At 55.2% G+C, this 63,240-nt stretch overlaps 12 protein-coding genes and 1 long non-coding RNA gene across 17 annotated transcripts in view; 8 read left to right on the top strand and 5 right to left on the bottom strand.

Annotated features, from left to right (window-relative positions):
* Positions 1-3,878, top strand: part of lin7c (lin-7 homolog C (C. elegans)) — a 6,549-nt gene extending 2,671 nt beyond the window's left edge. The window contains exons 5-8 of one of the 3 annotated variants that reach the window (XR_015105976.1): positions 14-141; positions 281-3,160; positions 3,268-3,590; positions 3,786-3,878. Coding sequence is in view for 2 of the 3 variants with exons in the window: in XM_086144481.1 (XP_086000607.1) it covers positions 14-181 (168 nt within the window). In the remaining variant the exon portion in view is untranslated. The other 2 variants (XM_086144482.1, XM_086144481.1) reach the window with 2 other exon arrangements.
* LOC147236042 (large ribosomal subunit protein P2-like) lies at positions 3,875-6,023 on the top strand. The gene is made up of 5 exons (XM_086144483.1): positions 3,875-4,006; positions 4,793-4,916; positions 4,999-5,047; positions 5,545-5,637; positions 5,910-6,023. Exons 2-5 carry the CDS (start codon positions 4,794-4,796, stop codon positions 5,984-5,986), a joined length of 342 nt encoding a protein of 113 aa, XP_086000609.1. The 5' UTR covers positions 3,875-4,006; position 4,793; the 3' UTR covers positions 5,987-6,023.
* A 386-nt stretch (positions 6,024-6,409) lies between these two features.
* On the top strand, positions 6,410-9,619 carry LOC147236041 (ferritin, heavy subunit). Of its 2 annotated transcripts, none has more exons than XM_086144470.1 (5): positions 6,410-7,343; positions 7,685-7,790; positions 8,500-8,646; positions 8,880-9,005; positions 9,227-9,619. In XM_086144470.1, the coding sequence occupies exons 2-5, from the start codon at positions 7,689-7,691 to the stop codon at positions 9,383-9,385; spliced, it is 534 nt and encodes a 177-aa protein (XP_086000596.1). In that variant the 5' UTR covers positions 6,410-7,343; positions 7,685-7,688; the 3' UTR covers positions 9,386-9,619. The 2 variants fall into 2 exon arrangements, with proteins under 2 accessions (XP_086000596.1, XP_086000597.1); XM_086144471.1 differs by having other exon boundaries at positions 6,569-6,776.
* Positions 9,620-10,834: 1,215 nt separating this feature from the next.
* Positions 10,835-12,578, bottom strand: mcee (methylmalonyl CoA epimerase). The gene is made up of 3 exons (XM_086144472.1): positions 12,428-12,578; positions 11,544-11,884; positions 10,835-11,115 (listed from the first exon to the last, which is right to left on the bottom strand). Exons 1-3 carry the CDS (start codon positions 12,474-12,476, stop codon positions 10,963-10,965), a joined length of 543 nt encoding a protein of 180 aa, XP_086000598.1. The 5' UTR covers positions 12,477-12,578; the 3' UTR covers positions 10,835-10,962.
* On the top strand, positions 12,504-16,215 carry mphosph10 (M-phase phosphoprotein 10 (U3 small nucleolar ribonucleoprotein)). The gene is made up of 11 exons (XM_086144468.1): positions 12,504-12,635; positions 13,073-13,715; positions 13,785-13,966; positions 14,049-14,205; positions 14,486-14,627; positions 14,806-14,873; positions 14,946-15,083; positions 15,159-15,272; positions 15,438-15,545; positions 15,642-15,872; positions 15,964-16,215. The coding sequence occupies exons 1-11, from the start codon at positions 12,550-12,552 to the stop codon at positions 16,108-16,110; spliced, it is 2,016 nt and encodes a 671-aa protein (XP_086000594.1). The 5' UTR covers positions 12,504-12,549; the 3' UTR covers positions 16,111-16,215.
* Positions 16,216-17,038: 823 nt separating this feature from the next.
* Positions 17,039-21,287, top strand: ist1 (IST1 factor associated with ESCRT-III). Its single transcript, XM_086144418.1, has 10 exons — positions 17,039-17,110; positions 17,516-17,616; positions 17,689-17,869; positions 17,968-18,055; positions 18,129-18,212; positions 18,298-18,408; positions 18,495-18,656; positions 19,171-19,272; positions 19,778-19,823; positions 20,023-21,287. Exons 2-10 carry the CDS (start codon positions 17,529-17,531, stop codon positions 20,190-20,192), a joined length of 1,032 nt encoding a protein of 343 aa, XP_086000544.1. The 5' UTR covers positions 17,039-17,110; positions 17,516-17,528; the 3' UTR covers positions 20,193-21,287.
* A 718-nt stretch (positions 21,288-22,005) lies between these two features.
* pkd1l3 (polycystic kidney disease 1-like 3) lies at positions 22,006-27,947 on the bottom strand. Its single transcript, XM_086144463.1, has 14 exons — positions 27,890-27,947; positions 27,383-27,602; positions 27,134-27,315; positions 26,760-26,990; positions 26,063-26,164; positions 25,522-25,700; positions 24,620-24,766; positions 24,334-24,536; positions 24,047-24,231; positions 23,830-23,959; positions 23,353-23,548; positions 23,056-23,272; positions 22,862-22,946; positions 22,006-22,192 (listed from the first exon to the last, which is right to left on the bottom strand). The coding sequence occupies exons 3-14, from the start codon at positions 27,191-27,193 to the stop codon at positions 22,155-22,157; spliced, it is 1,773 nt and encodes a 590-aa protein (XP_086000589.1). The 5' UTR covers positions 27,194-27,315; positions 27,383-27,602; positions 27,890-27,947; the 3' UTR covers positions 22,006-22,154.
* Positions 27,948-30,408: 2,461 nt separating this feature from the next.
* Positions 30,409-34,396, top strand: dhodh (dihydroorotate dehydrogenase). The gene is made up of 10 exons (XM_086144464.1): positions 30,409-30,482; positions 31,102-31,314; positions 31,389-31,588; positions 32,234-32,316; positions 32,416-32,603; positions 32,822-32,935; positions 33,184-33,337; positions 33,401-33,560; positions 33,714-33,867; positions 33,946-34,396. The coding sequence occupies exons 1-9, from the start codon at positions 30,465-30,467 to the stop codon at positions 33,817-33,819; spliced, it is 1,236 nt and encodes a 411-aa protein (XP_086000590.1). The 5' UTR covers positions 30,409-30,464; the 3' UTR covers positions 33,820-33,867; positions 33,946-34,396.
* Positions 34,397-38,243: 3,847 nt separating this feature from the next.
* On the bottom strand, positions 38,244-43,442 carry LOC147236035 (adenosine receptor A1). 2 transcript variants are annotated; one of them, XM_086144466.1, is made up of 3 exons: positions 43,297-43,442; positions 40,448-40,709; positions 38,244-40,381 (listed from the first exon to the last, which is right to left on the bottom strand). In XM_086144466.1, exons 2-3 carry the CDS (start codon positions 40,680-40,682, stop codon positions 39,486-39,488), a joined length of 1,131 nt encoding a protein of 376 aa, XP_086000592.1. In that variant the 5' UTR covers positions 40,683-40,709; positions 43,297-43,442; the 3' UTR covers positions 38,244-39,485. The 2 variants fall into 2 exon arrangements, with proteins under 2 accessions (XP_086000592.1, XP_086000591.1); XM_086144465.1 differs by having other exon boundaries at positions 38,244-40,709; positions 43,297-43,435.
* On the top strand, positions 41,937-44,638 carry LOC147236034 (uncharacterized). The gene is made up of 3 exons (XM_086140506.1): positions 41,937-41,979; positions 43,382-43,738; positions 43,884-44,638. The coding sequence occupies exons 1-3, from the start codon at positions 41,937-41,939 to the stop codon at positions 44,636-44,638; spliced, it is 1,155 nt and encodes a 384-aa protein (XP_085996632.1).
* A 7-nt stretch (positions 44,639-44,645) lies between these two features.
* Positions 44,646-46,381, top strand: hp (haptoglobin). The gene is made up of 4 exons (XM_086144467.1): positions 44,646-44,748; positions 44,900-44,949; positions 45,252-45,520; positions 45,768-46,381. Exons 1-4 carry the CDS (start codon positions 44,744-44,746, stop codon positions 46,329-46,331), a joined length of 888 nt encoding a protein of 295 aa, XP_086000593.1. The 5' UTR covers positions 44,646-44,743; the 3' UTR covers positions 46,332-46,381.
* An 11,444-nt stretch (positions 46,382-57,825) lies between these two features.
* On the bottom strand, positions 57,826-59,113 carry LOC147236032 (uncharacterized). The gene is made up of 2 exons (XR_015105974.1): positions 59,001-59,113; positions 57,826-58,481 (listed from the first exon to the last, which is right to left on the bottom strand). It is a non-coding gene; the product is annotated as an uncharacterized LOC147236032 (long non-coding RNA).
* A 1,238-nt stretch (positions 59,114-60,351) lies between these two features.
* Positions 60,352-62,361, bottom strand: sult5a1 (sulfotransferase family 5A, member 1). Its single transcript, XM_086144461.1, has 6 exons — positions 62,164-62,361; positions 61,876-62,087; positions 61,684-61,810; positions 61,519-61,616; positions 61,232-61,412; positions 60,352-60,885 (listed from the first exon to the last, which is right to left on the bottom strand). The coding sequence occupies exons 1-6, from the start codon at positions 62,300-62,302 to the stop codon at positions 60,695-60,697; spliced, it is 948 nt and encodes a 315-aa protein (XP_086000587.1). The 5' UTR covers positions 62,303-62,361; the 3' UTR covers positions 60,352-60,694.
* Between the last annotated feature and the right edge of the window lie 879 nt (positions 62,362-63,240).

The raw sequence follows: 63,240 nt of genomic DNA, 5'->3' as shown, positions 1-63,240 counted from the left end.
GTTTTGCTTGCAGAGCGTGGAAGGTGAGCACCATGAGAAAGCTGTGGAACTCCTCAAAGCGGCTCAGGGCACAGTCAAGCTGGTGGTGAGGTACACCCCCAAAGTCCTGGAGGAGATGGAGTCCCGCTTTGAGAAAATGAGGTCAGCCAAGCGCCGGCAACAGAACAACTACCCCCAGTAGGACTGTCCACGGCGAGGCTCCCTGGTCTCCTCCAACCTTCTGGCCATCTGTTCTTCTCTCTTCCCTCCCTCCCTCCCTCCCTCCCTCCCTCCCTCTCAGGCCCACAGCAAACCCCCTCCCATAGCGTCTTCTCACCTTCTGTAGATTGTGCTTCTGCCCTTGGACGTTCTCAGCCGGGGAAACGTCACCACGGTTACGATTGTCTGCGCCGCTCGCACCCGTGCTTTACCTGTCAGCTGACGCTTTGAATGCTACATTGAATGCTACCGAGGTAGTGCTTGGAGCTCCTTCGCCACCGCCACGACCAAGTGCCTGAGGGCGGCCATCTTTGAGTCCTCTGTCCACCGAGGGACCTCCTCCTCCACGGAGGAGCGACGGATCGGTGGAATGTTTCCCAGATGTTTGTAGACGCGCACGCAGGAAGTCAGTCCGCATGTCCTCTCGCCGCCTCCCAGTGGAGGACACGCCAGTCTGAAGCCGCTGCTCAGATGAGGAGGTGGAGAATCTCAGGCGGGGGTTCGTGAGCCTCACCAACCCCCATCTGATATGAAAACCACCTCCTCCGGGAGTGTGAGCTGGGTCTCCGGCGGTTCTGCCATTGGCGTCCAAAACTCTGTATTTATTTATTCTGTTCATGGTAACTTCTTCTTCAAGTAAAACAGGAGCCTCCAGAGGAAAGAGCCCGTTCTCTCCCGTGTCAACCCGCTCCTATTTATTTCCTGTGTGCTCCTGGATGTGGCTGACCTGGGTGTCCCTCACCCCGGGACCCTGAAGGTCTTCTCCACTCACAACCAATTAGGAGAACATCATCCAAATCATAAATCCACATGGAATTCAGCCTGGACATTTGAAGAACCCTGGGCGCCGGTGGTCCTCAGGGTCAGGTCCTCCTCACTGCAGATGGAGGTCCACCCTTGAAGGCCAGATGATCTCCTCGTGCAGGAGCTCCAGGACGTGTCCACTGGCTCCACCTGTTCCACCCGCTCCAGTTTGTCAGCCTGTGTCTGGCTCAGAGGCAGGGACAGGAGGTTCAACCCCAACATCTGCCATGCCATGTTATTCCTATCCACCGCTTCTTCTGGACACCGTCTCCACCTGGCAGGGAAGAGAAACGAGGGCGGACGGATCCTTCCAGAGGAGACGGAGCTTTGGGTCGCCTCTAAATGCATTCCTTTGCGTCCCGGTGAGGAAGCTTCAGGTGTCTCCTGGTGAGAAGTGAGTTCACGTCAAACCTGGGTGGTCGCAGCGGGCCGTGTCCTCAAACGTCTTTCTGTCCAGCAGTGAAAGTCAGCATGAGCTTTTATCTGCTTTCATTCCACTATTTTAGTAAACCTGTGAGGAACGTCTCCAGGGGATCTGCTCCCTCCATCTCGGGCTAGTAAAGCACAGGCTGGGTTGCGGGACAGGGTGGAGCCGAGGTGCACGCGGAGCTGCTGGCCGCCATGCTAATGAATCATCTATGCAGGGGCGGGAGTGGCGTAATTAATTCCCTCCCTTGGAGCTGTGCGTGTGCGTGGACATCCGCAGATGTTTCCATACTGATGCTTCAGGTGTGGAGCAGCTGCAGCGGCTGTGGGGGGCAGGCCTCGCCGCCAGGATGCATCGAGGGAAGCTTTGTGGAGAGCGGTCAGTAATAGGCCCTCGCCACCGGGGGGCCACGTCCGCAAAAGAGGCTGAGGTTTGTCTGGTCTCCTGCAGCCCCGTGACGTTTGGCCTAACCTGCCCCCCTGGTCCCCCTGGTGGATCCAGGAGCAGCCCCGTGATGTTGGGCCTGACCTGCCCCCCTGGTCCCCCTGGTCCCCCTGGTGGATCCAGGAGCAGCCCTGGCCCCACTGACCGATCGATGCGCTCGGCTGAATGTCACCGGCACCGTCTGACGTAGTTCACCCTTTCTGTCGAGCCCCCGCACAGACTTTCTACCCTTTTTCATTTAGCGACGTATTGGAACAGTTCATAGAGTATTTTTTTATAATAGTTTTCTTTTGATATTTTTCTCAATTTTTATAAGTGAATTGACTAAAGGTAAATTCCAGGATTGGCGGGTACTTGGCCTTTGCCTGCGTACCGGGGCCGTACCAGCAAAGTCTCGGGGACTCTGAGCTCTCTCTCGTTCCCAGACCAAACTTTTGATAAGGAATCGAAGTATTTTAACCGGTGCTCGTTCGGGATCCTTTCCTCTAGACTGTGTTCTTTTTAGTTTCCTGTTTACTGTGCTGCCGTGGCGTGGAATGTACCATGTGATGTAGGACTTGTTCATTACTGTGGAGGCAAAATAAACCGCTTAAAAAAAGACCCCAGAACATCTCATCGTCTTCACGCTGTTCGCCCTGAAGCTGTCGGGTCGCCCGAGGGCCTCCCGGATCCCACCTATCATCTCATCCGAGGTTGGCCCTCAAGAGTCAGCTGCTTTCCGAGGCTTTCGACTCCGAACGCGTAGAATCACGCCGTCGCGTAAAGCTTTACTTTCAGATGTAAAAGACTTTCAGACCGGCTTTTAAAAGCCTGCTAAAAATGTCTGAAGTCACCAGGAAACAAACTCCTCACTCCAAGAGCTTCCTCCACGGTTTGTAGAAAGACCTCGCAAGTCAGACTCGTCGAAGAAGAAGCCCGTAATGATGTGAAAGTGTCAGAGAGTGACGGCACCTGGTCCAGACTGAAGAGCCTGGAGAGGATGATGGAGCTGCGGCTCACCTTCTGACGGAGCCGCCGGCCTCCGGTCCGGTCCGTGTTGGAGGGAGCAGCCGCGGCGCCGCCTTTTCACAAGAGCCCGAACGGATGGAGCAGGAGAGGCCTCCAGGACCTGCTGAGATCTTCCCGGCGGACGTGACAGCCTGGCTTGTATGAGTTGATGTCCAAGGGTGTGTGTTTTCCACCTTGGAAAGGCAGCGACCGACTGAAAGGCTCCCCACGCCGGGCTCTGCCGTCGGGCGCCTGGACAACCTGGAATGGAGGACATCAGTTTTCCAGTTGTGGAAGAAAGTGAGACTATAAGAGAGCAGTCGCTCTGCTGTGAAATTCTCTTACATACTCATGTGTCTGTTGATACCTTTAGAAAGTTGGGCTTTATCATCCAAACCTCCTTGTAGGTCAGATGGGGCTCCAGCGCCAGAGGATCCTGGAGGCCCCGGGAGAAGACATGGCCTCGGTCATGGGTAGATGGTGGGTCACCGTGGGTCACCGTGGGTCAGCGTCTCCTCACGGGGAAGGAAATCTATCACGGCAGCAGCAGGAGGACCTGAGGGCCAAGCAGGAGGCTGGAGTGGATCAAAGAGCAGATTAGCAGCAGAGGAAGATGCATCGTGTACATACAGCTTGGCTCACACACACACAGAAGCACAGGCTTCGTAACAGAGCGTTAACACTGGAACTCCCTCAGCGGAGAACTCGTAGGGTCATTTGAAAAGAAAAGGTATCATCAATCGTTATTTGGAATTTAAAAAACGTAATCATTCAATTTCAAAAATCACTTAGCACCCTTTAAATACCAACCTAAGTTGTCATTCGCTTTGTTTGCTGTATCCAAGTGAACTTTCCCTCTGATTGTCTATGTTTTTGTCCACATTTGTCTATTTATCATCCCTCGAACATTCATGACAATGTCCAGGTTTTTACTGGAAAGGCAGTGAAGGTCGGGCCTCATCGATCTTCTCGGTCGGGTCGTGTGCAGGACGCGCCCTCCACCGCCGGCAGGTGGCGCTCGACTCGCCGCCGGGCTTTAATTTGAGACGAAGAAGAAGCGAGGCCTCTTCCGGTCTGAATCGCCGACGTCACTTCCTTTCTGCCTGCTAACCTCGAAGGGAACACGCGTTCGCTCGTTTAGCTCAAGTGAGTATGGTTTGAAAACGGGTCTAAATGATTCAGTCGGCCGCCGAATAACATTTTGTACTCGTGGACGTTTAAGAACATCAAAATAAGGCGCAGGAAATAACCGGAAGCCGGTTTGGGAGCAAAAATCAGCCATTTGGAGCTCAGAAGCGTCAACGGCTAAAGTAGCTCCGTTAGCAGTGCGAAGAGCCGCCACATGTTCCGGGGTGAACAAACGGCTTTATTTAATCTGGACAAAAGTTTGGTTCCGACCGAGATAAGGTGTGTTTATTAGTCCCGGTGAATGTTTGGTTCGGTTTAGCAGGAGCTACGGACTGACGGACAGACTAACGTGTGCAGCTCCAAGCGGCGTCCTAGCAGCACATCTGAGAATATGTCCACATATTTAAAGAGTTTCTTTATCACATACCGCAAGTTGTGACGAGATAGATGGATATCCTGTTAACCACCCACATCGGTTTCATCCATTGGTGACATTTAAACGCCGTTTGATTACCGCTGACGGCATACTTGGCCTCCTTTAATTCATGTGTGAAGTTAGCTGGGGTTTTATGTCACGGTCATTACCAAGGGTTACGGGGTTATTTCCATAACTTTGGCTGATCTGGACATGACAGGGCGAATTTGTGGCAGTGTTTCTAGATGACATGGAGGTGTCTGAGGTTTGAGTTGTGTCCGCGCTCTGTATTGGATCCATTCAGAAACAGCCCCGGTCAAGGTTTCTCTGGCCTGCGTTCATGTTGACATTTGTGAATAATTTGAGTGTTTTCTGCTGCTGTTGTCTAGGATGCGTTACGTCGCTGCTTACCTGCTCGCTGCCCTGGGTGGCAATGAGAGCCCTGAGGCCAAGGACATCAAGAAGATCCTGGACAGCGTCGGAATTGAGGTCGACGACATCCGGATGGAGAAGGTACCGCTTCGGTGGCGGCTCTTCGTTCCTTGCGACTGGGCTTTGTTTTTGGCACACTCACAGATCTGGTCTCCCTCCGCAGGTCATCTCCGAGCTGAAAGGCAAGAATGTGAATGATGTGATCGCCACAGGTGAGTGTGCGCGTGATGTGAGGACCTGCGAAGAACGAGAGGGGGCCTTATTTCAGATGTGTGTGTGTGGAGTGAACTGGAGGTCTAGTGTCCAGATTTCTGAAAGCAGCGAGGTGTCGGTTCTCCACTGTCAGAGAGAATGGGTTTTTGAGCCGTCATGTAGTAAAAGCTGGACTACATTGCTCTTGGTGTCTGGGAGGCGACACGGGTGGTTTCCTGTGCGCACCAGCTCGTACTGCGAGTGTTTGGGGTGTAGAAGGTGGCCGAGATGAGGGTTCCTGAGATCAAACACCAGAACACTTCTCACTCTGGATGTCGTTCAGTGACCGCTGAGGCTTTCTAATAATGACAGTACAGCCAGAGGGAGCCTCCCGCAGCTGGTCATAGATCACTGATCGTCCTGGGTTGCTAATTTTTAATGATGGTTCTCCTCATCCTGCCTCGGACCTCTATTCCGTCACCGGGTGAGCGTCATGTCTGCCAACTTGTCTCCCCAGGTTACGGAAAGCTGGCTAGCGTGCCGTCAGGCGGTGCCGTGGCCGTTGCCACTTCCGCAGCTCCAGGCGGAGGAGGAGCAGCCCCTGCTGCAGGTGAGCGTCACACATCAGCGCCCGGTCAACAGCGTCTCCGGCGGCCAGATTCATATTTGCAGCTGTTTGTTTAAGAACACGAGCCGTGTAGAATTATCGAATTTGTGGATTATCTGGAGTCATGTGTCTGATCTAAAGCCAAATAATGCAAATATTGAGGCGAAGTTCGTTTGGTGCCCGGTGGATTTAACGGCAGCTTCACTGATCTGAGCTCCTGATGAGTGTACGGATCTCATGAAGGCACGAGGACTAACTGGGTTTTGTGCTTGCAGCCGAGGAGAAGAAGGAAGAGAAGAAGGAGGAGTCTGAGGAGTCCGACGACGACATGGGATTCGGCCTCTTCGACTAAACCTTTTCCAATGAATAAAATTTGTTTTAAAAAAGCCCCGGATGATTTCTGTGATTTGTTTATGATACGCCGTCGCCTTAGAACGCGGCTGGACCAGCTGAGGTCAACATCTCATTGAATCTCCTTCCTAAAAATCATAAACCTACTTGCCACTCCAAACCCAGACGTGTCTACGCTGTACTTCCCGGCCCGACCAGCACATGGCGCCGTCAGGCTGCCGCGACTGCTTTTGCCCTTCAGACTTGCAGGTTGTTTACCTTCTGGAGACCAGCCAAGGTTTCTGGCCTTCGTCCCGACCAGTTGTTCATCAGTAATTGCTGGCCTGATTTAACCGCTTGTTTTTGTCCTGCCTCCAGAGGTGACGCCCTCGGGGTCACCTTGGCAACAGCAGGGTTCTGGTGTTGAGCTCAGTGTTTGCTGTAGAGCAGAGGTGAGGGGGGGGCAGTGCTATGAACCAGAGCATCTGGAAGGTTCTCAAAAAAACATCCACATGACAAGGGTCCACAGGCGTCTCCTGTCAGTCTTCATAGTGACGTCATGACAGCGAAGTGACCTCATCGAGCAGCCGCAGACACGTCGTACACGGTGAGATTGTTGTCCTCAGACAGCAGAGCGCAGACAGACGCCGAGGAAAGTCATGTGACTTCAGCATTTGAAAGGACGCAACTTAATAATAATAATAACGCGTAAGATTTGTAGAGCGCTTTTCATGGTACTCAAAGACGCTTTACAAGTGAAAGACAGAAGACACAGGACAGACACACAATCATTGGGAGAGGCTGCAGGTGTTGTAAGTGTTCGACCCTTGTTCCCATGTGATGGAAGCAACGAGGCACATGGAGCTCTGATGTGCGCCGATTCTCCAGGGCTTCGAGGGGGTCTTGCTGTTGCATTGGGCCGCCCGTGTGTTTCCATGTGTTTCCGTGCGTTGACTAACGTAACGTAAAGAAAAGTCATGTTTCCAGATTCTCCGTTGTTTGTTATGTGTTTACCGTCCGGCGGCTGCAGGCCCCGCCCCTCTGCCTTAGCCACGCCCCCAACCTCTCGGTGACGTCACGCTTAGGCAGTATCCTCCGCGGCCGCCGCGCCGCCTCTATTGCCCCCCGCCAGCGGACAGAGAAGGTTACCTGCTTCAACAGTGCTTGAACGGCAACCTTTTCGCTGTCTTTGACCGCCCGAACCGAACCCGAAGCCCGTCCGGACCGCCGTCCCCGCCCGCGGACCTCGACCCCTCCGAACGCCACGCCGTCGAAGCGCGCTTAGCCAGCAGGCTAACTGTCTGTTTTGCTAACCGACGACGCACGTCGCTCTCCGTCGAACCCTCGACCTTCTCCCGAAGCAGCCGCTCCAGACCCCGGTGAGTGAGGCTCCGGCGGCGGTCGGGGACCCTGTGTGTCCGCCGCCGACCCGCAACGGTCGGTCGAACCGTCAAACCCGGCCCGGGCCCGCTAGCGAAGCGGCTAGCTAAGCTGTTAGCTCGCCCGCGCCGGCCTCGTTGGCTGTCCGCTGGAAACACAAACAAACAAACAATCGAAGCAAAGCCGCGACGGAGGAGGAACATTCGGCCTGCCGGGTTATTTTCCGTCCTCCTTCCTCTCGGATCCGGTCCGGTTGAAGGGTCGCGGAAAGCTTTCCCTCCTGGAGGGAATGAGCTCCGTGAAGGTGATGTTTGCTTGTCGCTCCTCTGCTCTCCTCCAGAACCATGACTTCCCAGGTGAGACAGAACTTTCAGCAGGACTGCGAGGCCGCCATCAACCGGCAGATCAACATGGAGCTGTACGCCTCCTACGTCTACCTGTCAATGGTGAGGACTCCTCACGGGGAAAGCGCTCGGTCGGAACCCGTCTTTATCTTCCCCGCCGCGGGAACCGTCAGCGCAGCGGCTCCTCTGGAGCTCCGGAGCCGGAGAGCAGAGACACACCGGCTGCAGACGGAGCCGCTAAGGCTGCTAAGCACTGAGGGCTGGTTGATTGCTGGAGTGGCAGCATGTGAACCCACCCGTCATAAAAGCAGGGTTAAAGTTCCACTGAGATAAGGGCCTGCACCCAGGAGGGCAGGTCCGGCCAAGGCAAACGGGGCTTCGCTCGTTCTGACGGCGTAGTTTTATTTCTTAATAAGAGCAGGGTACTTTTCCAGAGTCCCCTGATCCCGGCGGCTTCTCGCTCACGTCCGGTCTGATTACAAGGTGGAGGTTCTCAGCTAAACCGCGTTTGAGTAGCAGCGAAACACCACCTTTAAATATCAGCCTTTGACGTACTAGCCTATTCATGCTGGTGCTCCTTGGAGCTGACGATGAGTGGCGATGTGTTAAGACCAGGTGAGGACACGGTTCGAGCCTCCCCTGATGTCCACTCCATTAATAGCGGGTCGACGGGCCCGGTGCCCCTGGCCCCAGCAGGCGGGTCCATACCCCAGCCCGCAGCGTAGGTTCAGTCAGGAGTCCATGTTCTCTGCCTGCCGGGGAACGCGAAGCCATACTGAGACCGGACCTTTCCCCTTCCCCTCGTTCACAGGGATACTACTTTGACCGGGACGACGTGGCTTTGCACAACTTTGCCAAGTTCTTCCGCAAGCAGTCCCACGAGGAGCGCGAACATGCCGAGAAGCTGATGAAAGTGCAGAACCAGAGGGGAGGGAGGATCTTCCTCCAAGATATCCAGGTAGGAGCTCCTGTCTGTGCCATGTGTGCGGTCAGACGGGCGTATCCGCTCGGCGGGAGGCCCGTTTTGGGAGGGGCGCAGATGGTCGCCGAGATAAGGGAGGTATCTCTTCTTCGCACACAAACCACCCCAACGGCTCAGGCGGGCGTTGATCCGCAGGTCGGGGCGCCGGCGCCGTCCGATCGCCCCCCGGCCTTCATTAACCCCTCTCTCCCGCCCGCTTTTCCCCGCAGAAGCCGGAGAGGGACGACTGGGGCAGTGGCCTGGAGGCGCTGGAGATGGCTCTGGCTCTGGAGAAGACCGTCAACCAGTCCCTCCTCAATCTGCACAAACTGTGCTCCGACCACAACGACCCACATGTGAGTTTTCCGCGCAGGCGAGCGAGCGGCGTCGCTCCGCACAGCCCACACTGCTTGTGAATTCAAATTCACAAATTCAAACTTCATTTGCCATCTATAACACAACACGGCAATTGAATGTGTCCTACGGTCACACAAGTTGCCCCGTCTGTGAAATGTGGACAGGGTCCAGCGGGTCTGGCGTGGCCCGTCTCACCCGGTCCATCTGTCTTTGCTTTCAGTTGTGCGACTTCATCGAGACCCACTACCTGGACGAGCAGGTGAAGTCCATCAAAGAGCTGGCGGACTGGGTGACCAACTTGCGCCGCATGGGGACCCCCCAGAACGGCCTGGCCGAGTACCTGTTCGACAAACACACCCTGGGCAAGGAGAGCGGCTAAAGCCCGAAAGCCGCGCCGCCCTCTCAGTGCACTAGGATCCTGGCCGCGGGTCCGAATCTCGCCTGCATGCTCCCGGCCAGTTGTTCACCATCGTCCGCTCCTGTTTTCTGGGCTTTGCTAGAAACCTTGCAGTTCACGGTAGAATATTGTTCTGGAAGCCTCCAAATGTTGTTTTCCGCTCTGCTGCGCCTGCTGTCCTTTGGTCTGATATAATAAACCAAACCTGGAATCAGAGGCGTTCTGCTTCACGTGGTCTTTCTCTGAAACCTTTGACGTGCACGCGGGTTACCTTCATGAACGCGCCCAGATTTGCAGTGTGCCCATCGAACCGAGGGACTCTGTTTGTGTTACTCCTGAAGAACGAGAGGTCCGTCTTCATCGTGCAGGATGAAGACCAACTCAATGTTCCTGTGTTTTATTCCCTGTTTGGCTATTGTTTAACTTTGGCATTCAGGCGGGTCGGGAAGGTTCCAGGAACCAGCCTGAGGTTTAAACGTGCTTTCCCTCAAACCCTGAAGCTGAAGTGAGGGAGGGTGCGTCCCGTCTGGTGGAGTCACTGACGAGCGTTTGGGTGGATTTGAGTAACGGCCGGCGGCTTCAGCTCTGCGGGCGGTTGGAGATCAGATCACGGGCGGAGTCTCCTTTTTCTAATCTCGGAGGCCGACCCTCAGCCGCAGATACGAGGGCCGATCCCCAAGATCTTCACCTCCTGAAGGTTTCAGAAGCAGTGACACCCTCCCGTCCTTTTTAAGGAAGAACGGTCCCTTCCTGCTACGTTGTGAGGGATGTGTCTGAAGGAGAGGAACCACCACAGCATCTCTGAGACACTTCCTGTCTTCACATGATTCAAAACTAAAACTAGTCACAGGCCAAGGTAAAAACGAAGGGAGAAGAGAATAGGTGTACAGTGACCCACACTGTAATTATATTTGGCCCGCAAAGCCATACCACTGACTATTAGAGCCAGTCTACCGAGCACGTAATGCTAATTCTTCAAATGCCAGAATTTTCCGCCTGTTTTGGCACAAAAATCATAGCAGGACCCATAAACGTCCTCTCCTCTGTGGACAGTAGTCATAGCCACCTTATGCTAACACTGGCACCCTGCTACTGAGGCAGAAAACAGGATCTTGTCTGCAATTTTTTAAGTGATGTATAGTATTAAGCTATGCTTGTTCCATATTTAGATTTTAAGCGAATCTTTTTTGGGTCCATCGGTTCCGTTGTTATATCTGGAGGAAGATTTTTTTCATTAAATATCAATGTTGGCCCACGACTTTGTCCCAGTTTTGAATTTTGTTCCACTGTGTATTTGAGTTTCTCACCCCTGATCTAGAGCTTCGACAAAGCCATCAAAAGGCATCACCACGACTTTGATTCTGAAGGCCATCGACGAGATCCAGAAGGATTCCGGGTCCTGCTTCGGACACAAACCAGCTCTCATTCAGCTTCTTTAGACAAAAGGTTTTATGGAAACTGTCAAACACGTTTGTGCCGACCGGAGGAGACGGACACGTCGGCTCAACGCAGGAGGCGTCTGTCAGCATCGTGACGGGATCGGCTTCTGCCCGAGAACTTCACGCCTCCTCCAGCTCCACCAGGACGCCGCCGCAGTCTTTTGGATGGAGGAACATCACCGGCTTCCCGTGGGCTCCGATTCGAGGTTCCTCCGACAGCGTTCGGATGCTCTTGGCTTTCACGTCGGCGATGGCGGCCTTGATGTCATCGACCTGGAACCCGGCAGAAGGTCAATCGGCGGACGGGACGGCGGCCGACGAACCGACATTCGTCCGTCAGGGACGGAACACCTAACGCCTCTGACCCTCAGACGGTGTGTGTAAAGACTCCCGGTCCTGGTGGCCGCGGTGCTCACACACATGCCAACAGCCAGTCGGCCGATCTGTCGCTCTGACCTTTGGACGTTTCAGGCTACTTTGTTTTTGCCAAGTTGCTGTTTACTTTTATTCCCAGTAGATTTTAGAAATCGAACTCCAATCGGCTAAAATGAAACCCCACATAAATGCGACTTTTAATCTTCTTACTCGTAGTATTACGATGAAGAAGAAAATGACTGGGGGGCACCAGAGAACCCGGGGAGTGTTTCCGAAAGGTCCGGACCCGGAGCGGGTCGGGTCGGGTCGGGTCGGGTCGGGCTCACCTCGATGCAGATGTGGTGCATCCCCCCCGCTTTGTTCTTCTCTAAGAATCCGGCGATGGGGCTCTTCTGGCCCAGAGGGTGGAGCAGCTCCAGCTTGGTGTTGCCGAGCTCCACGAACACGGTGTAGACGCCGTGCTCGGGCAGAGGCACCCGCGCGCTCACCGCCGCGCCCAGGACGTCCCGGTACAGGGCCGTGGCCTTCTCCATGTCCGGCACGGCGATGGCGACGTGGTTGAGCCTGCCCAGCTTCCACAGGGGCCGCGGGACGCCCTGCGGGGGGACGGCCGGGGCCGAACGGGCCCTCCGGAGGACCGGGCGGAAACATCTGGAAAGACCTGAGACTGAAACCAAAGAGAAGGTCATTTGAGTTGCATCGCAAAGTCACCCTCTCTCTTCGGAGAGCCGTCGCCCGGACACGTTGGTGGACGTCAGGGAACATCTGGCCCGGGATCCTCGGCCAAGAATAAAAGATTAGAAGACTAGAACAAGACAAGAGGAGAGGAAAATAAGTGGAGGGACAGAAAGGTAGAATCAAAGAGTGAAGAAAGTGAAACAGAAGAGCAGATGGCTGGAGGAGGAGGAGGACAGAGGAGTAGAAGGACAGAAGAGAACAGAGGGTTAGAAGGAGAGAAGAGTTGAAGAACAGAAGAGTAGAAGAACAGAAGGGTGGAAGGAGAAAAGAGTGGAACTGACGAAACACGTCAAAATCCGCGACAACACTCCGTGCGTCCGGGGCTCCGAGCGGCTCTGCAGCTCAGAAAGCTGCTCATTGGATCCAGTCAACGCCACACTTGCAGTCGAGAACGAGAGGAAAGCAGAAGAAGAAGAAGAAGAAAAGAAGAAGAGGAAGAAGAAGAAGAAGAGGATTTTCCAAACAAACCGACCTGCAACCTTCATCAGGGGCGGCGCCATCTTGCGGCTCCTCGGAACCATCGAGCGGGCAGCGGTTGTTCGGAGGAGCCGTTTAGCCGCGACACACGCCGGATCCGCACATGTGAGGCTGGAGATGGCCGGCGGCGGGGCGTCCAGCGTGCTGGAGGAGTGTGTCCGAACCCTCGGCGTCCACACGACCCACCCGGAGAACTTCTTGAGGCGAGTCTTTTCTGGCGGACGAGCTGTTAGCAGCGCCGGTTAGCATTAGCATTAGCCTTAGCATCGCCGACGCAGCCGCTCGCTTCCGCCGCTCGGCGATGTTTTGAATAATTATCTGCGTTATAAACATCCAACTCGTCGACGGGATGCGACCACCGCGCCCGGTACCGATGACTGTCACGGAGATTCAATTCCAAGCAAAGTCGGTGCTCTGCTTCCACCGTCACCGGAAGCGTCGGTGATTCTGACCGTCGAGTGTCTTTAGGAAGATAATTGAATCGGTCTCCGGTGTGAGATGTTTACCGGACGTGTCGGCTCGGTTATCCCTGCCGGTGAGGTTCTCAGCCGCTTTCCAGCCGCTGCGTGTGAACGGCCTCCCGGTTGTGCGCGTTGAGATGAAATGACGCGCTGACCGTCCGGTCCTTGTGTCCCCGCAGCCTGCAGGATGGAGCGGCCGCGGAGTTCACCTCCCTCACCAAACGCCTGTACGACCTCCAGAAGGCCCTGGAGCCTGCAGGCTTCAGAGGAAGCCCGCTGGAGCAGCTGGCCGTGCAGAACTTTGACGAGGAGCAGATCTGGCAGGAGCTGGAGCTGCAGAACTCGGCCGCGCTCAAGTTCTTCCAAAGCGCGGTGAAAGAAGTCCTGTCGGACCGGACGCTGTCGTTTGTGCAGGAGGTCAGAAGGGAGGAGGACGGAGGAGGAGGAGGAGGAACCGACGGGAGTTCGGACGAAGCAGAGGAGAGGTCGCCGCGCGGGCCGCCAAAGAGAAGAGCGGAGGTCCAAGAGAAAGACTCCACGGACGAGGAGTCGGACGTCGATTTCGACGTGGACGCCCTGGAGATGCGGGAGAAGCAGAAGAAACGGCGAGGGAACGACGGCCGGCCCCAGGGACCCCCGTCCGAAGTGGACGATAGGTTCTTCAAGCTGGCGGAGATGGAGTCCTTCCTGGACCAGATGGAAAAGCAGGACGGGAAGGAGAACGACGACGAGAGTGACGTCGACTATTTTCAGGACCCGCCGTCCGACGAGGACGAGGAGGACCTGGACTTCCTCTGCTCCAGGAAGCCGAGTAAAAAGCCTGTAAGTGTTTGGTCGCTCCTTCTGTCCCGTCCGGCGGTGGACCCAACTGTTCCTGTCCTCCATCGACAGGCGAGGAGCTCCAGGAACCTCAAGTACAAAGACTACTTTGACGCCGCGGGTGAGGCGCCGCCCCGAGACGAGGACACGTCCGAGGGCGAAGGGGACGAGGCGGGCGCCGAGATGGACGAGGACGACGACGAGGAAGGAGAAGAAGACGACCTTGTGGATGACGAAGAGGAGGAGGACGATGAGTGAGTTTGAGTTTGATACCGGCGGTCAAATATCTGAGGCGGGTTATTGGGACGTAGAGTCAGTGTTCAGATCCTTCCGCAGGGACGGAGTCACCGGCCGGGCCAAGGCTGCGCAGAAGAAAGTCTCCTTCAACCTCTCAGTCAGTGACAGCGAGGGCGAGGAGCCGGAGGAGATCCTAGGAGGAAAAACCCAGAGCTCCTTAAAGTCCAAGTCTCCGTTTGAAAAACGTCAGGAGAAGGTAAGGTGTGTGAGTGTGTGTGTGTGTGGTTACATGTAGAGTCCACAGGGGGGCGCCACTGATCCACCGGGCCTGGATGTTCTCAGATGGAGATGCTCACTGCTCCTCCGTCTTAGGTGCCGTTTAAATGTGGATTCAAAGGGATGGAAAGGGTCGAGGTGGCGAGCTGAGAGAGAACTCACCTCCTGCAGGGAACACCGGCCTCTCGGCTCCTCAGATCCATCCCAGCCTGCTCAACGCAAGTCTTCTAGCTTTTCGTGAACTTCCGCTGTGGTTGCAGATGGCGGAGAGGATCGGCGACCTGGAGAAAGCCGCTCTGGCAGGGAAGAGCTGGCAGCTCTCTGGAGAGGTGACGGCGCAGAGCCGTCCAGAGAACAGCATGCTGGAGGAGGACGTGGAGTTCGAGCAGACGTCCAGGATGGGTGGGCGGCACTTCTCTGCTTCCGAGGCGAAACCTCGGCCGCCGATTAGCTTCTGAACCCGATAGAAGATAGAGTTCCCGGGCATCAGCCTGACCCAGAAACACTGTAGACCGCCTACGGTAAGCCAGGGCCGCCAGCCGTACGGGTCCTCGGCGTTGAGATGTTGTCTGCTCCTCAGCTCCGGCCATCACCGAGGAAACCACTCTGGGCCTGGAAGACGTCATCAAGCAGAGAATCAGAGACCAGGTGGGTTCGCTGGCCGCCGGGGCGCCGCTCCTTCTCGCCGCGTCGGAGTAAACACGCCGCCGTTCCTTCCAGGCGTTCGACGACGTGGAGCGGAAGGAGAAACCCAAGGAGAACGTGTTTGAGTACAAGAAGAGGCTGACTCTGGACCACGAGAAGAGCAAGCAGAGCTTGGCGGAAATCTACGAGCAGGAGTACCTCAAGCAGACGCAGGTCCGACCGCCGGCTTCGGCTCGCGTCCGTTTCAGCCGCACGCCGTTTCTGATGTTCCTCTTCTCGCGGTTTCAGCAAAACACGGAGAAGGAGGAGGAGAACCCGGCTCATGTGGGCATCCAGAAGCTGATGGACTCGCTGTTCCTGAAGCTGGACGCCCTTTCAAACTTCCACTTCACACCCAAGCCGGTACGTGTTACCCAAAGGCCTTCACATGCACGCATGCGTACACACACACACACACACACACACACACACACACACACACACCAGGCTCATTATCAGGTGCCCTCTAGAAGATAACCCTGAAGGATGTGTCTTTAAGCTGCAAACTAACCTCCTGGTTCTTCCCAGCCGGTGCCGGAGGTCAAGGTGGTGTCCAACCTGCCCTCCATCTCCATGGAGGAGGTGGCGCCGGTCAGCGCCAGCGACGCCACGCTGCTGGCGCCGGAGGAAGTCAAGGTGAGCGTCCCGTCGTCCGTCCGTCCGTCCGTCCGCCTGGTGTCTTGTTTCTCCTGGAGCTCGTGGCCCGTCTGACACACCGTCCTCCCGCCGCAGGAGAAGAACAGGGCCGGCGACGTGCTCGGCAGCTCGGAGAAGACGGCGACCGACAGGAAGCGCGAGAGACGACACAAGAAGAAAGTCAAGCATTTCAAGATCAAGGAGAGGGAAAAGAGGCAGAAGCAGAAGGAGGTCGGCGGCGCCGCAGAGGACCAGAGGCTCTCCGGGGTCAAAGCCTCGGCCAGCCTGAAGAAGATCACCAAAGGAGGCAAAGCCACCGTTCTCAAGGTCAGTCCGGAGTTCTGCTCCGCACGGAAAGATCTAGCAAAACGCCAGTACGCAGGTCTCAGACTTGACCCAGGTGGTGTTTCTCCATCAGGACGAGGGGAAGGACAAGGCCCTGCGCTCGTCGCAGGCCTTCTTCTCCCAGCTGCAGGACCAGGTGAAGAGTCAGATCCGGAGCGCCAAGGACCAGCCGGCCAAGAAGCAGCGCGGGGAGTTTTCCGCCACCAAACTCAAGTTATGACCTCCCAGGTTGCGTGTGATTGTACAGATCATTTTTTTACCACAGAGCTGCCGCGAGTCCTTGTAAGAAGCTTTTTGTATCAATAAAATGAGCCGATGCCCCGACGGGAGGAGGCGGAGTCTCTGTGACGGGGGAAGCGATGCGGCGTGGCTCGGGTTCTGCACCCGTCACCTCGCAACTCAAAGGAAGTTGTGTCGCCAAGCAAGACAAGGAGCCCCCAAGTGCTCCTCAGACGATCGGGGTCCTCCTCAGACGATCGGGGTCCTCCTCAGACGATCGGGGTCCTCCGTGTCGGTTCAAATCAGAGAAGCGTCTCCGGCAAGGGGTTGGTTTTCCACAGATCCTGCCCTTAAGGGTCAAGGGTCAAAACATCAACACCTGAATCCAGTGTGGACACCTTCAGATACAGCCTCGGCCTCATGAGGGCCGCACACGGTGCTCTTTGATTCCAGGTCACCACCTTTCACACGTTCACATTTGGTTCTCAAGTTTCTCCAATTTCACTTGGAACACGACCGGTGCGTCAAAGGAGAATCGCTGCTGTCGCTGCTGACGATGAGGTTCTCGGGGAGGATCGGGAACGCGCGCATGTCAGATGTTCTGGAGATAAAGGTTCCGAAACGGTTCGGACATGGACAGAGGAGGGATCTGGGTCGAGGGATGCTGAGGTTGGATCCACCAGGCAGGAGGTCCACAGAAAGACCAGAGAGGAGCTTAATGGATGGAGGGCTGAAGGTCGTGGGTCAGTGGAGAGCGTTGGATGGAGGCAGAAGATCCACCGCAGCTCCTGAAGTGAAGAAGAAGAAGAAGAAGATCTCCTCCTCCTCCTCCTCCAGAGTTGATCGGAGGCGGAAGCGGCGCGGGAATGCGGGCGAGCAGCCGTCCCAGACGGGAAGTGACGTCACCGTGACGTCACCGGGGCCAGACGCGGAAGTAGCACCGACCGGGACACCGACCGAACAGACGCCCGCTTCTCAAGTCCCGACGACACCGAACTCAGGTAAGTCACCGACAGCGGCGTCGGTCCCCGAATGCGGACCGGGACGTGTCGGAGGAATCCGGGTCCGACGGTTGATGTTAGCTTAGCCTAGCTTAGCTTTGGAAAGGAAAACAACCCCCCGGCGGGGCGGCGGCGGTTCCGCCGGACGGACAGAACGGACGCCGGGGTTCGGTGACAAACACCTTCTCCGCTTCATCCGAGTCCTTTAACGGCGGGCTGCGGAGGACCGTCGGGCCACGGAGCTAAAAATGAGCAGGACGTAGGCAGGCCGAAGCTAGCTCCCGAGGCGGAGGAGACCGAGGCCCGCAGCCCGGCGCCTCTCTGCTCCGGACGGGCCCAGTGACCGGGGCTCCCCCGGGGCTCCTCCGGTGCTCCCCCGGTGCTTCCCCGGTGCTCTCTGCGCAGACAGCCCGCCGACATGCTGGGGGGAGGCTTCAAGGCAGAGCGGCTGAGAGTCAACCTGCGGCTGGTCATCAACCGGCTGAAACTTCTGGAGAAGAAGAAGAGTGAGTCCAAAGTCCTCGGCCCAGATCTCAGCTCCCGTTTAGATGTTTACACCCTGTGACCTCCATGTGCAGCCGAACTGGCTCAGAAGGCGAGGAAGGAGATCGCAGACTACCTGTCGTCAGGAAAAGACGAGCGGGCCAGGATCCGCGTGGAGCACATCATCAGGGAGGACTATCTGGTGGAAGCCATGGAGATCCTGGAGCTGTACTGTGACCTGCTTCTGGCTCGCTTCGGCCTCATCCAGTCCATGAAGTGAGTAACTGACCGGCGGACGGCGGTTTTGACCGCGAGATGATTCGTCTGTGTGTGTGGAAACTCCTCGATCCGCCCCGTGTGTTTGTTTCTTCCAGGGAGCTGGATCCAGGCCTGCAGGAGGCCGTGTCCACCCTCATCTGGGCGGCGCCTCGCCTCCAGTCGGAGGTGTCCGAGCTCAGGATCGTAAGTGCCGCGGGAACGCGCCGTCGCGCCGTGACGTTCGATAACCGTACTGAGCCGTCCGCGTGTCCGCCAGGTGTCCGACCAGCTGTGCGCCAAGTACAGCAAGGAGTACGGCAAGCTGTGCAGGACCAACCAGATCGGGACGGTCAATGACCGGGTAGGTCGTTCCTCCGCCCGCCGCTCTGACTTCATCCCGAGGAGCCGGAGAAACGCACCTAATCCGACGCCTGCCTGGTTTTCAGCTGATGCACAAACTCAGCGTGGAGGCTCCTCCCAAGATCTTGGTGGAGCGCTACCTGATTGAGATCGCCAAGAACTACAACGTCCCCTATGAGCCGGACGCCGTGGTCCACGTGAGTCAGAATATCTGGGAGGAGGGGGAAGGACGACGCCACCTGCCGTCTTTTCACCCGGTCGTCCCCCCCTTTCCCTCCGACAGCCGGAGGTGATGACCGGAGAGGAAGCGGACCTGATCGACGTCAACAACGACAAGAAGTCTGGTGGAGGAGGAGGCGGAGGAGGTTTCGCCGCCCCCGTCATGCCCATGCCCATGCCCATGCCCATGCCGACACCGTTCGTCTATCCGACACCCAAAGGAGCCGTAAGATCCTTCTTCTCGGCGGCGTCGGCTTTGACTTCTCTGTGACCTCGACCCCGTTTAATTCCGTGTTCACGTCCCGGACGTTCACGTCCCAGTAGATTATTAGCGGAGCGCCGACCGGGCCTGGTGTTTGACGACACCCCGCCGGCCGCGGTTCTGCCCCGGCCTCGCGGGGACGAGGTGTCCGTGACGTTTCTCCTCGTGGAGCTTCGGCGTACCTGAACGTCACCTCGATCCTGTCTCCGCGTCAACCACGTGCACGTCGGCGGTGACTTCTGCGCCGAAGATAAGCCTAGAAATATTTTCCGGCTCTAGATGCTGCAGGGCAGACCTCGGCACACCTGCCGCCACTCGCAGGGCTAATAAACAACCGTAGAACCCACTCAGATGGTACCGCGCGTTCGGAGTGTGTGTTCGGCAAAGCGGTGCCTCCGTAGGACCGGCGGGCCGTCTGGGAGGTGAACGCTATCTGATGGATTTCCGCCAACCTGAACCGTTGTTGTCCTTCCGCCAGGAACCCTATAACCCCTCCATCGGGACCTACAACAGCTTCCCGCAGCCCATGGGAGGAGGGCAGCCCCCCCAGCTGCCCACTTCTCCCCCGACATATGAGTCCGTAAGTGACCACCCCCATCCTTGCCCCCTTCCCGCTCCCGCAGACGGACCGGCGGACCGGGCGGGGCTCCATTCAGGGAAGAGTAATTCATTCAGCCGTCTCGCAGCTCCGCTCGCCTCCGCTCGCCTCTGCTTCACGCCTCTCACCTGCTGCTTCTGACCTCCGAGGCCTCTGCTGACCTCCGAGGCCTCTTCTGACCTCCGAGGCCTCTGCTGACCTCCGAGGCCTCTGCTGACCTCCGAGGCCTCTGCTGACCTCCGAGGCCTCTGCTGACCTCCGAGGCCTCTTCTGACCTCCGAGGCCTCTGCTGACCTCCGAGGCCTCTGCTGACCGCGGAGGCGACGGCCTCTCGGACGCCCGGTGGCCTCGTCCCCGGCTCCTTCCCTCACCGCTTACCTCTGTGTGGTCCGACGCGGGTGTCCGGGTTCTGTCTGCTCGCCTTCCAAGCATTCGACCGGCGCCGACGGGCGCCGCCACCTCTAACGCCGCTCTTGTGTTTTTCCAGATTGACGACGTCAATGACAAAAGCTCTGTTCCCTCGCAGGCCGTAGGTGAGTTCAGCGCCGGCCAACTGAGCACTTTGAAATTTGAAAATATGTTCATCTAGAATATATTTAATGCTGTGCAAGTCCAGGTCTTTGCAAGACCTGTTAGTTCAGCCCGCGTGTGTGTGTGTGTGTGTGTGTGTGTGTGTGACTGTTTTGGGTGGGGGTCTCGGCCGGACTGACCTCCGCCGTGTCCCGGCTCCAGGTCCCACCCCCTCGCCCAGGAGGTACTATGACAACCACGCGCTGCCGGAGCTGCCGTCCGTCCCGGACACGCTCCCCACCGCCTCCATCGGAGGGAACACCGCCGCCTCCGACGACATCGACTTTGACGATCTGACTCGCCGCTTTGAGGAACTCAAGAAGAAGACCTAACTTTGACGTGCCCGACCCGCACGCACACATACACAAACACATGCACACATACACAAACAACACACACACACACACACGCATTGTTTTGTTGTCAGCAGGGAGGAGAACATGGTGGAAGCTCTGAGTGCGATCACTCCTGGTGTTTTTCCTCCCAGATCTTAGAAGCGGTGTAGATGAGGGCGCGGCTCGGAGCAAACCTGTTGTTCTTCTCAAAGCAGGACCGGCGTCTTTCTGTGAGACTCTTCATGTACGTACGCAGTGGAGGAAGATCGGGGCCTCCAAGCTTTATGTTCTTAAACACCAACCCGTTTATAGCTCTGGAATGTCCATGGCATGAATGCCATCTGCCTCTGTGGCTCCGTCGGGAGCAGCCGGACCGGCGAAACCCGTCCGGCTGCTCCTCGCCGAGGAGGAAACTTTTAACATCCTTGTTAGATGTTCTCAGAGCGCACCGGCAGCAGAGCGGCTTCCAAAGGGCCTGCGGACAATCGCAGATTTCTCATTTCTCTGTTGTGTGTGTGTGTGTGTGTGTGTGTGTGTGGGGGGGGGGGGGGGGGGGGGGGGTCACTTTGGTGGCAGGGAGATGTTTTCTCAGAGGACATCTCACCCCCGCAGACACACACACACACACACACATCAGCACATCAGCATCCCACAGTTGTAAATACGAGCGGATCCGCCGTCTTCCTGCTCGTATCTACAGAGACGTCACTACATTTGCCTTAGAGCTCCTCCTCGCCCGGCGGAGGCCTTGCCGGTCCGGACCGGGATCCTGCGTCTTCATCCCTGCGTGTATTCTGTCTCTGGGTTTGTCCTTCTAAGGAGTCTTCTGGATGTGGTCCGCCTGTGTGTGAGATGGAGGGTGTTTGAATGTCCCGGCGGACGCGGGGGTGGGAGGAGGTGTGACGTCCCGTGGACGTGACGCCGGAGAGGAAGCGGGAGGCGCATCTGCGTTCTCCGACTCGTTTATAGGCACGTTTTTAAATAGTTTCCGAGGTGACGGATCCGACGGAACCCGGCCTGCGGGAGACCGTCTGTTTTTCACCCCCTGTATTCTGAAATATCAATTTAATAAAAGACTCTTCCGGATCCGGATCCTTCTGCGCCGTCTCTCCTTGGTCCCCGAAAGCTCCTCGTTGCATCTGGTGAAGCAGAGGCGGACCTTCACCTGGACCTTCAGCCCTCTTATTGTCCTGCTGTTTCCGGCCACACGGAGGCAGCAGAGCTCCAGATCCAGGAGTTCATGGCTGTTGGTTCCTCCAGGTGAGTTTCACTGTTGGGTTCATGTACATGAAGAAGTCCTCCAGAAGTGTCCGATTACATGTGAGGGCTTTTGAGAAATGTCAGCGAGAGTACATCTGCAGTTTCCTGTCATCTGAGAACGTAGCATCTCACCTCCAAGACCCGGACCAGTGTGGTCCAGAAGCTTCCGCTGCCCTTCGGTCCTCACAGGCGCCGAACGGCTTCCTGTCCACGGACCAGGTCTACAGAGTTTGAGCCTCACTCAGATACGAAGGGACCGCGCTTCGTTTTCTCTCCACCTGGCGGCAAGGAGGTCTTCACAATGTGGAGTTTAGAGTCTCCGTGTCGGGATGGTCCATCAACCTGCACGCAGGTCTGCTGAGTGTTTCCCGGGGAGAAGCTTCGTGTCTCAGTGCTCCTCTGGATCTATAATCTATAGTGACGTTCTGCAGCGGCGGAGGAGCTTCTGTACGAATGTACCCAGACCTTTAGAGATCCATTTATTGATGTTCAGGCACCTAAATCACACAGACGTCAGCCACGGAAGACAACACTAGACTAGAGGGTCGAAGATCTAAAGGAGGACCTGGACGTCCTCAGAGACGACAAAAGAGGGGGAACGTGAAGGCTCTCGTTTTCACTGGAGACCAGGAATCATGGTGACGCCCGAGTGAGCCTGGGGGGCGAGAAGCCGGAGGAGCCCGTTCACCTGGCGGTTCCTCACGGGCCACAGAAGCGCCTGCACCTGTTCTGCTGCTCTGTGGAACCACAAGACAAAGCAGTGAGACCCGATGCCCCGGGAGGAAGATGGAGGTGAAACCTAAGAAAACCTAGAAGGATCTCCCGGCCGTCAAGGCCGATCTCGGTCCTCCCGCCTCTCCTCCGCCCTCCCGCTGAGGTTACGCTGCTCTGCTCTGAGGAAGCTCGGTTTGAAGATGTGAAGACGAGCAGACCCGGGTGGAGGTCTGTGTCCAGGGTGGAGGTCCACCTGCTGTTCGCTTGGCCGAGTCACCAGTCACCAGTCACCAGTCACCAGTCACGAGTCATGAGTCACCAGTCACCAGTCACCTCCGCCTTTGAGCGAGGAGATCCTCCCTGTGGAACCTGGGCCGCTCAGAGATGCTCTTCGAAGTCCTCGCCCGTGTTTCCAGTTCACGGCGGCAGAGGTTTGTTCTCGGGGAGCTCCAGAGGCTCGGGAGGGGCTGAGGTGGCTCCTCACGCACATGAAGATGGCGGTGGAGCTGAGATGTCCTGGCGGTGACGCGAGGAGCCCGTTTCATCGTCACATGAAACCCAGCTCACCTCCGGGAACGGAGATGGAAAACTCACGGCTCCACATTCAGGTGAGAACCGGATGAAGGCCGACATCCCGGCCTGAACCCTGGACCCGTGGTGGAAAAGAGCCGGTTCCTCCCGCACCTTCTTACCTAACAGCGCCTGCTCGACTTCTTCGGTCTCCTCCGTGGCCACGGGCTTCAGCAGCAGGGCGAAAAACACAGCCACTCCCACGACCTGCGGACAGAAGCCGAGGGCGGGTGTGGATCCAGGACGGCGGGCGCTCGATCTCTGAAGGCATCTTTGGGTTTGTGAAGGAGGGACGCCTCGGTCCATCTGCACCCACCTTGAGAGGCTGGAGAATGAAGATGCTCTGGAAGAGCGACAGGCCCAGAGACATGACCCACTTGATGGACTTTGCCTTGCCGTACTCAAAGCCGTAGAGCAAAGTGAAGAAGGTGGAGACCCCGCTGATGGACAGCAGCAGGAACCAGCCGAGGAACACGAACCACCAGGGCAGCCGGCGGCCGGACGACCTCCTGGCTGAGTTGATGGGCGTCGGGCTGGACCGTGGAGAAGAAGAGGAGGAGGAGCGGGTGAGGAGCGGGTTCTCCGGGGGGTTCGTCCACCAAGAGGCGCTCACCTGCCGGCCAGATGGCTGCTGAAGACCATGTCGGCCTTGAGAACCAGCTGGCGGGTGACGTCGAGGGCCCGCCGGTACTCCTGAGGTCCGGAGAAGTTCTTTTCATCCAGTTCCTCCAAGCACATCAGGAGGCGTCTGAGAGCAGCCAGGAGGAACTTGCTGCAGAAGAGCCAGTGGAGGTTGCTCTCCACCTGCCCTGGACAAGGACATCGACACGTCACGTTCTGTCCTCCGTTAAGAGGAAAAACTCTTCCCATTCACAACGGCACCGATGGAGGAGGAGGACGGCCTCCACAGGCTCCAGAGGAGAAACTGCATGTGGACTTCAAAAAGTCCAGGTGAATCAGAACACATGCTCTGACTCGGAGGAACCGGCAGAAGATGAGAGGCTTTCAGGACCTCCGGGATTTCAGGGAGGACACAGACCTAGTTGAGGTCGTCTTCTGAGCGAGGATACAGCAAGGACAACGGAATTACCCTGGATCAGATGGATCAGCCCGTGGAGTCCATCCAGGGCGGGCAGGAGGTCTGAGATGGACTCCAGTCTGCAGGTCCTCATCATGTTCCTCTGACTCCTGCTCACCCAAGATATCACCTCCTCTGTTTCCTGGAGGAGAGCAAAGTGGAGGACGGCGATGAAACTCCCTGCGTGGAACACGCCTGCGAGAAGGTAGCGGCAGATCGAGGAGCCCACCTTGAGGATCATCGCCACGGTAACCGACTTTGGTCTCCGGCTCTCCTCGGAGACGCCCCTCTTGGACGAAGGGACGCGAGGTCTGATGCTCCGGAAAATGGTGACGATCAGGACGTTGATGGGGAACATGAGGAGGCCGCTCTCCACCGCCACCATGACGTCCTGCCAGGTGATCTGTAAAGAACCTTGCCGGGACAGAAAGGAAACTGTGGTGAAGATACGTTGGACCGGCGGGACCGGGACCGGGACCGGGACCGGGACCGGGAGAAGGTGGGGAACTGCATTACCGAAGGAGAGGAGCTCGGGAGAGTCTTCATCAATGGGAATGTTCCAGAAGGCGATGTTGATGGCCATTGTGCAGAGAAGCAGGCTCATGCAGCAGGAGACCCTCTGGACCCGGGTGAACGGACTCCTGGAGGGAGGGTCCACCACCGATACCCAGATGTGCTCATCCCTGAAACCCGTCCATGTTCTGCTCTGGAAAATGTTCCTGACAGAAGGACAGCGAACCCCCGTTTGTTTCCGGACCCCCGGGACCTCAGGGGCCGGAGCTCCACCTGCCTCCACCCTCACCTGAAGCTGGCCACCTCGCTGCTTCTCGCCGCATAGAAGGTCCTCTTGGTCAGGCCGTCGCCTCGGTCGGAGCTCAGCCAGCAGTCGCACAGGAAATACCAGACGTGTCGTGTTTGCAGGTCCTGGACGGTCACCTTGTTCACGTACCTGGAGTCAGGACCACGGACTCATGAGGACTCCTAAACCTTCTCACACTTTCAGATCAGACATTCAGTCATATGCAGGCGAGTGCATGGAGAGAACCCAGAGGAACATGGAGAGAACCCAGAAGACCTTGGTGAGAACCCAGAAGAACAGGGAGAGAACCCAGAAGAACATGAAGAGAACCCAGAGGAACATGGAGAGAACCCAGAAGACCTTGGTGAGAACCCAGAAGAACAGGGAGAGAACCCAGAGGAACATGGAGAGAACCCAGAAGAACACGGAGAGAACCCAGAAGAACACGGAGAGAACCCAGAAGAACATGGAGAGAACCCAGAAGAACATGGACAGAAGAACATGGAGAGAACCCAGAAGAACACGGAGAGAACCCAGAAGAACATGGAGAGAACCCAGAAGAACATGGACAGAAGAACATGGAGAGAACCCAGAAGAACATGGACAGAAGAACATGGAGAGAACCCAGAAGAACATGGAGAGAACCCAGAAGAACAGGGAGAGAACCCAGAAGAACATGGACAGAAGAACGTGGAGAGAACCCAGAAGAACACAGAAGAACATGGAGAGAACCCAGAAGAACAGGGACAGAAGAACATGGAGAGAACCCAGAAGAACATGGAGAGAACCCAGAAGAACAGGAGGAGAACCCAGAAGAACAGGAGGAGAACCCAGAAGAACAGGAGGAGAACCCAGAAGAACAGGAGAACCCAGAAGAACATGGGGACTGCAGACCGCCGTCCCACCATGAAGGATGAGCTCCAGAGTCGTCGTGCTGGAGCCGGAGGTCCAGCTCTTCTCCCAGGGGGAAGGGGGCGGCCATCAGGAAGACGTCCACGCCTCCTCTCTCCAGAACGGCTTTGCGGGGATCATGGAGGACCTGAGCGTCGCCGCCCGCCTCCGAGCCAATCAGCTTCAGCGTCACCTGGAGGGGGTCGTACATGCAGAGGGCACCGGCTTTCTTCCAAGCTTCCCAGGAAGGTCTGAGGACCTCCCGGGGCTTGTGAGATCTGGCTTCCTAAGATGGTGCTCCTCTCCCTGCTGTCACAGTTAGACTGCCGCTGAAGGAGCGGCTACAAGAAGCTCTGAGAGGTCCACCCAACATCCAGGACCTCAGCAGGTGAACTCCCAGACCAACATGAGCATTCACACGTATCTGCGAGTACAAGTGTTCACCGTTTGCAGTAAAATGGCAGAAATATTGGGGCCAACAGGTGAGAACGTCGATCTTCTCCTTAAATCCACAAAGACCCAAACAGCCTTCAGGAAGGCTGCGAGGAGACTCACATTGGCCGTCGTCCCGGCGTTCTTGCGATGTCCTGTTTGGACGCTGATCAGGTAGTTGTACTGAGCACAGGGGTGGTTGTCCTCCAGGAGGGTCGTCTTCTTCTGCAGGTCAGAGGTGGAGCCCTGTTAGTGTGTCTCGGTGAGGCGGTGAAGGCGGCGCTTTCTCTTGGTGCTTCTCCAGCTGACAGAACCACTGCACCGGTTCTTTCTGCGCTTCCATCACAGACAAGACGTGCTGCCTCTTTAGCCCCTGCTGCCTTGTACCCGCTACTTCTTTAGTATCTGGTACCTCACAGTTTATTAGTACTGAGTATCTGCTACTGTTTTAGTAGCTGGTACCCCATACTTCTTTGGTACTGAGTATCTGCTACTGTTTTAGTAGCTGGTACCCCATACTTCTTTCGTACCTGGTACTCAGTGATTCTTTGATGCCTGGTCTTAAGAGGTTCCAAGCAGTCTGAGCGACTGTGAAATGGGACGTCCCATTGGAGCTCCACGCCAGAATCAAACCCGCCGTTGATAAAAAACAAGCTACCATAGCTCTATATGTTACATGCTAACATGGCTGCCTCCTGTAGCCTCTGGATCTTCTCTGGCTTTGGGTGACAAGAAGCCGGACCTCGGGGAGCGTCCAGGAAAGTGACCAGTGACGAAAGTGACGAGCGAAGCTCCGATCGGCGTCTCCTCTGGGACTGACCTTGGCGAAGGCCCTGCGGTCGGCGAGGAGGGCCCACAGCAGGGTGGTCAGGTAGAGGCCGAAGAAGCAGCACAGGAGGGCCAGGACCACGAAGTTCTCCGACACGGTCCCAAACAGGTCTGCCGTGCGGGCCACGTCCACGTAGTTGGGCATCACGATGAAGGACCTCCCGAAGAGGGTGAGGTGGTCACACAGACACTGTGTTCGCTCGGCGCTGGTCTCCTGGCCCACCTGACAGAGTAGGACGAACGCATCCTCAAACCCAACGCAAGATTAACTAGACACGAGATGATCTGCTTCTCAGTTTAAGACCGGGATCGTGGATGAGGTTCCTGGAGGTCTGAGAAGAAGTGAGCCGAGAGGCCGAATCTCACCCGACAGCCCTCGCCGCTCCAGAGCTCCCGCTCTTCATCCCAGAACAGGCACTTGATCATGAAGGACTGGATCGTCAGCGTCAGGTTCGGGACCCATGACGAGTCTGGGACCTGGACATGGATGAAGCAGGTTCCAGAGATCTGCTGCAGCACGTCGGGACCTATGACCCATCGATAGCTTCCTGGGAGAAGATAAGACACGGCCGTTGGGACAGAGCAGAGGATCGAGGTAAGAGGCGGCGTGGCTACCTCCTGGGTCCAGGACCGTGGTGTTCCTCACGGGGCCGGAGGTGGAGGCCGACCCGTTAGCAAGCCCGAGGACCAGAGAGACGTTGGCGCTGGGCTGCACGCCGAGGACCACGGCGGCGTCGGGATCTGACACGTTGAATCGAATCAGCACTTTGGACTTTTCCTCCAGAACGGGAGTCCGAGTCTCCGTCTCCAAGCCGTCGACACGAGGCAGGACGATCTGGAGGAACCAGAAGAAGCTCAGAACGCTTGATGGACGCTCGACCTCTCGACGTATACGTGAACCTCCTGTGAAGACGACCGGACCGCATTATGGAGATGTGATTTCTTTAGACGTCCAGATAAACATCTTCTGGATCCGGTACCGGACGTGACCTCGTGCTGCCGTGACCTCCTGTCTGATGGACGACTCAAATATCTGCCGGACTTCCTCTCACGATCCATAAAACACCGGAGGAGACGACCAACCCGGCGCAGGTGTGAACCAGAGCTGCGTCCACCTCGTACCTCGAGCTCCTCGTCCAGGTCTGCTAACTCGATGTCCGAGCCTCGGTCTCGCAGGGAGAGGCTGCACACCGGCCCCGGGACGTCTTCGTCCGTGGGATGGGGGTTGTCGGAGAAGGTGACCAACTGGGAGGGAGGAAGGCGCCCAGAAAACTCAGCGGATCAGGAAGGAGGCCGTGCGTCCAGAAGGCGGCGTGCAGACCTGGACGGTGACCTTCTCCGAGCCTCCGATCCGGTCCCGCAGGGCGGCGTAGGAGGGCAGCTTGACGAACGGGCCCTCGTCCGGCGAGCCCAGCACCGCGCCGCCCAGGGCAGAAGGTCCGCGGCTGATCGGTGGACCGACAACACCGGGGAGCTCCTCAGTGAGGGAAGCCTAACCAGCAGGAGCGGCGAAGGCGTGGACACCAACCTGGTCTGGTAGATGGTCCCAGAGGAGTGTGTCATCACCACGTCCTCCTGGCTGGACCAGGCCTGCAGTGCTGAGATGGTCTGCAGTATCTCAAATATGTCTCCGAATAGAGACTGGACACACACACACACACACGCTTTATTGGGCAGACATTGGAGGAGGACCTGCTGACCTTCTGACCTTCTGAGTGCTGGGCGGTCTCACCCTGGGGTCGGGGTTGGTCTGGACGTCACATCTGCCGGTGCAGAGCGACAAGATCCCGGAGCTGCAGTTTAGGATTCGGCCGACGGTCTCGTTGTTTTCCGCCACGAACGCGGGCGTCAGGTTCTTCGTGGTCTGCAGCAAGTTCTTGATGAAGCCGTCCTGTGAGGAACACGCGGACCTTCATCAGACCCCTCTTTCTGGTGGAGCTGCAGATCTTTCAGTCTCTGAAAGCCTGGTCCGACCATGCAGCGCCCCGCGGGTCGCTCCTCGCCCGTCTCCAGCCGCAGCATCTCTCGCTCGGCTTCCTGGTGGAGAAGATGAAGAAACCCGTGAGCTGCTCACTGAACGTCACACCTTCTGACCTGACCGAGGTCCTCACCAGGAGGAGTGTGTCCACCTCGGAGCCATGCTGCCTCTTTTCTCCTGAAATCAACGGAAAGTAGAGGTGGGTAGTTTAGAACACACACACACACACACACACACACACACTCTGTGTGGTCTTACTCACGAGGTCTGGCTGCACACCTGGACCCAGAAGACCCCTGGAAAGGAAGGCCCGTGAAGAATGTTCTTGGAATCTGAGCAGGTGAATGTCTTACCTTCAGGTGGGGTGTCTTCTGGAGACCTTCAACCAGAGAGAAGAAAACACACACCTGACTGAGTCGCAACACGTGGTGAGGAGCAGACGGAGGGTGGGAGATGTTCGGATGGATTCCTACTGTAGGAGCAGACGAAGCCTCGGGTCCGGTTGCAGTCGGACGTCTCAGAGAACCTCAGAGGGTTGAGCTTCATGTATCTGCAGGTGGAGACGCCCGCCTGCTCTGCTGAGGACCGAGGAACGTGCAGACACACACACACACACACACACACACACACACACACACACACACACACACTTTGCTAATGTTGCAACAGTGATGACAGAACCGCCCTGGCATTCCAGCTGAGCGATCAAACTCCAGGATGAGAACCTCCAGAGAAGGTTCTGGTCTTCACTCACCTCCAGCCAGGTGGCGTCCGGGTCCTTGGATCTCACCCAGCCAGAAGGTGAGGCCGCTCATCTCCTCCAGTCTCTGATCTACCAAGATGTTCCTCAGCGAGGCCTCCTCAGGGCTTTGGATGACCCTCAGCAGCTCCCCGCCTCGCTCCTCGCAGACGCTCCGGGCCCCGAACCAGGTCACGGGTCCCGTGAGGAAATCCAGACGGACCTCCTCCGGGGCCGGGTGGCTCCGGGCCAGAGGTCCGAGCGCCGCCCAGACGGAGAGCCAGGCTCGGAGGAAGACCTTCATGATGAAGGACGCGGCAGAAGCCGGGAGATGCGAGGCGACTGCGTCTGACGGAGCCTCCAGACGCTCTGCAGATCTTCTCAATACTTTAGGGAAATATACACACACTCAAACTCCATGCAAATGTCTCCGAGATACTGTGTGTGTGTGTGTGTGTGTGTGTGTGTGTGTGTGTGTGTGTCTGTGCAGAGCAGCTCAGGAGCATCTGGTGGAGCGTTGTCCTCCTCCAGAACATCCTGGTCCTCAGACACACGGTGACTCAGGAGATAAACTTTATTGATCCCATGTGGGGAAACTCCTTTGTTACACCTCGGTCAGCAAGTACTTGTTCATTCTTTACAAGAACTGATTGACACACACACACACACACACACACACACACACACACACACACACACACAGCTCGCCTCTGACGTCACAGCCCAGTCTCGCAGCGGTAAACGGTTCTCCCGGAACCGAACGGAACCGATCGGACCCGCAATCAAGACGACGGCATGTCAGCGCCTCATCGCGGACACGGACACGGACACGGAGGCGAGCGCGGGCGCGGGCACGGGCACGGGCGCGGGCACGGACCGATGGAAGGGGCGGAGCAGCCAAATATCGCGAGAATAGGGCAGTGACGCAGGCACTGGTTTGTGTAACCCCGCGTCCTCCACGCCCGCAGACGCCGGCGTCCATGGCGGGACTTCTGAAGGTAAATCATAGACACGCACACGCTTACGGTGCTCGTGCACGTACCTGCGTCCTCCCGCGGTCCCGGTACGGACACGGGCACCGGCGGCCGGTCCGGTAGAACCCGGAACCGCCTGCGCCGACGTGCTGAACCCACGCTGGTGTGGACCGGATCCACCGGGTCCACCGGAGAACCGTCCCCTCCCACGACACTTGCGTGCACAACCGGGAGAATTCCGTCGGTGTTCATCCTGAGCCCCGTGACCTTCTGTCCGGTTGCACCTGAAGGCCCCAGAGGACCTCTAGCGGATCTCGAGAGGATCTCTAGTGGACCTCTAGTGGACCTCTAGTGGACCTCTAGTGGATCTCTAGTGGACCTCTAGTGGACCTCTAGCAGACCTCTAGTGGATCTCTAGAGGACCTACAGTGGACCTCCAGCGGATCTCTAGTGGACCTCTCGTGGACCTCGAGGTCACTTGGAGAAGCCTGGACCTTCTTGGACCTCAGGTCCTGGAGGTGGAGGTTCCTGCTCAGGAACCAGGGCTCCTCAGCAGTGCTACCTGAGGTCCAAGCAGGCCCCTTCCTGGTCTGGCGGGAAGGTCCGGCCGTGATCGTTCTGCAACCCTTGGTTTCATCCACAGAAGCAGCTGAAGGAGGCGGTGAAGATCATCAGCTCCGGGACGTTCCTCTTCGCCGCCTACCTGACGGCGGCCGGAGACGAGCGTTTCTACGCCAACCAGCTGATGCCCCTGCTGAGGAAGCTTCTGGGCGCGGAGACGGCCCACGTCCTGGCGGTGAAGGCGGTGGCCCTCGGCCTGGTTCCTCTGAACCGCTACAAGGACCCGCCGTCGTTGGTGAGACCTCCGGACCTCCTGCGGAACCGGAAGCCGGGCCGCCGTCTGCCGCACGCCGCCCTCTGTGTCCGCAGGAGGTCCACGTCCTGGGGCTGAAGTTCAGGAACCCGGTGGGCCTGGCGGCGGGCTTCGACAAGCACGGCGAGGCGGTGGAGGGCCTCTTCAGGATGGGCTTCGGCTTCGTGGAGGTGGGGACCATCACCCCCAAGCCTCAGGAGGGGAACCCCAAACCCCGCGTGTTCAGACTCCCCGACGACGGCGCCATCATCAACAGGTGGGTCGCCGGCAGAAGATCCCACGGCGAGAGAACCTCCGTCCAGGTGGAGTCGGGTTCCTGTGGGAGGAGGTGGAGAACCCGGACGAGAACCCGAACACCCTAAGCATCTCCGCCCCCACAGACCAGGGTGGTCTCCTCTCTGGTCTTCCTCCAGACCTCAGCGTCCTTCTACCCAGATCTTCTCCGTCCAAACCGTCTCGGTGTGACTTCATCTCCACAACATCTACCTTGTGCTGTCCCAGTAGTGGACTCCTTCCTGATCCTCTCCGTCCTCCAGACTCCCGGAGAACCTCCACATCTTCATCTCTGCTGCCTCCTGTCTTCTCCTCGGTGTCTCCAAACCAGACACTGTGGCTGCTCTCAGCTGCACCTTCTCCACCTTTGCTTTCTTCTGGCTGTTACTCTTTCCTCCACCCGTCCTGACCTTCTTGCACTTCCTTCTCCACCGCTCTGCACCCTCTTCAACTCCTCCACCTCCTGGAACATCAGCGTTCCTCTTGGGTTCCTCACCTTCAGTACAGTAGTTGTATTTCATAATGGTCTGAACACTGCACTCCTAGAGTAATGTGTGTGTGTGTGTGTGTGTGTGTGTGTGTGTGTGTGTGTGTGTGTGTGTGTGTGTGTGTGTGTGTGTGTGTGTAGGTATGGCTTCAATAGCTGTGGTCTGGAAGATGCTCTTCAGAGGCTGACGGCATCAGCACCGGCTCAGAAGAAGCGGAGTGAAGGTGAGCAGCTCCTCCTCCTGTTGTGCACATGCTCATGCACAATGACCTGGTGTGTGTGTGTGTGTGTGTGTGTGTGTGTGTGTGTGTGTGTGTGCGCAGCTGGCCTCCCCCTGGGCATCAACCTGGGGAAGAACAAGCTGTCGGTGGATGCGGGTGCAGACTTCTCGGAGGGGACCAGGGCTCTGGGGCCGCTGGCCGACTACCTGGTGGTGAACGTGAGCAGCCCCAACACGGCGGGTCTGAGGGACCTTCAGGCCAAGGACCAGCTGCGCCGCCTCTTACTCACGGTGAGGTCACCTCCCGTCCGCCGGGATGAATATTCATCTCCTGGCCTCGGCGGTCGCGCCCACCTTCACGGCGGGAGCCTCCTCCTCGCTCCCGCAGGAGGCCTCTAACCTTCTGCAGGAGGCTCCTGGGCTCCTGGGCTCCTCCTGAGCCTCGGCCCGGCACCTTCTGAACCGTCCGACCCGCCTGATGGTCCTCGACGTCCGCTCGCTGTGTCCAGGTGTTGAAGGAGCGCGACGGCCTCCAGGGAGAGCGCAGACCCGCCGTCCTGGTGAAGATCGCCCCCGACCTCAGTGTCCAGGACAAGCAGGACATCGCTGACGTGGTGACCGAGGTCTGGACCTTCTCAGGTTGCGTGTTTTCAGCGGTCGGTCCTCTTCGTGGTTCGGAACGAGGTCCCGTCTTCAGTTTCCCCTCGGTTTGAGCGCTCGCGCAGGGAGGTAGAAGTAGATCCAGGTTCTCCCCGCCTGCAGGAGGACGGCTCCAGGAGGCCAACATCTACCTCCTCCTGGGGCGGGCGAAGGTAGAAGGAGGCGTTCTCGTCAGACGCCGGCTGAGACGCCGCGTGCTCTGTGTCTCCAGCTGGGCATCGACGGCCTGATGGTCTCCAACACCACGGTGTCGCGGCCGGCGGCCCTCCAGGATCCACGGCGAGACGAGGCAGGAGGTCTGAGCGGGAAGCCCCTCAAAGATCTGGCCACCAGCACCGTCCGAGAGATGTACCTGCTCACCCAAGGTACCTCGTCCCTCCTCCTCCTCCAGGAGAGCCGGGCGTCTCCTCACGGCTGCTCATCCACAGGTAAGGTCCCCATCATCGGCATCGGAGGCGTGGCCAGCGGGCAGGACGCTCTGGAGAAGATCCGAGCCGGAGCGTCTCTGGTGCAGCTCTACACCGCCCTGACCTACCAGGGCCCCCCCGTGGTCACCAGGATCAAACGGGAGCTGGAGCAGCTTCTCAAGTAAGTGTGAGAGGAACCTCAGAGGAGCCTCCGATGGGTCTCCTATGAGCCTTGAGGAGCCTTTAGGAGCCTCTGGGCTTCTCCTGCCTGTCCCGTCTGGGACTGCAGGTGGAGCTGACGGTCCCGGTCTTCTGGTGTCCTCCATGTCTGCAGAGAGCAGGGTTTCAGCAGCGTGGCGGAGGCGGTCGGGGCCGACCACCGAGGTCCAGGGGGGCAGGAGACCCCGGACCGGGCGCCGCCTCCGGCGGCCGTCGCCTAGGCAACACGGAGCCGAGACCCCGCCCGTCTGCCCGCCGGGGCGTCTGAGGTGAGAAGATAACTGATCCCTGATCAGCCTCTCGGACCAGCAGGACCTCCGTTGATCTCCGTTCCTCCTCTGTTTCAGTGGAGCTGCGGCTGGATGGTCCAGAAGCAGCAGCTCGGCCTCCGTGTTCATGAACCTCAGGAGGAGGAGCAACCCTGAAGGCCTCGTCCGTTGAGTGATTGATTAATTATCAGGGTGGTTTGATCTCATCGGCCCTGAGGATCTGGACTACAGACTCATGTCCTTCACGCCCTCCTGGGGGCTTCACACACTACTTCAATGGGCCTGCATACTGCACAATTGTGTGTGTGTGTGTGTGTGTGTGTGTGTGTGTGTGTGTGTGTGTGTGTGTGTGTGTGTGTGTGTGTGTGTGTGTGTGTGTGTGTGTGTGTGTGTGTGTGTGTGTGTGGATCTTGTGAGGAGGTCCTGGGGAGACACCAAAGCTCTGGTAGATGAAGCCGAAGGACCTCTGAGGAGTGTTAGTAGAGTTGCTGCTCCGTCTTAATTTGGACCGAATAAAGGTTCAGCCATGCGTGTGGTCATGTGATCATTTGCGGCGATGGGCTCCTGAAGGCCTCCTGCTCCACGAGATGTTTCCTGCTCCTCCTCATGGTGGCTCCTGCCGCCGTCCTCAGCTGCGGCGTCCCGGCCCAGAAATAGCCCGGCGAGATCAGCTGTGTGACTCGTCGCATCACATCCGCCGCACCCTGAAGGCAACGCCACCTCACCCGCGCGGGGCAGATGATGTCTCTGGATCTGGGTCTTCTCGGTCACGCGGTCCGCGTCAACGTCTCCAGACCCAAAGATCTGAACCCCGCCGCAGATGTTCCTCCAGCGGCTGAGCCGTCACCGTCCGTCACGCTCCGGGTCGGACGTCCCTTTGCTTCCGTGACCTTTAAAAGTGCCATCAATCTTCAGACGGTGGTCTTTGGCTGTGAGGAGCTGAAGCGAGGAGGCTCCGTGAGCTTGCTGGCCTTCAGAACCTCCATCCTCTCCATCTCCTCCACCCTTTGCTGCAGCGTCGCCACCCCTTCCACAAGGAAGGTGGACGAGGTCCAAGCGGACCCCTGACCTGAGGGGTCCGTGCCCGGCCAGATGGTCGTTCACACCAGGAGGTCCCTTCTTCCTGTTGACCTCCTACCTGGCAGCTTCAACCGCAGCGTCCTTCTTCCCAGATCTCCACCACGCCTCCTCTGGCCACGTCCAAACCATCTCAGTGTGACTTTATCTTCAGAACATCAACCATGTGCCGTCCCTCTGACGGACTTCATCCTGAGGTCGGAGGAACGGAGGCAGATGTTGAGGAGGATGGAGAGGACGCTAGAAGCAGAAGATCAGGTATGAAGTATTCATGCTGCTGTTACATAACGCTGCCGATCAGGCCGGGCTCTCTGCTGCTCTTCTATTTTTGGAGACGGTCACCGCAGGCAGATCCTACATCTGGTCCACATCCAGGAAAGAAGCCTCCCAGGTCTGAGGAGCTCCTGACCAGGATCAGGTCCAGGACATGGATCTGAGATCAGACCTATCAGGCAGCGTTGTGAGATCATGGCTGGAGGAGCTCAGCGAGAAGGTTCTCGTTCAGACGGAGATCTTCCTGCGAGGAGCCTCCGGCTCCTGATCAGATCCGAGAGGAACCCGATCCGATCTAAGACTGACCTTACAAACCGATGGTGCGGCAGACCTTCTGATCAACGTCACGGGACGTCTTCTCGGCGAGGACCTGAGAAGGTAAGTGAAGGATGACCTCGTCATCGGGTCCAGGGAGACGTTCCCTGAGCTCCTGGATCAACATCCTGGGACCTCGCGCCCGACGCTCACGTAATGGAGGCGCGGCGGCGTGAAGATGATGCAGGTCTGATGGTCCGCCGGTGGAGCCGCGGGACCACCTGGACCTCCGTGTGCTGCTTCTCGGAGCTTCTGCAGCCTCCGTGTCCCCACGTGACCGCAGGCTGAAGGGTGAAAGGTGTCTGGTGTCATCTTCCAGAGGCTTCTGGCCCCGACGTCTCCTCGCCGCCCCTCGACCGCAGCCACAGGTGGTCTCGCTGCTTTATTGCTTCTGACACGTCTCTGGCCTGGAGATCCACCATCAGAGCTTCATTAGGACCTCCAGACCAGGACAACAACCGGCAGGGCCCACAAACACTGTCCGACCTTCAGCAGGCGCTGACCCCTGGTCAGCTGCCCGGCGGCCAGCGTGTGTGTGTGTGTGTGTGAGTGTGTGTGTGTGTGTGTGTGTGTGTGTGTGTGTGTGTGTGTGTGTGTGTGTGTGTTTAAACTGTGTTTAAAGTGTGATTGTGTGGCGCGGCAGCCTGCTGTCCTTGAGGAGAACCTGCTCTGCTCCAGGGGATCTTCTACTGCTGGACTCATTCTAAATATACATAGAGTTATTAATTACCTCAGTTTGCACACACACTCATGCACACACACACACACTCACACACACACACACACACAGGAGGACCTCTGAGGACATTCAAATTATTCTGACTAACAAATATTCTTCTGCCCAGGTTTGTTTATCATGCAAACCCTGGTGTATTCTTTGTGTAACCACACACACACACACACACAAACGCACACACACACATTCTGCACCAGGGATGTCACTGCTGAACTTTAACTTCCTGGACTGTCTGGTTTTCATGTCCATGTGGTCTCTGCTGGTTGCTCCTGCAGGCCTCGGTCAAGATGTTCTAACCTGAACCTTCATGTTCTCAGGAGCTCTCCGTCCATAAAAGGACGGACAGAATGGCTGACAGAGAACGGCCTCGCCGGAGAACCGGTTCTGCTTCCGACCGGCAATGCGGCTCAGGCTCCGGCGCCGACGTACAAGGACCGGATGGCCCGTCGCCCAGGTCCGGCCCCCCGAACCCCCGCGGTACCTCCCGGGCGGCTCGGCCCGCCAGAGAGCCTCGGTGGGACGCCTTCTTCAGCTCGTTCGCCGCGTGAGGGAAACCGGTGTCGTTCAGCGGAACCAGAGCCTCCGCCCATCACCATGGCGACACATGATTATGTCACCGAATCCAAGGCGACACCAGAGGAGGTCCGGGTTCTGCTCCTCCATCCTGGCATTGCTGGAGGTGCCGCCGCGCTCGCGCCGCCCAGAGAACGCTGCATTCAGTCCGGCTGAAGAACCCGTGGCCACGTTCTGCTGCAGCTCCTCCGCCGACGCACACCCAGATCACTTCCGTCCTCTTCATCTTCCTCGTCTCGATGGCTCGCCAGCACCGTCGCCATGGCGAGAAGGCTTTTGGTAGCCGGGGGCAACCGATCTGCACGCACCAGCGTGACCAGCAAGACTCTTCATCTAACGCCTTGTTGCATCACAACCGCTGGAAATGATCTGATGTGGATCTGAGCAGATCACACACACACACACACACACACACACACACACACACACACACTGGCTCTGGATGCCCATCAAAACTGTTCTTCAAGCAATAACATTCTTTGTGTCCCTGATAAAGCTTGAGAACCTGATGTGAAGAACCTGAGGAACCCAGAGGAAACCACAGGTGGAACCATCATCTGGAATTGTTGTTACATTATTATTATTATTATTTTATTGTTATTGTGGTTCTTCTTAGTAGAAGTAGTATGACATTATTATTATTATTAACAATAATAATAATAGCTGTAACTGTCTTTCTGATAAGATAAAACTTTATTAATCCTGAAGGTCTTGTGCTCTAACTTTACATCCTTCTAACATTCTTCTCTGGATGATCTGCGTGCTCTGGATGCAAAGCCTGGATCTCCAACCAGGAGGACCAGGAGGGAAGATCTCAGCATTGGACTGGACGCTCACACACGCACACACACACACACATTCGCTAACACACACACACACCAGATATTATTTGGTTCGCTGTTGAAGGACCATCTCCTGCCTTTCTTCAGGCTCCAGCTGAAAGTCTGAGCACGAGGAATCGTGAGGATCTCTAGCAGGAAGTTGGCTTTTACATTTGGCTCCTGTCTGGTTAGCTTAGCATCACCAGGCTAACCCAGCTCTTTGTGGAGGCTGCGGGAAGATTCTGGCGACGTTCCGACTCTCAGCGGAGAACCTCCTTCAGATCTGGATCCACAAATCCCGGAGAACGTGTCTGTGCACGCGATGCAGAGATGTTTCCTAATCCGAAGGCCTCCTCCGCAAATCCTCCTTGAAGGCCGCGAGCCGGTTCCTCGGAACGTCAAGACCGGCCGGTCACGGTTGCGGAGGATTCCACAGAGATGATCCTCTCGTTCTCCACCACCTCCTCCGAAGCCCGGCGTTCTCCAACAGGAAGATCATGTTCTCCAACAGGAAGATCCCGAGCAGCGACAGGAGCCCCGAGCGTCTCGGCTGAAGGTCAACCATCTCTAGGTCACACGGAAACGTTGCAAAACACACATTTATTGTTTTCCAAAACTGCACAGCAACATCACGACGCCCTCCGGGGCCACGGACGGGTCCGACACACCTGGACCAGGAAGGTCCTCACATCTCCACCAAGGACAGACATGGACTGGATGGAACGCTCACAACCTGCTCATTCATCCATACATTCATTCAATGAGTGGCTTCTGAACGGGCGAAGCTGCGGCCGGAGACGCTCGCATATCTCAGGAGGCTTGGTCGCGAGGGAACCTTCCAGATCTCTGGACGAGGAACCCGCTCCAGGGTCTCCCGGTCTCTATTGGACGGATGCCTCGTCAATCATCTTCTCCTGACGAGGTTTGCGATCGGGCCGGCGAGAGGAGGAGGCCCTGGTTCCAGCCGATGGTGTCCTCAGGGAACGACACGGGTCTTCATGGAGCGTCCCGGGTCTGGAGACCTCCTCGCCCGCCACCGTCCAGGTGTTTGGACCTTCTCAAGTTCCTGAGGCCGAGGGGGAAGCAAGCGGCCGGAAGCCACCGAGGGAACACGACGTCCGATTCTGTCGCCAAGAAGACCGGGGCGGGGCTTTTTTCCCCGGCCTGATGCCGAGCTAAGCTAAGCTAACTATTGGCACCCCTTTGCGGCTGCCGAGGAGGTCCGCTGTCTGCTCGTCCTCCTCCGGTCCGCCTCGGCCCGCTCGGGTTCCAGGCCGTCCACCGTCTGTTTACGGAGCAGGATGCAGATGAGTGAGAGGAGAAGTTTGAGGTGTTTGTGTCTGAGCAGCTGGAGGCGGTGAAGGTCCCTCCACACGAACCAGGTTGATCATAGAGGTCGGACCATCTTGTTTGGCAACGCGGCAGCTTCTTCTCCCTGGGGTGGACCCGGTCTTTGACCCGCTCATTTATGTGGACACTTCACCTCATGGGTTGGACCATCTGAGAAGGAGCCACCAGCTTGTCCACTCTATTTCCGGATGCGACTTCCATCTCCGAACCCCTCAGCCGCCCGGAGACGCCTTGCCAGACCTTCACACGCAGGCGGGACGGCTGATGGTTTGATTTCACAGAAGCAGAAGAAGCTCCCGGTCCTGAGGTTTCACACGACCCGAGATCCACCTCAGAGTGGATTGGGGTTGGACGGTGTCCGGGATCTTCTCGGAGGCTCCGCCGGTCACCTGAGGGCGGGCGAAGGGCCGCGGCGGCGAGCCGAAGAGCCTCCGACGGGCTCGGACGCAGGAGGCGGCGGCGGGGCCGCGTCGCTAGGACTTCTCGCGGGGGAGGTGGCGCTCCCGCCGGAACAGCAAGGTCACGCCTTTCCTGAAGCGCCGGTCTCTGACGCTGTAGATGATGACGTTGCAGCAGCTGTTCCCCGTGAGGATCCAGAAGGCCACGAAGGAGAAGTTACACCAGGTGTGTCCCACCACGTTCCCCAGCACGAACACGGCGATGGGGGAGAAGGACGCCGTGAAGGCGAACGTCAGGATGCCGATTGTTTTTGCGGCCTTGATGTCGGAGAAGGAGGGTCGGTGCGGGCAGCCCCCCCCTCCCCCGCTTCCTCCTCCCGCCGCCGCCGCCCCGCCGCCGCCGCCGCCGTCGCTCAGGCCGCCCTCCGACAGGAGCCTCCGTTTGCGGGAGTACCTCCTGATGCTGGTGAAGGACACGATGTTGACGGCCAGCGTTCCCCCCAGGAGGGTGAAGTCGAAGGCCGGGAAGAGCAGCAGGACGTGGGCGTCGGCGGGCAGGCGTCCGCCCGGCAGCAGCAGCGGCGTGTAGTTGCACATGCGGCTGCAGCGGTTGTACTCCAGCGTGAAGCTGCGGCTGAAGATGAGCGGCGCCAGCGCCAGCAGGAAGCTGGCGGCCCAGGAGGCCAGGATGAGGAGCAGGGTCCTCCTGCGCGTCACCAGGGCGTCCTTGTGCAGCGGCCGCAGGATGGCCACGCTGCGCTCCACCGTCATGAGGAAGATGGTGCTGATGGAGACGAAGGTGCAGCCGGCGAACACGGGTCCGATCAGCATGCAGGGCCTCCAGGGGCCGGCGGAGCCGGCGGGCCCCGGCCGGGCCCGAGGGCCGGCCGCCGCCATCAGCGACACCTCGGTGTAGATGGAGAACGGGACCACCAGCACGCCCACCATCATGTCCGCCGCCGCCAAGGACACTGCAAGGAGACACGGCGATGAGAGCGTCCCCCCCCCCCTCCGGAAGTCGGGGCGCGGCGGCTCACCTTTGAGGTAGCCCTGCGGCGTCCTGGACTGCCTGGTCTGCACGAACACCGTGAGCGTCACCACGTTCCCCACCACGATGGCCAAAGCCAGGCCCGCCATGAAGACCACGGTCAGGCTTCGGTTGAGGAGGCCGCAGCAGCAGAGGGTGCAGAGCGGCGCCGCCGCGCTCAGGTTGAGCGAGGACTCGCCCGTCTCCGGCAGAGACGCCGTGGCGTTGGGAAGCAGAGCCGTCATGGCGGAGGAAGCTCAGGAAACCATGTTCTGTGGAGGAGACCACATCCAGACACCAGCCGGTTCAACGTCCCGTGGGACCCACCTGACCCACCTGACCCACCATCACCACCTGAACCCCCATCACCACCTGAACCCCCATCACCACCAGATCCACCATCACCACCTGAACCCCCATCACCACCAGATCCACCTGACCCACCATCACCACCTGACCCACCATCACCACCTGACCCTCATCACCACCCGATCCACCATCACCACCTGAACCCCCTGGACCCTCCAGAGAAGCAGCTGTTAAATTCACACCCAAAAAAGGTTCTCCTGATGTTCCTGCTCTGGCTGACTAAGGCCCGTGTTCCTGCTGGACCTCCTGAGGTTTCCGATCCCAGAAGGCCTCCTCCGGTAGGTGGGGACCTAACCTTTGGTCAGAAGCTTTCGGGGTGCACAGAAGGTTGTTGAGAAGTTTTTCGGGAGCTCTGGGCTTTTATTTGCGTCAGAAACATCTGAGATGGAGGGAGAGATGGTTCCACCTTCTTCTCATCAACAGAGTTCAACATCATGCCATCCTGGGCACTGATGGAGAGGAATGTTCTGCTTCTCTCAGACGCCAGAGGTCTACAAGCACCTCCACGGGAGAAAGGAGGTCTAGGGGTTTCTGTCCATCTTCTCGATTCTCCCTCCACCTGAATCTGAGCTCTGCTGTGGCTTCAGGTCTCAGCGGCCTTCATCCTTCATCCAGGAGCTCCAGCAGACTCCTCCACCAGAGGACCTCCTGGACGCTCGGAGGACATCTGAGACCCAAACATCTCCCCCAGCACGGGGCCTTCTATCACTCGTGACGTGCACGGGGCCACCAGAACAAGCAACCCAGGAGCCTGGAGACACCTTCTGACCAGAGCTGGGCTGGAGCCAAAGCCAGGTTCCTCAGGAGAAGAAAGAGTCCAGCCCTGACGCTGGCCTGCAGGTACATTGTGTGTATGTGTGTGTGTGTGTGTGTGTGTGTGTATGTGTGTCCTTTTCACCTGCATGTCAGCGCAGGATGTTCTGGAGGTGTCTCCTGCACACCTGCCTGGTGGGTTCCACCAGACCTCCTTCCCAACCCGTGAGGGGTGATGAAGATACCCTCACAGCTCCACTTGCACCTCCACTGGTCTGGTGGAGACCCAGACAATGTCATGTGACCTGCTGCTTGAAGTCTAACGCTCAGTTTGGACCGGACTCCCCGGACCGGGTCTGAACCTGATCCGGACCAGGATGTCCTCCTGCCGGCCCCAGATCTGCAGCCTCCAGCCCGCAGGTCCTGCAGGTGTTCTCCTGTTCCTGGACCTCATTCAGGGGCTCTGAGCCTCTCAGCTGAGTGGAGATGACAGGCGGAAGTCTCCCTGTGGCAACACCCTGGGACACACACACACACACACACACACTCACACACGTGCATGCACTCACTCACTCACTCTTACACACACACACACACACACACACACACTCAGTCCCAGACGTAGGCGGTCAGCTCCCCCCTCGGCCCCTCCCTGCTGAGGAACGTTCTGTAGGAATGTCCAGGTTCTCTGGTTCTCCGGTTCTCTGGACGCCGTGGTGCAGAACATCAGAGAAGCTGAGGGAACACCATCCTGAAGAACCTCTCGGAGGTGTGGCTCCACTGAGGGGGAGAACCTGAGGGGGGCAGGTGGAGGTCTGGGATGGACGGAGCAGGACCCGGTTCCAGATGTGTTCCGTCAAGTTCTGCGCCTGGATGTGAGCAGGGTGGAGGAGCTGCAGATCCGGAGAGTTGGTTCCACATGTTGGTTCCAGGGGTGAGGAGCAGGAGCCCGATCCTGACCCGGTGCAGATCCAGACCAGGTCTTTGTGGTCATAGGAGGAGATGAGGAGGTCCTCCTGATGTGGTCCGGCTCTGGACCCGGGTCGGCCTCGGGACCTCCGTCTGGGTCTCGGGTGTCAGACGTCGGGGGTGGGGGGTGGAACCAAAGGTCTTCACAAGGACAATGCGTGTGTGTGTGTGTGTGTGTGTGTGTGTGTGTGTGTGTGTGTGTGACAGCAGTGATGTCTGAGTGACAGCGGGCCGGTCCGGCTCCGGGCCGGGTCTCAGGATGTGCACGGGGTCGTGTGCAGAAATAATGGACCGGCTCACAGACAGCCAGCTGAGCCTCCCAGCCTCGTGCACGTTTCAGCCTCCGTGCACATTCACAGCCTCGTGCACGTTTCAGCCTCCGTGCACATCTCCTTCCCCTCCCGTGGCACTGACAGCAGAGGCAGGAAGGAGGCTCCTCTGGTTCTCCAGACGCCGGAGAACCAGGGTTCCTCCAACCTTCACCATCACACACACACACACACACACACACACACACACACACACACACACACACACACACACACACACACACACAGTGTAAACGTGAAGGACTGAGGGTTCAGGTGTGAAGGTCTGGACTCCTCCGAGACATCATCTACTCAAGCACTCAAAGTACCCAAATATTCACTACTGCTGGCTCACACACACACACACACACACACACACACACACACCTGCATGCATACGCACCCACACACACACACACACACATAAATACATGCACACACACCGTAGATGTGTATGTACCTTGGTCCTGGTGCAGGAGGTGTCGGCAGGAGGTCCAGCCCTGAAGCCTCCACGCTGAGGAGGTGAAGGTGATCCAGCTGAGAAGATGGAGGAGCTGCAGTCCTTCATCCTCTCCCTCCACTCGCTCTCTGTCTCTCCGTCCTCGTGGAGCCGCCGCTCTGTCCCTCTACGCTACAGTCTGGACCCTCCTACTCTCCTCCTCCTCTTCCTCCTCCTCCTCCCCTCCTCCTCTCTTCCTCTCCTCCTCCTCTTCCTCTCCTCCTCTTCCTCCTCTCTTCCTCTTCCTCCTCCTCCTCTTCCTCTTCTTCCTCTTCTTTCTCTTCCTCTCTTCCTCTCTTCTTCCCCCTCTTCTTCCCCCTCTTCTTCCTCCTCCTCGTCCTCCTCTTCCTCTGCTTGCTGGCAGTCTCATTTCATGAAGAGGCTCCTCACCCAGAGCTTCAAGGTAACACAGCAGCACTTGATGTTCTCATTCCTCCCACGTCCTCCTCGTGATGAGTCTCCTCTTCTTCTTCCTCCTCTTTCTCTTTTTCTCCTTCCCTCCTCCTCTGCTCTTCTCCTTCTCCACCTCCTCTTCCTGAGGAACCCAGGGGTTCCTGCCGAGCTGGTGTTCTCCACAGCCCGTGGCTCCGGAGGGGACGGTGAGGCAGAGGAGCCGGTGGTCAGATCCAGCCGGGCCTCCACGCTGGTCCAGAACCTCCAGGAGCTCTCACTTCGCTTCCAGAAGACTCGAGACCCGAGACCTTTTCCTTTCGTCCGAAACAAGATCCTAAAGGTTCTCCGCCGGAGCCCGAGGCGTCGGGCGGCCCTTCCTGGAGAAACACCCGTCCAACGGTGGAGGAACGCCATTTATCGTTTGGGACGGAACCTCACGGGAGCCAAGAGCCCGGAGCCCGGAGAGGGGACCTGGAGAGGGGACCTGGAGAGGGGACCTGGAGAGGGGAAGCAACCACGAGAAGAAGAGCGTGACGAGAAAGAACCGTGGCCCAGATGGCCGAGGACCTCGGCGGACATCGGCGTGGACTCTTGGCTGGCGAGCGGCTGCTCCGCAAGAAGAACCCCCTCCTCCTCCTCCGGGGCAGAAGGTGCCGAGGCTCTCGTGTCCGGGTCCACATCAGGAGAACCCCGAGGTTCTGCCCGACGAACCCGGACCGGTCGGAGTCCGTCCCGTCTTGCTAAAGAGCCGACGCATCATTGGCGGCCTGATCTTGCAACATCAACAAAAACACGGAGTTGTGAAAGTTTGTTTGGAGAACATCACGCCGAGCGGCGGCACAAAAGGTCTCACGACTGTTTGCGGCACAAGTTTCACAATTGTTTGTCTTGGGCTGAGCGAGACCGGTGAGTCAAAGGGGGCGGGAAATTCCGGGAGCAGGTCTGGAGGTCGCTATAAATCCTGGTCCGGCGACCGCTCAGAACATCAAGAGCTGGACTGAAACATCTGCCCATCATGTGGTGAGTCCAGACGCTCCTCTTCTCTCACTTCTTCAGAAGCTTCTCTGTCACTCGGATCTGATGAGATGTTTGAAGTTCTTCCACCTTTTCCTCTCCTTCTCCTCACCTTCACTGCTGGATGGAAACACTGATGTGTGCTTTTCCTTTGAAGGATCTCAACCTTCGTGCTCCTTCTGACGGCCACCGTCTGTTTGGGTGATGGTAAGATTACACACACGCGCACACACACACACACACACACACTCGCGCACACACGCCTCCCAATGAAGGTCTTGAGCGGCCGGTCGGGTCCCGGCGACAAGGTTTTCATCGGCCAGGACATGAAGAGTCTGAGAAGGTGAGAGGAGCGAAGGTCAGCTTCTCCTCCGGATGGACCCTCACAGGTGTCGAGGTCTTCGACGTCCTGCCGACCTCGCAGATGCTCCTGGGCTGCCGAAGCGTCTTTTAGAAGGTGTTTCCGGTAGAAAGCTGAAGCTGAGAGCGGACGTGATCTTCCTCTCCAGCCTCCAGGTCCAAGCGGATGGTCGGAGGAGTTCTGGCCCCTCACGTCCCCTGGCAGGCCCTCGTCTTCATCTCCGACCAAATGCAGGACGGCGGCTTCGGAGGCGGCGCCCTCATCGCCAAACGCTGGGTTCTGACGTCGGCCAGGAACCTCTTCGTCCACAAGTCCCAGCTGATGACGGAAGTGAAGGACCCGGTCGTCCCCAAGGTCTTCCTGGGGATCTCCTCGCGAGACAAAGCCGACTCCTCCAACGAGGTGGATGTGGAGAAGGTGAGCGCGTCCTCCCGGCCCTTGCGAACGGAGCGGAGCGCGGACCGGGGGCAACTCGGACCGGGGGCTCCTCCAAACCGGGGCACCTCGGACCGGGGCTACCTGGGACCAGGGGCTCCTCGGACCGGGGGCTCCTCGAAACCGGGGCAGCTCGGACCGGGGCTACCTGGGACCGGGGGCTCCTCAGACCGGGGGCTCCTCGGACCGGGGGCTCTTCGGCGCTGATCCGGTATCTGCTCCCCCGCAGGTGTTCGTCCACCCCGGCTTCCAGAACAACACGGACTGGGAGAACGACCTGGCACTGATTCTGCTGAAGAAGGCGGTGCAGATGAGCGACCTGGTGGCTCCCATCCCTCTGCCCGGGCCGGGCCAGGACCTGGCGGACCGGGCCCAGGGCTCGGGGATGCTGGCGGGCTGGGGCTACGGGGCCACCCTGGAGAGGGCCACCTACATCAAGGAGCTCTCCTTGCCTCTGGTCAACCACTCCGAGTGCCACGAGGAGTACGAGGGCAGCCCGCTGAACCCCGAGGTGGACGAGACCATGTTCTGCACCGGCCGCACGCGCTTCGAGGAGAACGTCTGCTTCGGCGACGCGGGCGGAGCTCTGGTCGCCCTGGACCCCGAAACCAAGGACGCTTACGTGGCGGGGATCCTGTCCTACGACAGGGCCTGCACGCTCTTCAAGTACGCCGTCTACATGAAGGTGTCCCACTACCTGCCCTGGATCTACAGCGTGATGAGGGGCGACGCCGAGAACGCGGCCGAGCTCCGTTACAGCACCATGGTGGAGATGATGTCCCGCCAGCAGTAGAGCCTCATGTTCTGGGCCAGAAGGAGATCCAATAAAAGAGAAACACAAAACCCGCCGTGTGGTCTCACCTTCAGCCTCCGGCCGCAAGCCTCCACAGACCGGCGCTCGAGCGGGGATGATGTCATTCTTCGTAGGGATGATGTCATCGGTCGTAGGGTAATGTCATCGTCCACTGGGACGATGTCATCGTTCGCCGGGACGATGTCGTGATCTGCAGGAACAATGTCATTGTTCGTGGGGGTGATGTTGTCGTCCGCTCTGATGATGTCATTGTCTGCTGGGACGATGTCATTGTTTGTAGGAACGATGTCATCGTTTCCGGGGACGACGCCGTCGTCCTCTGGGAGGATGTCATCGTTTGCAGGGATGAAGACATTTTTCGCAGGGATGATATCATCATTTGTGGGGATAATGTCATAGTCCATTTGGATGATGTCATTATTCGCGGAGATGATGTCGTCGTCCTTTGGGAATATGTCATCGTTCGCAGGGATGATGTCATTGTTCCCAGGGATGATGTCGTTGTTCCCAGGGATGATGTCATCGTTCGCAGGGATGATGTCATTGTTCCCAGGTAGGAGCCCGTTCGTTTGAGATGAGATGACGAGATGAGATGAGAACAACTTTATTTATCCCGAAGGAAATTGTTGTGCCAGAGTTTCAAGTAAAAACACAACAGTAATAGATAATAGTAGGAAGGAGGAAGAATAAGAAATACAATGAAATATAAATTGTCTTAACTGTTAACTGTGAACGACAAGATTTGATTTGACGGCGCTCATGTTGCAGAGGAGCTGGCTGCAGGTGCACGCCCACGCACAAATACACAGTAGTATATAAAGAATAGAGAAGAATAGAATATTCACTCCACAAGGCGGGAAGTGGACCGTGCGGTCGAGGTTGAAAACATGCGAGCGGAAAGATTAATCAATGTCAGAAAAATACAGACACAGAAAATAAAAAGAAACGAGGAATGCAAATCACCGATAATTGCGGTGCAAAGGTGCCAGGGCGCCGGTGGCGGCGCCGGTGGCGGCGCCAGGGACGCCGTTTTACATTCAGGGAAAGAACGACAAAGAAAAACACTGTTTTCAAGTTCAAATCTGTAAAACGCGGAGGTATCAAACGTTGAGCAGAAAATCCGAGCTTCGGCTTCGTGGAACCTGAAGCCCCCGCTGCGCTCCCGGGGGTTCGAGCGGAGGAGCGGGTTCACGGGCCGGTGTGTGGGAGGAGGGTTCTCCTGAGGGTTCTCCTGAGGGTTCTCCTGAGGGTTCTCCTGAGCGCCCTCTCAAATATTAATACCCTGTCAGGGGCCGTTAGCGTCCGCCCGTCTCACCGGACCGACCGGGTCGAGCGAGTTCCTGCCGCCGGGACCGGCTCCCGGATCAGGTCGGGGCCGTCCAACCCTCCGGGCCGGGACCTGCCGACCCCAAGGAGGTCTTGATGGTTCAAAGACGGACGCTGAGATCTGAGTTCTTTCCCCGTCGGCGTGGCACCCAGCAGCCGTCCAGGGCCTGCAGGAGGATCTCGGAGCAGGCAAGAAGGTTTGCACAGCCGGCGCTCGTAGCTGATAAGCTGCCGCACTCAGCTGCTCTGCTGCGTCTCCAGGAAACGTCCTTGTTGACTTTTCCACCTCAGATGAGGCCGTGGACCGGAGACCGGAGAGGAGAAGGTGCGTCTCCAGGAAGTAGCCTGATCCCGGGCGTCGCTCTCCTCCGTTCTCCTCCTCTTCTGGGCTTCGCTCTGCTCGGGTTCTTACGTCATGGTTCTTCTGAGCTGCCGCTCCACTGGAGATGATGATGATAGAGATGATGAGCGGAGAACGGAGGAGGAGATGATGCAAAGCGACCATCACATCCATGGAGGAACAACCGTGTGACGACGCAAGACAATATTTTTATTATCCGCATTTCGTCGGGTAAAAACCGGATCCTGTTTTTAGGACCGTGATTCCAAAATTCCATTCTTTATCCTATTTTCTGAAGATCCGTCTTCATGGACCCTGGATGACTTTTGGATGATAGAAATATCAGGAGGGAGGAAAAGGAAATGTTGTTCCAACACATTTTTCCTCATTTTGGGTCCTTGGGTTTTTAGGGACTTGGTTTCTTGGGTCGCTGGGTTCTTTAATTCTTGAGTCATTGGGTTCCTAGGTTTTTGGTCCTTGCATTCTTGGGTTCTTGGGTCTTGAGTTCTTGAGTTCTTGAGTTCTTTGAGTCCTCATTTTGGGTCCTTGGGTTCTTGGGTTTTGGTTACTTGGTTTCTTTGGTTCCCGGGTTCTTGAGTTGCTGGATTTTGGGTCCTCGGGTTCTCCGGTTCTTGGGGTCTTGGGTTCTGAGTCCTTGGGTTCTTGTGTCCTTTGGTTCCAGGGTTTTGGGTCCTTGGAGTCATGGGTTCCAGGGTTCTGGGTTCTTAGGTTTTTGGGTTCTTGGGTTCTTGGGTTCCAATGTTCTTGGTTTCTTGAGTTTTTGGGTTCTTGGGTTCCTGGGTTCTTGAGCTCCTCGGGTTCCTGTGTTCTTGGGTTCATGGGTCTCTCGGCTCATGAGTTCTTGGGTTTATCTGCTCTTGGAATCGAGGGTTCTTGGGTTCTTGAGTTTTGGGGTTCTTAGGTTCCTTGGTTCCTGTGTTATTGGTTCTTTGGGTCTCCATTTTGGGTCCTTGGGTTTTTGGGGTACTTGGTTTCTTGGGTTCCCGGGTTATTTAATTCTCGGGTCATTGGGTTCCTTGGTTTTGGGTCCTTGCATTCTTGAGTTCTTGGGATCTTGGGTTCTTGGAATCTTGGGTCTTGAGTTCTTGTGTTCTTGAGTTCTTGAGTTTTTTAGTTTTCAAATTTTGGAGTTTTTGAGTTCTTGGGTTCTTGGGTTCCTGTGTTCTTGTGTTCTTAAGTTCCTTGGGTTCTTGGGTTCCTGGGGTCTTGATTTTCTGGGTTTTTGGTCCTTGTGTTCTCCGGTTGTCCTGGGTTCTGAGTCCTTGGGTTCCAGGCCCTTGGGTCCTTGGGTTCCTGGGTTTTGGGTTCTAGGGTTCTTGGGTTCTTGAGTTTTGGGGTTCTTTGGTTCCTTGGGTCTTCGTTTTGGGTCCTTGGGGTTTTTAGCTTCTTGGGTTCCTGGGTTTTTTAATTCTTGAGTCATCGGGTTCCTGGGTTTTGGGATCTTGGGTCTTGAGTTTTTGAGTTTTTGAGTTTTTGAGTTTTTGAGTTCTTGGGTTCTTGGGTTCCTGGGTTCCTGGGTTCTTGGGTTCTTGCATCACTGTGTCTTGAGTTCTTGGGTTCTTGGGTTCTCGGGTTCTTGGGTTCCTGGGTGCCTTGGTCCCTGGGTTCTTGGTTTCTTGGACTCCTATGTTCTTGGTTTCTTAGATCCTTGGGTTCCTGAGTTCTTGGGTTCTTAAGTTTTTTGGGATCTTGGTTTCCTGGGGTCTTGATTTCCTGGCTTCCAGGTTCTTGGGTTCTCCGGTTATTGGGATCCTGGGTTCAAAGTCCCTGGGTTCCAGGTCCTTGAGTCCTTGGGTTTGTGGGTTTTTGGTTCTTCGGTTCTTCGGTTCTTCGGTTCTTCGGTTCTAGGGTTCTAGGGTTCTAGGGATCTAGGGTTCTTGAGTTTTGGGGTTCTTAGGTTCCTTGGGTTCTTTTGTTCTTGGTTCTTTGAGTCCTCATTTTGGGTCCTTGGGTTCTTAGGTTTTAGGTACTTGGTTTCTTTGGTTCCTGGGTTCTTGAGTTGCTGGGTTTTGGGTCCTCGGGTTCTCCGGTTCTTTGGGTCTTGGGTTCTGAGTCCTTGGGTTCCTGGGTTTTGGGTCCTCGGAGTCATGGGTTCTGGGTTCTGGGTTTTTGGGTTCCAATGTTCTTGGTTTCTTGAGTTTTTAGGCTCTTGGGTTCTTGAGTTTTAGGGTTCTTGAGTTCCTCAGGTTCCTGTGTTCTTGGGTTACTGGTTCCTTGGTTCTTGGGTTCCTGGGTCTTTCGGTTCTTGAGTTCTTGGGTTCCTGTGTTCTTGGGTTCTTGGGTTCTAGGGACCTGGGGTACTGTGGCTCTGAGTCCTTGGGTTCCTTGGTTCTTGGATTCTTGGGTTCCTGGGTTCTTGAGTTCCTTGGTTTTGGGTCCTTGGATACTTGGGTTCTTGGGTTCCTGGGTTCCTGGGTCTCGAGTTCTTGAGGTTTTGAGTTTTTTTAGTTTTTCAGTTCCTGAGTTCTTGGGTCCTTGAGTTCTTGGATCATTGTGTTCTTGGGTTCCTGGGTTCCTTGGTCCCTGGTTTCTTGGTTTATTGGGCTCCTATGTTCTTGGCTTCTTGGCTTCTTGGGTTCTCGGTTTCTTGGGTTCCTGAGTTCTTGGGTTCTTGTTTTTTTGGTTCTTGGGTTCCAATGTTCTTGGTTTCTTGGGTTCTTGAGTTTTTGAGTTTTTGAGTTCGTTGTGTTCTTGAGTTCCTGGGTTCTTTAATTCTTGGGTCATCGGGTTCCTGGGTTTTGGGCCCTCGGATTCTTGGGTTCTTGGGATCTTGAGTTTTTGAGTTTTTGAGTTCTTGGGTCATTGTGTTCTTGAGTTCTTGGGTTCCTTGGCCCCAGGGTTCTCGGTTTATTGGGTTCCTATGTTTTGGGGTTCTTGGGTTTTTGGGTTCTTGGGTTCCTTGGTTCTGAGTCTTTGGGTTCCAGGTCTTGGGGTTTTTGGTTCTTGGGTTCTTGGGTTCTTGAGTTTTGGGGATCTTAGGTTCCTTGGCTTCCTGTGTTCTTGGTTCTTTGAGTCCTGCGTTTTGGTTCTTGGGTTCTTGGATTTTGGGTACTTGGTTTCTTGGGTTCCAGAGTCCTGGGTTCTTGGGTTTGTGGGTTTTTGCCGTCTTGGGTTCTGAGTCCTTGGATTCCTTGGTTCTTAGGTTCCTGGGCCCTTTGGTTCTTGAGTTCTTCAGTTTTTGGGTTCCTGTGTACTTGGGTTTTTGGGCTCTTGAGTTCCAATGTTCGTGGTTTCTTGAGTTTTTGGGTTCTTGAGTTCTTGAGTTTTGGAGTTCTTGGTTCCTGGGTTCCTGGGTTCTTAGGTTCCTTGGCCCTTCGGTTCTTGAGTTTTGGAATTCTTGGGCTCCTGGGTTCCTGGGCTCCTGGGTTCTTGGGTTCCTGAGTTCTTGTTTTTTTTGGTTCCTGGGTTCCAATGTTCTTGGTTTCTTGGGGTTTTGGGTTCTGGGCTCTTGAGTTTTGGGGTTCTTGGGTTCCAGGGTTCTTTTGTTCTTGGGTTCTTGGGTTCTTGGGTTCCAGGGTTCTTGGTTTCTTGGGTTCCTGTATTCTTGGGTTACTGGGTTTTGGGTCCTTGGGTTCCTGGGTATTTGAGTTCATGAGTTCCTGGGTTCCTCGGCTCGGACTCAGGCTGGTTGTCATGGCGATGACCAATAATAAGAATAAGAATAAAGTCAAAATGAACATCACAAAATGTTGCCTCGTTTTTTTCGGACTCATTTTTTTCAGTTGTTTATGTTTAAATCATTGAATAGATCTGATCAGTTCTCAGCGTCAGAAGGGCCTTATCAATAACTAAGAAAAAATACATTACAAACATGAAACAGTATTTCAATTCATTTGTTAGAAAAAAGTAAATGAACTGTAGGTGTATGTGTACATTTTGTTTGCATATGTATGTCTGAATATACACACATATGTATATGTATATATATATATATGTGTATGTGTATACATACACACACATACAAATATGAAACATGTCAGGAAACCCTGCATCTGGAGCAGGTAACATGTCTCTATGTAGCCGTGCAAACATGTATGTTCAGCCGTGCACGACGTGGCTTGGATGCGTGTCTCCTCGTGCTGAGCAGCACATGAGATGAGATGAGATGAGATGAGATGAGATGAGATGAGATGAGAACAACTTTATTTATCCCGAAGGAAATTGCTGTGCCAGAGTTTCAAATAAAAACATAACAGTAATAGATAATATTATGTTTTTGGAGCCCGCCTTCCTGCTCAACGCACACGCAAATCAATAAATGATAAATTATTATGTGGGTATGACTCTATGTATGTATGCATGTGTGTGTGTGTGTGTGTGTGTGTGCGCCTATGTGTATGTGTATATATGTATGTAGGTATGTATGTTTGCTGTGCATCATGTATTTGCAAGTGTATTTGCAGTCCCTATGTCCTCTATTGTAAGTCGCTTTGGATAAAAGCATCTGCCAAATGCAATGTAATGTAATGTAATGTAATGTAATGTTTGTATGTGTGTGTGTGTGTCTATGTATTTATGTAAAAGTATATGGATGTATGTATGTTCGTGTGTATGTATGAATGTGTGTGTGAGTATGTATGTATGTATGTATGAATAAGTGCATGTATGTATGAATATGTATCTATGTATGTATGTATGTATGTATAAGTGCATGTATGTTTGCATGTATATATGTATGTATGTATGTTTGTAAAAGTGTATATATGTATTTGTGTGTGTGTTTATGTATATATGTTTGTATATATGTATGTATGTGTGTGTGTATGTGTGTGTGAGTATGTATGTATATAGGTATGGATGTAAAAGTGTATGTATGTATGTGTAGATATGCATGTTTGTATATGTTTGGGTATGTATGTATGTATGTAAAAGTGTATGTATGTATGTATGTATGTATATATGTATGCATGTGTGTGTATGTATGTATGTATGTATGTGTGTATGTATGCATTTATGTATGTGTGTCTGTGTTTCAGTATGTATGTATATATGTATGTATGTCAGTATGTATGTATGTATGTATGTATGCATATTTTGTGTTTATGTGTGTATGTATGTATGTTTATGTGTATATATGTATGTGTGTATATATGCAAAAAATGCAAAATTAAAAAATAAGATAAGTGGTTATATTTACTTAGTGATTTGTTCTATAAAGTCATTATCCACTTACCCTCACAATTTTTATTTTACTTTTTTCAAAATAATTGGAAAAACAATTCACATTATGAAGACCTGTGGTGACTCCTCAACCAGCTGAGCCCACTATGGATTGTACGATTCTGCTAACTGTGCTAGCATGCTCGGCACTGAGACCGTAGTGCTGTCTCTGTGGATGTCACCAACAGAGTTTTTCGTCAACAACGGTAACGTGTTTCTCGTATTCATGGAACGACTGTGAAGAGACATGAAGTGAGGCAGGCAGTGACGGTGCCTCATGTTAGGGGGCGCCGCTGATCCCAGGGATCCTTCTTACTACTCGGCTACAGAATAATACAATTAGCAATAGCAAGCTACAGTAAACAGTTAGCAAGTCAAGTGCAGCCATCCAGTTATTTTTTGCTGATCTCATGGGGCTGTGTAGCTCACAAACGCTGGGGGATGAATGTAAATTTCCTGGGCAGCTTCTCCACTTTCTGGTCCAGAGGGATCTCATTCAAACTGTTCCTGAGGAGACAAATTTGCTCCGGCCGGTGGTCACCGCTCCAGCTATGCCTGCATCATTCTGAGCACTGAAAAAACTCAAAACATACAGTTGGAACAGCACCGATCGAGGACGACTGTCTAAACTGCAGTGATTTCCATTGAGACTTTTAAACTGAAGAAAGAGAAGGAAGACTTCTGCAAGCAAGTTATCGATGCTTTTCTTCAGGAGCAGCGCACGGACTTCATTTATAAGTAAAGGTAAGAGATAATAACGTTTTTTTATAAATGTGCTTTTTTTCTACGCTACAGTTTGTATATGTAAAGAATGAAGATATGATATTTTAAACAAAACCCGTCAACTGCTGCCAATAAAATGATGAATAAGCTTCTCTGTAGGTTCATGTTTGTAAATCTGACTGATGGCGTCAGTGCCTCGGCAGCCATCAACCTCAGCGCACCTCGCTCTGTATTTATGTATGTATAGGAGTATGTATGAACGTGTGTGTGTAGCTGTGTATGTATGGATGGATTTTTGCATGCATTTATGAATGTATGTATGCGTGTGTATGTATGCATGTACAAATGTATACACGTGTTTATGCGTGTATTTATGTATGTATGTATAGATTTATTTATAAATGTCTGTATGTATGTATGTATGTATATACACATGTATGTATGTATGTACACAAGTGTGCATGTATGTATTTACAGTATATGTGTGTATATATGTATGTATATTTATATGTATGTGTGTACGTGTATGTATGAATGTGTGTATGTATGTATGCATATGTGTATGTATGCATGTATGTATGCATGTATGTGTGTATATATGTGTGTGTGTATGTATGTATGTATGTATGCATGTATGTATATATGTATGTATGTACGTACGTATGTATGTCTGTATGTATGTATGCACTTATGTATGTATGTATGTATGTCTGTACGTATGGATGTCTGTATGTATGTATGTACTTATGTATGTATGTACGTACGTACGTACGTATGTATGTATGTATGTATGTACGTACGTACGTATGTCTGTATGTATGTACTTATGTATGTATGTATGCATGTATGTATGTATGTATGTACTTATGTATGTATGTATGTCTGTATGTATGTATGTACTTGCGTATGTATGTATGTACGTACGTATGTATGTCTGTATGTATGTATGTACTTATGTATGTATGTATGTACGTACGTACGTACGTATGTCTGTATGTATGTATGTACTTATGTATGTATGTATGCATGTACTTATGTATGTATGTATGTATGTATGTATGTATCTACTGCCACTGGATTTGCAGTCATCCTTGCAGCTGCACTTTGTGTGTTGCCCACCAAGCTGCACTCAGGTGTATTTGCAATCTTCACATAACTTCATATTTATAACAATGTTTACACTCTTCTGCCAGCACACGTCCCAATGCACTCCGGACAGCAAAGTCAGAATTCCTTTGTACAGGGAAGCTCTTTTCTGGACTGTATCTTGAATCTTGAATGTATGTTTGTTGGATGTAGTATAGCATGTAGTATAGCATGTAGTATAGCATGTAGCACTTGTGTGTTTTCAGTGACTCCAGCCTCACCCTTCACCCTCCTCGCCCTCACTGGAGCTGATGCCTCACACAAACCAAGGTGTGAAGTGGTTTCTCACATGCCTGAATGTGAGAGTGTGTGTGTGAGTGTGAGTGTGTGTGCATGCGCATGTCTTTGCGTGCACAGCTGAGTGCGTGACGGAGAGCCCTGACTGCAGGCTGACAGAGCTGCACACTGAAGACCTGCATTACACACTCCCTGGATGGGAATCAGTGCTTGGACCGAAGGAGGTGTGTCAGTGGAGATGGTGATTCAACGTGTGCACACTCACACTCACACTCACACACACACACACACACACACATGCATAAGCGCACACACACACACACACACACACACACACACACACACACACTCTCTGTCTCCATCCTGGTCTCCCCCCTTGCCGTCCTACGGCTCTGCCTGGTTGAAGGAGGAGGCGAGATCTTCATGTCACACTGGAGCTGCAGCCCAGCTCTCTGGAGCTGCTCTCCACTGGAGGCTGTTGGGATGGTGGACTTCTCAGGATCTCCACAAAGAGGAGGTCCAACCTTCCAGGCCACCCTCCACAGCTGAGACACACACCTCTCACCAAGCCTTCAGTTGTTCCCGGCGGGGGAGGGGGGGGGGCATCCTAGCCTCCTCTTCAAAACAGATCAGCATCATCATGTCATGACAGCTGAGGAAGATGATGTCAGCTGATTCTGTGGCTTCTACCACACCCACACTCTCATACTCTCTCTCTCTCTCACACACACACACACACACACACACACACACTCTTGGTGACATCACGTGCCCAGCAGCCTCTGGCTCTGCCGGGGTCAAAGCGACCCCGTGATCGGGCCCTTGGACGGTCTGCTGTCTCCAGGCTGGTGAGTGTGTGTGTGTTATCTGTGTGTGTGTGTGTGTGTGGTGTGTGTGTGTGTGTGTGTTGGGGGGGGGGCACAGGATGCTCACACCTCCTGCACACACCCCTTCAAAATAAAGAGCTGGGAGAGACCATTCCTTCCTCATGTCTTTGTTTCAAGTCAGATCCATCACTGAGAAATAAATGGGCACGGAGAAGAAACTCATCCTGGACAAACATCTAGATCCTTAAATTGGCATGCGGATGTTTGTCTGATGTACCATAATAATTGCGATAGATCATTTAAATAACGATTTAAAGCTAATTAAGAAATAGATAAAAAATACACAGCAAAATAAATACAACAGGTCCGGGTGATTAAGGATGGAGAGGGAAATATATTGTACTTTGAACAGCTAATGAATGTGGAAAATGAAAGAGAGGCAAGGGTAGAAGAGGGGACTATTGTAGACCACAAAGTAGCAGAGATGAGTTAAAGTGAAGTGAGGAAAGCATTGAAGAGGATGAAGAGTGGAAAAGCAGTTGGTCCTGATGATCTACCTGTGGAGGTGTGGAAGTGTCTTGGAGAGGCAGCGGTAGATTTTCTGACTAGATTATTCAACAGGATCTTAGAGAGTGAGAAGATGCCTGAAGAATGGAGACAAAGCGTGATGGTGCCTATTTTTAAGAATAAAGGGGATGTGCAGAATTGTGGCAACTATAGAGGGATAAAGTTGATGAGCCATACAATGAAGTTATGGGAAAGAGTAGTGGAAACTAGACTGAGAGCAGGAGTCAGCATTTGTGAACAGCAGTATGGCTTCATGCCTAGGAAGAGTACTACAGATGCAGTATTTGTGTTGAGAATGCTAACAGAAAAGTACAGAGAAGGCCAGAGGGAGCTGCATTGTGTTTTTGTAGACCTAGAAAAAGCATATGACAGGGTGCCAAGAGAGGAGCTCTGGTATTGTATGAGGAAGTCTGGAGTGGCAGAGAAGTATGTTAGACTGGTGCAGGACATGTATGCTCGCTGTGAGACAGTGGTGAGGTGTGCTGTAGGGGTAACAGAGAAGTTCAAGGTGGAGGTGGGACTCCATCAGGGATCAGCTCTGAGCCCCTTCTTGTTTGCATTGGTGACAGATGAGGTTAGACAGGGATCTCCATGGACCATGATGTTTGCAGATGACACTGTGATCTGTCGTGAGTGCAGAAAACAGATAGAGGAACATCTAGAGAGGTGGAGGTATGCTCTGGAAAGGAGAGGAATGAAAGTTAGTCGCAGCAAGACAGAATATATGTGTGTGACTGAGAAGAACTCGGGTGGAACGGTGAGGCTACAGGGAGTGGAGATCAAGAAGCTGGAGGATTTCAGGTACTTGGGGTCAACAGTCCAGAGCAGGGTTTGGCAAACTATGGCCCAGGGGCCACATCCGGCCCGTTGGTCTTTTTAATCCGGCCCGCCAAAGGTTGGTACAGAATTCATACTTGATGTGAATGACTGAATGATTGGATCAATGAATGTTGGAGCTCGAACAGGAGATTATTTCATTTTAGGGGCGACTTGAGAATCTTCCTGAGCTGAATGACAAATTGGCTTTGTGATTTAGCCTTCACTGTGGACATCCTGACACACATGAATGAGCTGCATGTGAAGCTACAAGGGAAAAACCGGTTTGTGCTTCAAATGCAAACAAACATCAGAGCCTTCAAACCAAGCTGGTTTTATTTTCAAAGCAAATATCAGACGAGTCTGATATGTTCTGTTGATGAATGCTTTTTTTACATGTATCGTTTCTTGTGCTGTCCCGGCCCGTCTGTCAAATTTTAAAAGTCCATGCGGCTCCTGAACCAAAAAGTTTGCCCACCTCTGGTCCAGAGCAGCGGAGAGTGTGGAGAAGAGGTGAAGAGACGAGTTCAAGGTTGGAATGGGTGGAGAAAAGTGTCAGGGGTACCAAGAGATAGAAGAACATCAGCCAGAAGGAAAGAAAAGGTAGAGGAGACACAGGTGAGATGTTCTACAAACACTGACAATGACCAAAAGACAGGAGGCAGAGCTGGAAGTTGCAGAGATGAAGATGATGAGGTTCTCTTTGGGAGCGACCAGGATGGAGAGGATCAGGAATGAGTCCATCAGAGGAACAGCACATGTTAGATGTTTTGGAGAGAAGGTCAGAGAAGGTTGGGTCATGGACAGTGAATACATTGGCAGTCGGATGCTTGAAGTGGAGGTCTAGAGGAAGACCAGAGAGAAGACCGATGGACGTAGTGAGAGAGGATATGAAGGTGGTTGGTATGAGAGAGGAGGATCCAAAGACCAGGGTGAGATGGAGAAGGTGGATTCACTGTGGAGACCCTGAAGGGAAAAGACCAAAGGAGAAGATACAACAAAATAAAAATGTACATTCTTCATCAATTGACATCCATTCATTCCCCTCTTCTTTCCCACATTTTCATTTCAAGAAGACAATCATTTTTGCATTTATAGGTACGTCATTTTACAACTATAGTGATTCAAATAATGCGTAAAATAATAACAAATAAAAGTAACACAACTAGCATTGCTATATTACGCTTATCATATAAAGACATGATGTTACAATACTTTAAAATTACTTTCACAATAAAAACTACTCTAATTTTAAAAGAACATTTTATTATATTAATTATTCTAGATGAATTATATTATGATTAAAATAAACAAAAAACAATATTGTTTATATCATTATCATAAATGATAAATTCTCTGTCACCCATTCTTTTATTTTTATTTATTATTTTTGTTGTCATGATTCATTTTATATTAAATTATCAATCATTAAATAATCCATCCAATATGATGCCATTTAAAATATAAGAAATACAAAAATGAGACCATAAATCACTCCTCCGGCCTGATGAGAAGCTCCAAGAGGAGTGTTTTCTGTCTGGTTCCGGACTTCGAGGTCCACGGTGGATCGTGGAGCCAGTCTTTCTCCTGCCTTTCACTGACTCCTGGTCCAGCTCGCCTCCTCCCCCGGGCCGCAGCCTATCCGGCGCTACGGGGGCGGCGCCGCAGGTCGGGTCATCGTCCTCGCAGCCGAACGTTCCTGGGCGGCTTCCCGGATCGTCCCAGTGTGTGTGTGTGTGTGTGTGTGTGTGTGTGTGTGTGTGTGTGTGACGTGCCAAAGGCCTCGCCGCTCCCCCGGCCGACCGACGCTCACGGGTCATCCATGACAGAGAACCAGAGAACCAATTTCCCCACGGGGATTCATAAAGGGTTTATGACTATTATCATGATGTCTACTCATTATTATTATTTTTAATAACAATAATGTAGCCAGACCTTTCTGGCTACAATATTATTATTTTTAACAATAATCATGTAGCCAGACCTTTCTGGCTACACTGCGGAAGGCAGGTTTAGTCTGTCATTGTGTTGAAGAAACACGTTTCCAGACTGAACACGTCAAAACAAACACTTTGAATTTTGAACCTGCTTCCACCTGACCCTCAGCCAATCACACGCCTCCATCTGACCCTCAGCCAATCACCTGCCTCCCTCTGACCCTCAGCCAATCGCCTGCCTCCATCCTCAGCCAATCACCTGCCTCCATCTGACCCTCAGCCAATCACCTGCTTTCATCTGACCGGGTTCTGGTCCGGGTTCTGGTCCGGACCCGAGCCCTGTGTTGATGACGGGTAACGCGTTACCTGCGGGAGGAGTACTCTCCCCGCCGGAGTAATCTGTGCGGCATCTGCCGAAGTGTTGGCGGAAGCGCGCGTCTGCAGACCGGAAGTGAGCGGACATCGGAGCGCCGCCATTGGACGAGTGCGAAGCACGTGACCTGCGCTCTTGGTTCTCCTGGCGCTGCGGTTTGAACCGGCGGGAAGTTGCTAAGCAACGGCGAGCGGCGCGAAACATTAACCACTTCCGCCGAAGACGTGTGCGCTGCTGGGTGCAGGTCTTGCTGCAGGTCTTGCTGCAGGTCTTGATGCAGGTCTTCCTCCTGGGAGGCTCCTCTTCCTCCACAGGCATTAAACGGATGCGTATGTGTGTGTGTTCGTGTGTGTTCGTGTGTGTGTGCGTGTGTGTGTTCGCGTGTGTGCGTGCGTGCGTGTGTGCGCGCGCGTGTGCGCGCGTGTGTGCGTGTGTGTGCGTGTGTGCGTGTGTGTGTGTGCGTGTGTGTGTGTGTGTGTGTGTGTGTGTGTGCCCGCTGAGCTCAGTGAACTTCAGACCGCTCTGGTGTTTTTCCAGTTCCAGGTTTATTGTGATGCTCCATCAGATAAGTCACAGTAAAAGCTGGAGATAAGGATCTTTGGCTCCATCAGCAGATCTTCTCCACAGTCACCGTCCCGGCCAGGAAGGCGCCGAACGTGCCGTCGGACCGGCCGACCGGGAAGTCCCGACACCGGCGGAACCGGGTTCGATCGGGTTCCGCCGGGTCGGGTCTTCCGTCCCGGACACAAAGGTCACGCAGAGCTTGGAGCTCCATGAACACTTCATGTCCTACATTGGAGGTGACCGTGAACAGGAAAGACCACTCTGACCCTCTGCTGTGGAGCTTCGCCCAGGGAGGTTGGAGCATCTCACACGGAGCCTGGGAGAGCCTCCCGCTCCTCAGCGGGTTCCTCCCGGTCCTCCTGGTTCTCCTGGTTCTCCTGCTCCGGCTCCTCCCACACAAACTCCAAAGCCCAGTCATGCATCTTTGAGTCCAGGACGCCTTGGAAATATCGATCCTGCTCCTCTGAGAACATGTTCTTCCAGTCGCCGACCTTCCCTGCAAACACACGGACGTCTTCATCTTCGTCTTCGTTCTCCACAGAATAATGAAGACTCTGCCCCCCCGTCCCCCTGATTGGCCCGTCTGTGAAGGTTTCTGACGGACTGAAACGCAGTCACCCTTTGGCTCAAGACGAAGCTCTCACACCGAAGAGTTTTCCGACCCTCCAGCCGTGGAGAATCTGGCCCAGGTTCAAACACCTTCTGGGCTCCAGGACCTTCTGCCCTCCCACCCTCACAGTTTCACGCGGATCACCTTCTTCAAATCTCCGCCTCAGTCACTTTCCTCGCAAGCGGACCGAAGAGCGACGTGACGCCCGCGACCGTGACGGCAACACACTCACCCCTCCTCATGAAGGAGCTCCTGCTGTGGTCCATGATCTTCTGGTCCACCAGGGTGTAGTTGACCATCTGGTTGTCTCTCATGCTGCTGAAGCTGCAGTGGCGGGCGCAGCTGTTCACCTGCTCCTCCTGCAGGTGGCGCTGGAGGAAGGAGCTCAGCCTCCTGATGGTGCCGTGGAGGTCCTAGGAGAGCCCATCGCAAGCTTCAATGCAAATTCTCGACGTTCCTTTCAGAAGGCCGAGGACGGTCGCGGGTGAAACATCTGAACGCGCCGGAAGGGGTCCTCACCAGGGACATCTCCTCATAGGTGACGTGGAGAAGAGTCTCCATGGTCCCGCGCTGAGCCAGCCAGCCTCCGACGTGGTCGAACCAGGAGCCGTAGTTTACTGCGACACGTCAACACGTCAGGACGGCGAGGACGGCGGCGTTCGGAGAGGCGCCGCGCCGACGTACCTTCGCCTTCCACGAACTGCGTCAGGAACTGCGGGAAGGCGCCGGCGTCCGGCAGGAAGTTGGCCATCTTGTGAAAGTGGTAGAAGGACACCAGCACGTCTTTGGGGTTCCTGCTCAGGTAGACCACCTGCAAGACAGGAGAGAAGGCCAGGGCTTGTCGGCCGGCCGGCGAGCGGGAGCGCGAGCGCTGACCTTGGCCCGTGAGCCCCGCAGGGCCGGCAGCAGCAGGCGGGACGGCAGGTGGCTGGTCAGAACCCGAGGCTCGAAGGAGGACGCCTGCAGGACGGCGGCGCAGTAATAATGCTCCAGCCACGGCAGGCGCTGCCAGCTGGGGACCGTCAGGGACACCTGAGGGTCGCCGCCGCTGCAGATCAGGGTCACCATCTGCTGCATCCAGGTGGTGCCTGCAGGAGAGCCGGCCCGGTCAGAAGCTCCGCCCCCGGACGTCCCGCCGCCTCCGCCGGCCGCGTCGCGCCTCACCTGACTTCGGGTAGGAGACGATGACGACGTCGCTGTCCTGGAACGCGAAGCCGGTGGCGAGCTGCAGGGACTCCTGAGTGTGCAGGTGTCCGGGGAACTTGATACCGTGAAACACCTCGGTGACGTCCAGCCTGGCCATGTTCTCGCTCCTCGGCGAGCGTCCTCAGACTCTCTCGTCTGAGCTCCTCTCCGAACTCCTCTCCGAGCTCCAAGCTCCGCCCCCGGCCTCGCCGCAGGACCGGCTGTTTGTGGAAGAGGAAATGTAGAAGGCAAGGTTTCGTGTTTCAAGAAATACTTGCCGCTGAAGTTCCGTCTGGTTCTTCACGGAAGGAAGCGGAGGTGTGGAGATGTGAGGAAACAGGCTGCCACACACAAACGGGTCGGGTCTTGTTTTCTGTCCTTTGTTTTCCTCCGGCTTCTGTCGGCCAGACAGAAAGCAAACCGATAAGATGGAGGGAGGCTGGATGAACACGGTGAAAACAGACATCCAGGAAAGATCAGCCTGGGGAACCCCTGGTGATCAGACCTCCAGGGACCAGACCTCCTCTCACTGTCAGCTTAGATACTGAAGCCTCAGGATCAGCACACCACCATCTGAACACCTTCACGCTCAGAGGAGACGCTTGACGTGTTCTCAGCCCGACACACACACACACACACACACACACACACACACACACACACACACACACACACACACACACACACACACACACACACACACACACACACACGGCTAAATTGCCTGACGAGCCCCTTATCTTTACTGAACCTTCTAGAACAGCGGTGGGCAAACTACGGCCCGCGGGCCACATCCGGCCCGCTGATCTTTTTAATCCGGCCCGCCAAAGATCGTTAAATAATTCATGCTTGACGTGCACGATTGAATGATTGGATGAATGAATGTGGAAGCTCAAACAGGAGATTATTTCATTCTGGACCTACTTCTTGAGAAGTCTGGAGAATTTTCTGAATGACACAGATTGGCTTTGTGATTTAGCCTTTCCTGTGGTCATACGGACATACATGAATGAGCCGGACGTGAAGCTACCGGGGAAAAACTGATTTGTGCTTGAA

This window comes from Fistularia commersonii, chromosome 3 (genome assembly GCF_037954325.1).
Source record: "Fistularia commersonii isolate RoL2024-O1a breed Wild chromosome 3, RoL_Fcom_v1.0, whole genome shotgun sequence".
NCBI classification, from domain to species: domain Eukaryota; kingdom Metazoa; phylum Chordata; class Actinopteri; order Syngnathiformes; family Fistulariidae; genus Fistularia; species Fistularia commersonii.
Note: the sequence above shows the minus strand (reverse complement) of the source record. Positions and strands in the feature narration are given on the sequence as shown.

Bases quoted from the DNA above. Each gene is read 5' to 3' on its own strand.
- LOC147236042 (XM_086144483.1), top strand. From the start codon at position 4,794: ATGCGTTACGTCGCTGCTTACCTGCTCGCTGCCCTGGGTGGCAATGAG. The intron at 4,917-4,998 runs GTACCGCTTCGG...CTCCCTCCGCAG, and splicing joins ACGACATCCGGATGGAGAAG to GTCATCTCCGAGCTGAAAGG. The intron at 5,048-5,544 runs GTGAGTGTGCGC...TTGTCTCCCCAG, and splicing joins GAATGATGTGATCGCCACAG to GTTACGGAAAGCTGGCTAGC.
- LOC147236041 (XM_086144470.1), top strand. From the start codon at position 7,689: ATGACTTCCCAGGTGAGACAGAACTTTCAGCAGGACTGCGAGGCCGCC. The intron at 8,647-8,879 runs GTAGGAGCTCCT...TTTTCCCCGCAG, and splicing joins TCTTCCTCCAAGATATCCAG to AAGCCGGAGAGGGACGACTG. The intron at 9,006-9,226 runs GTGAGTTTTCCG...CTTTGCTTTCAG, and splicing joins CCGACCACAACGACCCACAT to TTGTGCGACTTCATCGAGAC.
- mcee (XM_086144472.1), bottom strand. From the start codon at position 12,476: ATGGTTCCGAGGAGCCGCAAGATGGCGCCGCCCCTGATGAAGGTTGCA. The intron at 11,885-12,427 runs GTCGGTTTGTTT...CTTTGGTTTCAG, and splicing joins GCCCCTGATGAAGGTTGCAG to TCTCAGGTCTTTCCAGATGT. The intron at 11,116-11,543 runs GTGAGCCCGACC...GCCGGGTTCCAG, and splicing joins TGCACCACATCTGCATCGAG to GTCGATGACATCAAGGCCGC.
- mphosph10 (XM_086144468.1), top strand. From the start codon at position 12,550: ATGGCCGGCGGCGGGGCGTCCAGCGTGCTGGAGGAGTGTGTCCGAACC. The intron at 14,628-14,805 runs GTGGGCGGCACT...TCTGCTCCTCAG, and splicing joins CGAGCAGACGTCCAGGATGG to CTCCGGCCATCACCGAGGAA. The intron at 15,873-15,963 runs GTCAGTCCGGAG...TTTCTCCATCAG, and splicing joins GCAAAGCCACCGTTCTCAAG to GACGAGGGGAAGGACAAGGC.
- ist1 (XM_086144418.1), top strand. From the start codon at position 17,529: ATGCTGGGGGGAGGCTTCAAGGCAGAGCGGCTGAGAGTCAACCTGCGG. The intron at 17,870-17,967 runs GTGAGTAACTGA...TGTTTCTTCCAG, and splicing joins GGCCTCATCCAGTCCATGAA to GGAGCTGGATCCAGGCCTGC. The intron at 19,273-19,777 runs GTAAGTGACCAC...GTGTTTTTCCAG, and splicing joins CTCCCCCGACATATGAGTCC to ATTGACGACGTCAATGACAA.
- pkd1l3 (XM_086144463.1), bottom strand. From the start codon at position 27,193: ATGATCAAGTGCCTGTTCTGGGATGAAGAGCGGGAGCTCTGGAGCGGC. The intron at 24,232-24,333 runs GTAATGCAGTTC...TGTCCCGGCAAG, and splicing joins TCCCGAGCTCCTCTCCTTCG to GTTCTTTACAGATCACCTGG. The intron at 23,960-24,046 runs GTGGGCTCCTCG...GCTCTCCTCCAG, and splicing joins CCGTGGCGATGATCCTCAAG to GAAACAGAGGAGGTGATATC.
- dhodh (XM_086144464.1), top strand. The intron at 31,589-32,233 runs GTGGGTCGCCGG...GTGTGTGTGTAG, and splicing joins GACGGCGCCATCATCAACAG to GTATGGCTTCAATAGCTGTG. The intron at 33,561-33,713 runs GTAAGTGTGAGA...CCATGTCTGCAG, and splicing joins GAGCTGGAGCAGCTTCTCAA to AGAGCAGGGTTTCAGCAGCG.
- LOC147236035 (XM_086144465.1), bottom strand. From the start codon at position 40,682: ATGACGGCTCTGCTTCCCAACGCCACGGCGTCTCTGCCGGAGACGGGC.
- LOC147236034 (XM_086140506.1), top strand. From the start codon at position 41,937: ATGTCCTCCTGCCGGCCCCAGATCTGCAGCCTCCAGCCCGCAG. The intron at 41,980-43,381 runs GTCCTGCAGGTG...CCAGCTGAGAAG, and splicing joins CTGCAGCCTCCAGCCCGCAG to ATGGAGGAGCTGCAGTCCTT. The intron at 43,739-43,883 runs GTAACACAGCAG...TGAGGAACCCAG, and splicing joins TCCTCACCCAGAGCTTCAAG to GGGTTCCTGCCGAGCTGGTG.
- hp (XM_086144467.1), top strand. The intron at 44,950-45,251 runs GTAAGATTACAC...CTTCCTCTCCAG, and splicing joins CACCGTCTGTTTGGGTGATG to CCTCCAGGTCCAAGCGGATG. The intron at 45,521-45,767 runs GTGAGCGCGTCC...GCTCCCCCGCAG, and splicing joins ACGAGGTGGATGTGGAGAAG to GTGTTCGTCCACCCCGGCTT.
- sult5a1 (XM_086144461.1), bottom strand. From the start codon at position 62,302: ATGGCCAGGCTGGACGTCACCGAGGTGTTTCACGGTATCAAGTTCCCC. The intron at 61,811-61,875 runs GTCAGCGCTCGC...CCTGTCTTGCAG, and splicing joins TGCGGGGCTCACGGGCCAAG to GTGGTCTACCTGAGCAGGAA. The intron at 61,617-61,683 runs GTACGTCGGCGC...GACGTGTCGCAG, and splicing joins GCAGTTCGTGGAAGGCGAAG to TAAACTACGGCTCCTGGTTC.